Source organism: Muntiacus reevesi, chromosome 1 (assembly GCF_963930625.1).
Source record: "Muntiacus reevesi chromosome 1, mMunRee1.1, whole genome shotgun sequence".
In the NCBI taxonomy this organism is placed as follows: domain Eukaryota; kingdom Metazoa; phylum Chordata; class Mammalia; order Artiodactyla; family Cervidae; genus Muntiacus; species Muntiacus reevesi.
The window spans coordinates 177,140,291-177,205,769 of record NC_089249.1 but is presented as its reverse complement, the minus strand read 5'-3'; the positions used below and the strand labels follow the sequence as shown (position 1 = coordinate 177,205,769).

The following is a 65,479-nucleotide window of genomic DNA, read 5'->3' as shown; positions in this document are numbered from 1 at the left end:
TCATCCCCCCTCACCAACAGCTCACATGGACTGGGCAGGCCAAGGACACCTGTCCCCATGCTGGCTCAGGTGCCGTGCAGGTGGTCTCCCAGGTGTGGGGGAAGCGGTTGCAGGATGCCAGGGCCAGTGAAGTCAGGGAGACCCTGCTATAGGTCCCCCCAGAGCCCCCTAAATCCATCCTTCCTGGGAAGGGAATCTTCCTTCGCCCCTCTCTGGTTTTCCCAAAGGACCCAAAAGAGTTTGCATTTGCTGGCCAGGTGAGAACCTTCTCTCTGCAGCCACTGGAGAACCTGCTTCAGAGGAGAGAACCTGGGCTCCCTGCTGCTTCTGGGGATGAGGCAGGGGTGGGGGTCAATCACGCCAAAAATGCAGGCTGTTTGAAAACCATGTGTGACTCTGGAATGGAAGAGGGCCATGAAAGGGACACAAGACCAAATCCCAGCATGGCTGGGGTCCGGTTGGCAGCAGGGCCCTGAGGTTACTCCAGAGACCTGATGAGATTCCGTGCTGTGTGAGGTGTGTCCTTAGTGGGGTGGTGATGGCGCTGTGGGATCCCTCTGCACTATCTTTGCGGCTTCTCTAAAATTATTCCCAAATCAAGGGTTTGCTTAAAAAGAGAACAGCCATTGTCCTAACTGCAGGCAAAGGACGACGAGCTTCAGTTGTCCTGAATTTCTAAGTACACACAATATTTCATTGAACCAGACTATCTAGCATGAATTAGCCAATGCACTGGTGATCAGTTGCTGTTCAGTGGCTAAGTCATGACTGACTCTTTGTGACTCCATAGACTTCAGCAAGCCAGGCTTCTCTGTCCTTCACCATCTCCCAGAGTTTGCTCAAACTCACATCTATTGAGTCGATAATGCCATCCAACCATCTCACCTCTGTCACCCTCTTGTCCTCCTGCCCTCAATCTTTCCCTGCGTCAAGGTCTTTCCAGTGAGTCCACTCTTCCTATCAGGCGGCCAAAGTATTGGAGCTTCAGCTTCAGTATCAGGCGTTCCAATAAATATTCAGGCTTGGTTTCCTTTAGGATTGACTGGTGTGATCTTGGTGTCCAAGGAGCTCTCAAGAGTCTTCTCCAACACTACAGTTCAAAAGCATCAGTTCTTTGGTGCCTACCCTTCTTTACAGTCCAACTCACATGTCCGCATATGACTTCTGCAGTAACCATGGTTTTGACCACACTGACTTTTGCTGACAAGTGATGTCTCTGCTCTTTAATATGTTGTCTTCAGTCCCTGCTGGGTCTAAATTCAAACTGACAAAAGCAGAGTAACAGGAGGAAAGCATTTATGTAATAGAAATTTGGTGGCACACAGGAGCTTTATAAGGCAAGGAAGTCTGCGAAATGGCCACAACTGGAGATGTGATTGGAGAAGGAAATGACAACCCACTCCAGTAGTCTTGCCTGGAAAATCCCATGGACAGAGGAGCCTGGTGGGCTACAGGTCAAGAGGTTGCAAAGAGTTGGACCTGATTGAGCAATTAACACACACACAGAGGTGTGAGGCTGTGTGATGTGGACAGTCATGGACTACAAGGCTCAGGGCAAGTGCTGAATCTCAGCCAGGCCTGTCTGGCTCCTTCTCAGCATCTGCTTGTCCTCAGAGGTAAGGATGCTCCTCTCCTCTGGGTGCAGGAAGAGCCCCTCTCATGGAAGTGTCTTATGACCTGATCCAGGGGAGATGGTGGTGGGGGGGGATTCAGGATGACTCTCCTCTTTCTGCCATTTTCTCAAACTCCTTCCACGTGGAATAGTCAATGCAACAGGGGGCGGTATTCTTGGTTGTGCACCCTCAACCCACGTATGTAGTGTGGTTTCCTCAGTTTTATTACTGCCTTTGCGCTGTCTCTGGGTCCTCTGCCTCCTCGGCTGGAATAGAAACTCCATCAGGAACAGGACAGTTGTATATCCTGTCCAGCCTGCAGAATTTGTTCAAGAAATATGTCTCAAAGACAAGGAAAATAGGACAGTAAGGAGGAGGGAAGAAACCTGTGAGATCCGACCTTGTGAGAGCCAGCCTGGTGAGACGGAGACCTCTTTCCCGATGGAGACAGAGACCAGGAAACCCCCGTGAGTCAGGGGCTCCCATGTTAGCACTTCCCAGGAGACCCTGTGCCTTATCAGCAGGCTCACGGCTGCTGGTGATCTCTCGGCACATCAGTTTTCATGTAATAGTCATCATGTGCAAATTGAGATGTTGTGTTGTTGTTCAGTCACTAAGTCATGTCCGACTCTTAGAAACCCCATGCACTGCAGCACAGCATGCCTCCCTGTCCTTCACCAGCTCCTGGAGTTTGCTCAAACTCATGTCCATTGAGTTGGTGATGCTATCTAAACATCTCATCCCCTGTTGCTCCCTTCTCCTCCTGCCCTTAATCTTTCCCAGCGTCAGGGTCTTTCCCAGTGATGTATGCCTGGAATTATTCTAGTGAGTTGTCCTTTGCCATACCATCCACCTGGGTTCCTTTGGTCAGCACAGTTGCGGGGTGGTGGGACATCCAGGTGGGATAAAAGCCCACACCTGTCGGGTGTCCAGGAGCTGGGCATCCATCACCTCCTATAGCATGGCGGGGAGATGGATACACCACTGTGTTTCTGGGACAAAGACTCGGGGGCATAAGGTTGGGCAAGAGCCCCAGGTGCCGCCCCAGGGAAGGCATGTGGATAGCAGGTTCAGATAAGACCCAAGGCTGCTCTGCTGGATTGGAGCAGAGAGGAGAGGAGAAGGAGCACCTGTGAGGTGGAGGGGAGCTCAGCAGATGAGCAAGGAGCAGGGCGGATGGGAGCAGGGGGAGGGTGGTGGGAGTTAGGGGTCCACACTCAGTGGGGCAGGAAGGCGGTGGTCTTGCAGCTCACAGCGTCCTTTCCTGTGGTGTCACCACGTGGGTCAGGCTCCGTGAGAAGCTCCTCAGCCCTCAGGCCAGCCTTCATCCTGGGTGTTTGTCGGGAGTGGTCTCCTTAGCTCCCCTCTGCACGCCCACTTGTTCTGCCCTCCCATACATCTCCCTCCTTACCACCGGTGTTCCCTGCCCACCTCCCCCACAACGGTCTGCCCTTCATGTCCTGCCTAGATGACCTGGGGAGACAGCCCCAGGGGCCAGCGGAGGTGAGGCTCACAGCCCCCGCCCATCATGAGAGCCCGCAGCCCTTTCCTGGAGCCTTCTCCACCCTCCTCCCCCAGCCCTTCAGCTCAGTTGGGGCTTCTTCCCTGAGGGCTGTGGGCCTGACCTTCTGCAGGTCCTTTCCTTCCTACTCAGCATCCATGGAGCAGACCTGAAGGAAGTTTCCAAGCCTGATGAATGCTCCCTCCTCCCATCTGACACAGACCAGTGACTGCCCTGATCCTTCTGTTGGCCATACTCCCCCTGCCCCCTAGCAGGGGGCTACTCACCTACTCCCCACCCATTCACTCCCCCATCCTTACAATCTGCTCTGGCCAGGAAAGGCAGCCAGGACTTCCTGAGTATGTGTGTACATGTGTGTGTGTGACTGTGAATGTAGGTGTGTGGATGAATGTGCCAGTGTGTGTGTGTGTGTGTGTGTGTGTGAATGTGTATGGGTGAGAGACTGAGAGTGTAGGTGTGTTGTATGAACATGTCAGTGTGTATCTGTGTGTACATATGGGTGTGAGACTGTAGGGGTGTTGTATAAATGTGTCAGTGTATCTGTGTGTGTGTGTGTCTGGGACTGTAAGTGTAGGTGTGTTGCATGAATGTGTCAGTGTTTGTGTATGTACATATGGGCGTGAGACTGTAGGTGTGTTCTATGAACTTGGTGTGCATCTGTGTGTGTTTATATGAGTGGGAGACTGATTGTAGGTGAGTCGTATGAACGTGTCAGTGTGTATCTGTATGTCTCTGTGTATACATGGGCATGAGACTGTAGGTGTGTTGTATGAATGTCTCAGTGTCTGTGTGTGTATATGGATGTAAAATTGTGCATGTAGGTGTGCTGTATGAACGTGTCAGTGTCAATCTGTGTGTGCATGTATAGGTATGAGTCTCTGAGTGTAGCTGTTGTACAAATGTGTCAGTGTGTATTTGTGTGTATGTATGGGTGTGAGACTGTGAGTGTAGGTATGTTGTATAAACATGTCAGTGTGTATCTGTGTGTGTGTGTTATGTATGGGTATGAGAATGAGTGTAGATGTGTTGTATGAATGTGTCAGTGTGTATTTGTGTGTTGGTGAGTATGATCATCGGTGGGGGCATGGGTTGAGGGTGGGTGGCAGGTCACACCACCAGAGACCTGGAGACCCTCACTCACCTGCAGCAGCTTTTCAGGCCCTGACAACACTTCACCCTGGGGAGGGACGGGCATGACCCCAGTCACACCCGACTCACCTTCCCTGTGGAGCTTTCTGACCCAGGGCAGAGCACAGCAGATGTGGAAGAGCAGCTGCCATGTATAGAATTTGGGGAAAAGGAAGTTCAATAAGCTTTCATCATGGCTGGTCCTGATGCAGGTAGTGGAGGCAGTAGATGCTAGTGGTGCCTAAGGAATCCAGGCTTATGTTCTCTTGCAAAACATGACCCACAGCCCAAGACAGGGCCGATACACCCTTCCTGGGTCCCAATCACACATCCCGATGGGCCGTGCAAAGGGTCTCTGCTCTTAAGTCCTAAACAATTATTCCTCTACATGTCCACTCTCCCTAGATGTCCTGTCATTACCTCTAAATGTATGAAGGGCTTTTCTACTTCAAGACATGGAAATACTGTATGACTGCTCCCCTGCTGTCCAAGGAACCAGGCACCACCTCCTTGAGTCAAAACCCACCTCCAAGGCTGACCTCTGCTTTCTCTCCCCAGCTGCCCTCGGCCCTCATCTGGCACGAAGGTTGTTTGTGGCCCCGGGTGCCCCGCACAGAAGGATGAGGGGGGAGAACGTGACCCAGGTCAGCACCTTCATCCTGGTGGGCTTCCCCACGGCCCCCCGGCTGCAGTACCTGCTCTTCCTCCTCTTCCTGCTCACCTACCTCTTCGTGCTGGTGGAGAACCTGGCCATCATCCTCACCGTCTGGGGCAGCCCCTCCCTCCACAGGCCCATGTACTACTTTCTGGGCTCCATGTCTTTCTTGGAGATCTGGTACGTGTCTGACATCATCCCCAAGATGCTGGATGGCTTCCTCCTGCAGAGGAGGCACATCTCCTTCATGGGCTGCATGACCCAGCTCTACTTCTTCAGCTCCCTGGTGTGCACCGAGTGTGTGCTCCTGGCCTCCATGGCCTATGACCGCTACGTGGCCATCTGCCACCCCCTGCGCTACCAAGCCATCATGACCACGGGACTCTGTGTCCAGCTGGTGGCCTTCTCCTTCATGAGTGGCTTCACCATCTCTGTGATCAAGGTCTACTTTATCTCCAGCGCCAAGTTCTGTGGTTCCAACATCCTGAACCACTTCTTCTGTGACATCTCCCCCATCCTCAAACTGGCCTGCACGGACTTCTCGATTGCAGAGCTGGTTGACTTCATCCTGGCCTTCCTCATCCTGGTGTTCCCGCTCGTGGCCACTGTGCTGTCCTACGGGCACATCACCCTGGCTGTCTTGCGCATCCCCTCGGCCACGGGCCACTGGAGAGCCTTCTCCACCTGTGCCTCCCACCTCACCGTGGTCACTATCTTCTACATGGCCATGATCTTCATGTATGTTCGGCCCCAGGCTATTGATTCCCGGAGCTCCAATAAGTTCATTTCTGCTGTTTACACTGTCCTCACCCCAATCATCAACCCCTTGATCTACTGTCTGAGGAACAAAGAGTTCAAGGGTGCCTTGAAAAGGCTCTGGTCTTAGACCAAGTTTCAAAGCAGCATAATTAAGTGTCCTATAGTCTAATTTGTGATGGTAATAACATCTTATCTTCCATTTGAGAATTGTTTGCCTATTCCAATATCATGAAGATATTCTCCTGTGTAACTCAACTCCACAAGTTTTGCTGTTTTACCTTTCATGTCTCGATTTATAGTCCACCAGAAATTGATTTTTATTTACAGTATGAGATCTGGGTCAGCATTAATTCTTTTCTATATGTATTTGAAGTTGACTGGAACCCACTCTTTGTTGAAAAGACAATGCTTTGCTCTCTGCAAAATCGCCCTTTTCATAAACCAAATATCTATTTATTCTCATCTCTTTTTGGTCTCATTTTGTTTCATGGTCTGTTTGTCTATTCATGTGTATTATGTTCTTGATGTCAAGCCCAAGAATTCTTTCCCCAATCCTCAGTCCTGAAGGTTTTATCCTATGGCTTTTTTCTAAGGGTTTCATAGCCTTGCCCTTACAATGAAGGGCCATGATCCACTGTGAGTCAGGTTTTGTATAAGGTGCAATAGGCATACTAAGGTTTGTTGTCCATGGACATCCAACTGTTGTAATGCCATTTGCTCAAATGGCTGTCATTCCTTTGCTGAGCGACACTGAACCTTTGGAAAGCATCAGTTGACAATACTGGTGCTGATTTATTTCTGATCTCTTTGGCAGTCCCTCTGCCAGGACCACGTGGTCTCCATTAACATAGACGCAGAATAAATCCTCAACAGTGGAGGAATGATCCCTCCCACTTCACTCTTCCTTTTCCAGATGGCTGCTGCTCTTCTAGGGCCTGGACAGGGGAATTTTATTACAAGCTCATCTACATCTATAAAAATCTTGTTGAGACTTTGACAGGACTTGCGTTAAAGTAACAAATCAGTTGGGGGAGAATTCTCGTTTCTCTGTTGAGTCTTCTCACATTGTGTAGCTTTCAGCATACATATCTTGTGTGTTTTGCTAGATTTACACATCTTTTGCTAGATTTATACCTAAGTATTATATTTCTGGAGCTATCATAAATGGCATTGCATTCTCTTTTTTCCACTTGTTTTTTTGTTAGTTTATAGAAATGTAGTTGATTTTCACGTTGACTTTGTAACCTGAAATCTTGCTGAATTCACTTACTATTTCTAGGAATTTTTTGTAGATTGCTTTGAGTTTTCTACATAAACAATCATGTTACCTACATATACAGAGAGTCTTACTTCTTCCTTTCCAATCTGCATGTCTTGAAAGTGAAAGTTAGTCATTCAGCCATGTTCCACTCTTTGTGACTCCATGAACTGTAGCCCACCAGGCTCCTCTGTCGTGCATGTGATTCTTCAGGCAAGAATACTGGAGTGGGTTGCCATTTCCTCCTCCAGGGAATCTTCTAACCCAAGGATGGATCCTGTGTCTCTGCCATTGGCACGCAGTCTTTAATGCTGAACCACCAAGGAAGCCTGCAGATATTGTAACCTGTTTCTTATTTTAGAAAGATTAGAAGGAAAGCATCAGTCTTCACTATTAAGTATGATGTTTGCTATAGGTTTTTGTAGATTTTTTTAATCAAGTAATTAGTAAATTGTTGCACCTTATGTGATTTCAGGATAATGCAGGTATAATATTTTTGTTACAATAAGTCCCCTACATACAAAGATTCAAGATGCAGACTCTCAAAGAGTTGGCCCTGTGTTTGTGTGTCCAATCACACAAGTAGAACTGTACACAAAGGTTGCAGCAGCCATTTAGAGTGCAAACCAGTGTTACCATGTCATCTATGAAGAGAAAAAAAGAGGTACTATCCAGACATCACTGGATCCTTTTTTTTTCAAGAGGTTGGACTGAACTGAATCCAAGAAGGAACCAGAACCTGTGCCATCCATGTCATGCATGAGTGAAGCAGCAGCTCACCCTCCATCTCCTGTTGCTGACGATCCTTCAGTTCTACCATCTCCCACCTCCTCTGTCTCCTCCAGTCAGTAACTTTGCCTGTTCAATCCATGCCAGCCCTGTATGTCAACTGTTGGTATATACTACTGTACTTTTCAAGGTACTGTGTGTACTGTCAGGTTAAACATGTTGTTTATTTTTTATATATTGTGAAAAGTATTATAAAGCTATTACAATACATTATTAGTCAACTGTGTTAGTTGGGTACCTAGGCTCATCTTGTTGGACTTAGACATGTGTTCTCAGAACAGAACTCGTTCAAGTGCAGGAGACTTAATGTATTGTGGTTTTCAAAGTACCTCATACTGATCCAGAAAATCCACTTTCTCTCTTGTAAGCTAATACTGAACTTCTGCTCATTCGGTTTCACTGCTGTAGTTAAGTGATTATACAATTGCTCCAACTGAAGCTGGACAGATAGGCTAGAGAATCATAAATGGAGCTCATTTGGAGGGACACTCCCGAGCACACTGCTTCCTCTACCCGTATCTGGATATGGAGTGGCAGCACTTGGTCATGGCTGGCTGTCCAGATCCCAGAACAAATATTCATGTGAACCATCTTACTATTAGAGACATTGAACATTTATTTCTATGCACCAACAGCTCAACTTACTCTAGATACAAGAGTATTTCTGTTTAACTAAGTAAGCTTTGGTTTTAAACAGGTAGTTGGGGAAACACTATATATAACCAAACATGCCTTCCTACAATATTCATCTTAAACGTTAGGGTTAAGAGTTCTGAGGTCTGCCCCCGTGGATGCCTCCTGTCTCAGATCCATATCTGGAGGCAGGAACCAGGGAGCAGAGGAGGCCAGGCCTGGAAAGGCCCTTGACAGAAAGGCAGTTCTCAAAACAGAGTGGTGGGTGCAGGGCCAAGGAGACTGACCATGTGATCCCATTTGGGGGAGTTGTTTCCAGATGGCCCCAGTGGTAAAGAATCTTCCTGCTAATGCAGGAGATGAGGGTTCGATGTCTGGTCCAGGAAGATCTCCTGGAGGTGGAAATGGCAAACAGCTCCAGTATTCTTGCCTGGAAAATCCCTTGGACAGAGGAGCCTGGTGGGCTACAGCGCATGGTTTCGCAGAGTCGGACATGATTGTGTCTATGTCTATGTGTCTATTGCGCACTCACACAAGCACGCGCACGCACACACACGCGCGCACACACACACACACGGTTGTTTGAAAAAACTTAGAGGACAGTTATACCCTTAGGACAATGATATTTAACTTAAGGTTATTTTGCTTTTCACTAAGATCTTGCTCTCTTTTTCACTATGCCATCAGCACAAATTTAATAAACACAGAACTTCGTCTTGGGAAGTGATAAGAAGGATGTGTGTTTGCTTGAGTGAAGCAGGAAAGACAACCAAGTGCTGGAGCGACTATGCAAATTGGCTAGTGGCACAAGGCCAGAGAACCGGACAGGGAGACGTCCCCACCCTCACCCCCCACCCCAACTTCTCAGACACAGTGGAAAGGACATGCGGCTTCCCAGACATCACAACGTGTAGCCAGCACTCCGGTAATAAGTGGCGACTCCACCGGGCCGGATGGCTTGTGGCTACCTGGTCACACCTGGTCATCTAACTGTACTTGAGGCACACCTGTCCTTTGTGAGGAGTCTGCTTGGGGCTGAGTGCACAGTGGTGCAGGATCTGGACACGGTCCTAGCTCTCGGACAATGCATAGAGCCGCGTTTCTCTCAGTGTGGGTCATTCACACTCTCAGTGTGGGTCATTCACATCAGAACCAGCTGGAAGCTTGCTAAACAGATTTTAGAGCCCATCCCAGATCTTCTAAGTCAGACCCTCCGACATTGGGGGCTGGGGATCGATCTGAATTTTGAATAAGCAGTTCTCTTACTGGAGACATATCCATTGAAAGGACATTTGTTGTGACAACTGCATGACCATTCTGAAAAGTTGAAGACCGAATGAATGTTAAACAGCACTTAGGGTATTAAAAACGATACGCTTGAGGAGGAGGGTGAGGCTTGTAAGACCTTTTCAAACGGCAAGTGTAGTAGGAAAGAACTCTCAAGCGCCGTGGGCAGGGAAGGCCGGTTCTGGTCCCGACCCCTCTTCGAGAGCCTCCCTGAGGATCACGCTTGTCCGGCGTCCGCTCTCACACCGGCCCTCCTTTCACCCCCGGGTCGCCCTCCTAGCCTCCGGTGGTTTGTGAGCTGCGGAGACACTTCCAAGGATACCCTGAAGTCCGCCCCTGCAGCCCTGGGGAGTCGGGAGGACGGGGTGCGCCCTGGACGCGGATGAGGCGCGGTAGTAACTACCGGGCTCGGGGCGGCTTCGGCTCCCCACACTGCGCCACCTCAAAACCCGCGGCGGGCGGGCCTCCCTTTAAGATCCAGGCGGCGAGAGGACAGTCCCTCAGAACCCAGGCGGCTGTCGAGCCTCTCGGGGACCCGGGCAAGCCTCCCCTAGGAACCTGGGCGGCGGGAGGACAACTCTTCGGAACTCACCCCTCAGAACTCGTGCGGCGGGCGGGCCCTAAGGCGCCTGGATGAGGCGGACGCAAAGGTAGATCCCTGGCGGACCAGTCCGCGACTGCGCGTTGTGCGCCTGCGCTCTTTGCCTGAACCCGTCAGGCGCGGCGCGGACACCCCGACCGTGACGTCACGGCGGCGCGCCGGCAGCCGGAGAGGACCCCGTCGCGACCGCGTCCCCTCGGGTCCTTGAGCCGGTGCAGACCGCGGAGCCATGGCCTTGAGGCTGCTGAGACTTGTCCCCGCGTCCGCGGCTTCGCGGGGCCTCGTGGCGGTCGCCCCGCGCGTGGTGAGCCTGCGGCGGGCGGGAGCTGCGGGGGCGACCTGTCTTGTCCTTCTGGCGCCGCCCCTTCCTCACCTCCCCGGGCCTCCCAGGGCCCTTGCCGGCTGGGGATCCCACTGTCCTCTGAAGTGTCTGGTCGTGCGTTTCGAGGACAGAGCTTGGAGGGGCCGTCAGTTTGTTCAGGCCATTTTCTCTCAGCTCCAAGTAGAAAGTGGGGCGCGGAGTTGAATGGGACTCCTGGCCACCCTGCTGGGGGAAGCCAGGTTACAGCGGTTGTGGGGTGGGCGAGTGAGCAGGTGTGTTGAGCCCGGGCCGGGGGCGCGCGCGCTCATTCAGTCATTATCTCCTGAGGGGGCGCTGTCTATGGCCGGGGAAGGGGTGAGTGACGGAGAGCAGAAATGGCAGAAGGCTTTCAGGTCAGATCTGGAAGCATTAGGAGAGCTTCTGGAATGACACTGTACGCAGAGCCAACAAGACAAGCACAATGAGTTGTGTCAGGAAAACCGTTTTATGACAGTGACTGCATCATAGCTTCTGTGGCTCCTAGTGACTGGAGGAACGTTGGTGGCAAATTGTAAAGAGACTTGACCTCTGTGCTCAGGATTTTGATGAGCAAAGGTTATTGAACAGAACAGTGCAGTGGTCTTATTTAAAAAGCCCTATAAATATCTTTAGGAGATAATTCAGGCTGCAAAAAAGAAGAAAAAGAGAGAGACAATTGTGTTTAACACCCAGTATACTTCTGTGCATTAGTGGAACTGAGAGCCCCAGGATAGAGGGGGTTGCCACTCTGCTGTGGGGTGCTCACTATGTGGACCCACCTGTGACTGTGTCAGTCACATCACTCCCTGCAGGGGGTGTAGATGGACTTCAGTAGGTCCAGAGAAAAATGAATAGGATGCAAAGGGTATGCAGCTTGTTATTAGGTTGGTGCAAAAGTAATTGCATTTCACATTGTTGAAATACATTCTTAAATGTGGTTATGTTATACATCATTTAATGCGCATTTCTCACTTTATGTTTTTTTTGCTAATGACATTACTTCTTGTGTATTTTACATTTATTTTAGACTAGGGAGATGATAGACAAAAAGCAAATTTGAGTGATTTTTTAATTTGAGTTCACAATGGGTTGTAAAGCAGTGGAGACAACTCTCAACATTCACGTGTTTGGCCCAGGAACTGCTAATAAACGTACAGTGCAGTGATGGTTCAAGAAGTTTTGCAAAGGAGACAAGAACTTTGAAGACAATCTCAGTGGCTAGTCATCGGAAGTTGACAGTGACCAATTGAGAGGATCATCAAAGCTGATCCTCTTATAGCTACACGAGAAGTTGCTGAAGAACTTAGCATCGACCATTCTGTGGTTGTTTGACATTTGAAGCAAATTGGAAAGGGGATAAAGCTCAGTAAGTGGGTGCCTCATGAGCTGACTGAAAATCAAAAAAATCATCATTTTGAAATGTTGTCTTCTCTTATTCTATGCAATAACAATGAACCATTTTTCGATCGGATTGTGGCATGTGACAAAAAGTGGATTTTATACAACAATCAGTAATGACCAGCTCAGTGGTTGTACTGAAAAGAAACTCCAAAACACTTCTCAAAGCCAAGCTTTCACCAAAGAAAACATCATGGTCACTATTTGGTGGTCTGCTGTCCGTCTGATCCACTACGGATTTCTGAATCCTGGTGAAACCACTACATCTGAGAAGTATGCTCAGCAAGTTGATGAGATGCACAGTAAACTGCAGCACCTGCAGCTGGCACTAGTGAACAGAATGGGCTCAGTTCTCCACGACAGCACCCGGCTGCACGTTGCACAACCAACACTTTAGAAGTTGAACGAATTGGGCTACAAAGTTTTGCCTCATCCACCATATGCGCCTGACCTGTCACCAACCAACTACCACTTCTTCAAGTACCTTGATGACTTTTTGCATGGAGAACACTTCCACAACCAGCAAGAGGCAGAAAATGCTTTCCAAGGGTTCATTGAGTCCCAAAGCATGGATTTTTACCCTATAGGAATAAACAAACCTATTTATTGTTGGCAGAAACATGTTGATTGTAATGGTTCCTATTTTGATTAACAAAGATGTGTTTGAGCCTAGTTATAATCATTTAAAATTCACTGTCCAAAACCACACTTACTTTTTCATCAACCTAATACTTGAGGAATAATTGAAGAAATTGGAAATGTGTTATGAAAGATCACTATTCCATGTGATTCCACAGAGCAGAAAAATGGGACTGAGGGTAGGAAATTACAGAAAGACTATCATAAATGTAAAAAAGCAGTCTCCAAAGATTCTGGAGTCAGAATGGCTGTTAGCTTCTACAGATGTTACTGTGCACCTGCTCTGTGCTACGTTTTGTGGTGTCTTCAGGTTGGGAACATGGATAAGGAGCAGTTTGCACATGGCTCAGAGGTAGCCTGGAGGAGTGAGTGAGTGAAAGTTGCTCAGTCGTGTCCGACTCTTTGCGACCCAATGGACTGCAGTCCATGGAATTCTCCAGGCCAGAATACTGGAGTGGGGAGCCTTTCCCTTCTCCAGGGGCAAGAGTGATTGATTTCCAGGATGCAAGGTATCAATATGATTAACCTTCTCACTTGTCTCCTCTGATGCTCTTCCCCCGTCCAGTCCTCTTGGCACCAGCTACCCTGGCCTTGCTGACCCTTGCAGTGCTCTAGCCTCAGAGCATTGACGTTCACTGTTCCTCTTCCCAGATGTCCACGAGGCCAATTCCCTCACTGCCTCCCAGTCTTTCTTCAGACGTCAATCTCTGTAAGGGTTCTGTGACCATCTGTTTTAATGTACATCCCATCCTTTGCACTGTGCTCCCTCTGTAGCACTCACTCTGTACTTTCTTTTTTGCTTTGTTATCCTGTGGTATCTTTGTGACTCACTGCTGTATCCCCATATCCTGTCTAGGAAAAGGACAGGATGGTATGGGAATCAAGAAATAGTTGTTGAATGAGTAAATGAATGAATGACTGACACGCAGTTGGCTGGTAAGTGAAAGGATTCTCGGTTGTTGGGATTTGAGACTTTGGGGATACGGAGACTACCCTGACGTTTACTAAGCTGGTCCTGTCGATGGGCCTTTGGGTGGTTTGTCTTTTCAGGCGTTACCTCTGGAGCACTGTGATACCTGTCGTTCTGCCCACTGGCTTCCTGTGGTTGCAGTGGTTTCTCAGGTTCTCCTGTGTCTGAGGCCTCCGGCAGTTTGGGGCAGTAGTGGGCGGGTAGTTTGTCCCTCGGTGGGACTCGCCTGATGTTCTCTCATGACTAGACTGCGGTTGTGTGTCTGGGGAGGAAGCGCACAGAGGTCAAGTGCCGTCCTCCCCACATACTATGCAAGGTACGCTGTGACCGCGACTTGTCACTGTCGACCTTAGTCGCCTGACTGGGGCAGCGGCAGTGTCTCTGCTGTGAAGCTGCTCTTTCCTCCCTGCTTTCCGTCGAGTCCTCTGTGGAGGGAAGTCACTGCGAGCAGCCCACACTCAGGGAGTGGGGACTATGCTCTGTCCGCAGGGTAGAGTATCTGCATAAATTACCTGGAATTCTGTTGTGCAGGAGGCTCCTCTCCCTTGCACACTTACACATTTCTACCAGTGTGGGCTGTGTGCGTGTTGTATTTTGGGCTAACACTCGGTGCAGCTGTACTGTGTTACTCAGGCTGTTCCGGCTGTGGCCACCGGGCGCTCATTCAGGTGGCCCCTGTCTCCCTGCAGCCTGCCCACCCCCACTGTGTGTGTGAGCACTTCCTTAGAGGGTAGCCGTGGAATCAGCCGTTTCTCCAGGAGCCCTTGGTCCTTTGACTGGAGGACAGCATTAGAAACCGAGATCTAGGTGCCTGGCGTAATTGATCCTGGGTGTTGTTGCTCTGGGCCTTTCTGGCAGACAGCAGGGGAGTCCAGTGTATGCACCTCTGAATACCTGTGTCCGTCAGTGTTTCCCTGTGTGACCCCCTGGTCTGTAGTGAACTGGACATGAGTTCACACTGATGCGTCTCGCTCTAGCCCAGTACTGCACGGGGCATTCCAGCTCCTCCCTGTGCTGATCGGTGGGTTTTTTTGGGGGGGGGGGGCGGTGCGCAGTGGTGAGGCGCGGTGTTTTGAGTTTCAGTGTGGAGAATAGATCCGGATGCTGGAGACAGGAGAAGCAGGCAAGGGATGTGAGATGGCCGCGGTCAGTGCACCGAGGGGAGGGAGGGGCCGCTGGCCAGAGACACTTAAGGGCTGGGGTCAGTGGGGTTGTGTGCGTGGTGATGGAGCCGGAGGAAGGAGGAGGGGGTCACAGGTGACTCTTGCCTTTGTTCTGCTTGGGGGATGGTGGAGGGGAACTTGTGAGGGGGAACAGACGGGGGTCAGGTGTGGATGCTGAATTTCAGTTTTAGGTCTGTTAGCTTTCAAGTACTTTCAGGACATCAGGAGCTGCTTAAAAACATGAGATAACCCATTCCAGAGACAGAGACCTGAACTAGAGAAATGTTCTCTGTTCCCTTCTTCCCTGCCTCCCCTCCAGCCTGCTTTTCTTTCATTCATGCGCGCACACACACACACACACACACACACAATTTTTATTGAACAAGGTAGATGTGTCCTGTTCCAGGCCCTGAGGATTTAGCAGTGGTCAAAACAATCTCCTGCCTTTATGAACTTATGTTCAGGGTGGGGCTGGAAGATGGTAATTAAAGAAATGGGTTGTAAAGATGTCGATGTTGGTTTTTTTGTCACCGAGGGTCTTGGCATTTATGTCTAATAGTTGCTAATGCCTGCTGTAACCAGGATGCTCACGTGGTGATGTGTGATGTGTGTTTTTCAGGGAGGAATTCATACAAGTGCCCAGTGCAAGCTGCAGTACGGCCCGTTGGCGTTCATACTTGGTGAAAGAGCAACCAAAAAGATGACAGCAAACAGCAAACTGATAACTGTGGATGGCAACATATGTTCTGGAAAAAGCAAACTTGCGAAAGAAGTAGCCGAGAAACTAGGTATGAGCTTGTGTTATGCAGGTAAACGTCCCTTATCTGGGTGTGACTTCATTTTCATATTGAGTAGGTAGAATTGGGCCTAAGGTAGGTATTTTACGTTTTTTAAATACTTGTTGAAAAAGCTGTTTTTAATCTTCCAGATAAGGGACATTTTTGAAGTCCAGGCTGGTTGTGAGTTTGGATTGGGATTTTATGTTGACGATGTAAGCCTAGCACGTTCACCTGAGCAGCCTCACTTGTGTAACCGCCCCTGGAGCAGGGCCGATGGTCCCCTCTCACTCACAGACATGTTCCCTCAGTAGGAAGTGGTGGCACGCAGCTGCCTGGTGCAGAGCCGGCTGTCGCCCCGGTTCTGACTCAGGGCCGGTGTTGTCCAAGCCCCTTCTCTAGTTTTTGAGGGGCCAGTGCCCACATGCACGCAGCAGACTCTCCCTCTCGGGAGGAGCTCACACGAGGCTGCGGGGGACCTGCTGTCGTCAGCCCTGGGCTTCGAGCCGCCCCTGCACACGTTGTCTCCAGGTCTCCCGTGCTCCCGTCTGCGCACCAGGAACGCAGGCATCAGGGTAACTTTCCCCGGGTCTCAGCCAAGCGGCCGCAGGAGCGGTGTTCGGCTGGGTCTCCGCCGCTCTGGGGGGTGTGACGTCCCCGCGTCACGTCTCGTCTGGCGGCTTGTCTCTTCAGGCCTGAAGCACTTCCCCGAGGCGGGGATCCACTACGCAGACAGCACCACAGGGGACGGGAAGCCCCTGCCTGAGCAGTTCAGCGGCAACTGCAGTTTGGAGAAGTTTTACGACGACCCGAAGAGCAACGACGGCCACAGCTACCGCCTGCAGGCCTGGCTGTACGCCAGCCGCCTGCTGCAGTACGCGGACGCCCTGGAGCACCTGCTCAGCACAGGTGCGTGGCCCTGCGCGGACAGCTGTTGGAGTTCAGTCCTTCTAGATTGCCTCTCTGTAGCGCTGTTTTTAAGGGGTGTTTGATGAGGCAAGTTCTGGCTTTCCAATTAGATCATACCTGAGATCCACGATGGTGTGGTGCGGGGCTGACCTTGGGGTCTTTCTGGGCGGTTGGGATGGGGGCGGGGAATCTACATTTCAAAAAACCAGTGTCCTTTCTCTGTTAGCTGATGTTTCTGTTGGATCTGTGAAAGAGCGAAACAGAACATTGTATTTCTGAAGTGGATAAGTATTCGAGTTTTACAAAATGATTTTCCGCTTAGAACGGCATATATGATATGTGTTCTTTTGAAAATATCTTGTATGGAAATGGAGTTGTAAATAATTTTTTTCCATTTCTAAAGTGAACAGACTGATTTTCACTGCTGTAATTGTTTTCTGATTCTGATTTTTGTTTCCACGTTTTTAAACAGGACAGGGTGTGGTGTTGGAGCGCTCCATCTACAGTGACTTTGTCTTCCTGGAGGCAATGTACCGCCAAGGCTTCATCCGGAAGCAGTGTGAGTCGGCGGCAGGCTGGTCTTGTGGGCACAGGGGTGGCTTTGTAAAGGTCCTGCTACCCCCACCCTGCAGCTGGTGCACATTCTGTGAATGTCTGTTGTTAATAAGTAGATGAATGACGCTGTTCCTCAGGAAAAGCCAGTCCTTGTCTGCCTCTTTCCCTCTTAAAGTCTTCTCTCCCCGTGAGAGCACAGTGGAGAACCTCAGCAGACGGTCTCACCGAGCGGCCTGTCCTGGAGCCTCCCTGCCTGCAGCCGCCACGGCTCATTCCTGGCCTTGTGAGGGCCGCCTCCTCTCCCGCCTGCTGTTCTGGTGCTTTCAGTGACAGCAGCACTGGGTGGTGAAGGTCTGACCAGTGGCCAGTAGGCAAGGAGCAAGGCTCCTGGTTGCAGTTAACCTGGCCACAAGGAGTGAGGGAGCCTGGGGAGCGGCTGACCGCGTGGAGACGGGGTGTCGGGGGCAGCGCCCCTGAGCAGGGAGCCCTGGGCGAGCCACGGTGCTGCCCTCGAGGGAGCGGCATGCGTTGCGGGCGCTGATGAGGCCCAGAGAGGGGCCGGGTGCTGGGGGTGGGGGCGCATGGAGGGTGGGCACTGGGTTCTTCCTGAGAGTGCAGGGGACCCCTCGGGGTTAGGTGAGGGAGACGTGTGGTTCGGTTTGAGATTGTGTGTCTGAAGGATGTGTTCGGGAAGGGAGGTCAAGAAGGAGGCCCTTGGCAGGAAGTTGGGGTTGGCCGGGGCACCACAAGAGGAAGGCCCGCAGCGGGCAGTGCAGCACCGGCTGGGCCAGAGGCACCCAGGACGTGCCCATGGCGAGCCTGTGGGAGAGGAAGAGTGGGCCCACCGGGCTGATGGGGCTACCATTGCACCTCCCATGCAGCCAAGACGCGTGTAGAGCAGCCCCGCAGAGAGCTCTGGAAGTGAAGTCAGAGTGTCACTAGGCTGGGCTCAGATCCCAGTGTCTGACTTTGGATTATTCTTGTTTAGTCGCTCAGTCACGTCTGACACTTTGAGACCCAATGGACTGTAGCTCGCCAGGCGCCTCTGTCCATGGGATTCTCCAGGCAAGAATCCTGGCATGGGTAGCCATTTCCTCCTCCAGGGGATCTTCCAGACCGAGGGATCAAACCTGCATTTCCTCCATTGACTGGCGGGTTCTTGACCACCGGGCCACCAGGGAAGCCCTTGACTGTGGGATAGTCAGCTAGTTCCGTGGCCTGACGCTTGTGGTCTGTGGTGATAGAGGGAAGCACTGCGTGGACGGTGCCTGTGGGCGCCGTGTGCCGGCATGATGTGTATGCAGCCGGCAGTCATGGCCATGACTGACGTGTGGCTGCAGGTTGGCGTGCGGCTCTGAGAGCTGCCTGTGCCCTTGTCCCTTGATCTGAGAGGGACGTGTGTCTGCAGGCTGTCTGGCCCGCTGGCTGACAGCTGGGGCTTCTCTCCCGCCAGGTGTGGACCACTACAACCAGGTGAAGAAGGTCACCATCTGTGAGTACCTGCCCCCCCACGTGGTCATCTACGTGGACGTGCCGGTTCCCGAGCTCCAGAGCCGGATCCAGAAGAAGGGAAACGTAACTCAGCCTTCCTGTCCTAGACCTGCCTGTCTGTGTCGGCCTTCACGGTGGTGGTGTGCACACGTGGTGGGAGACTGGCTCCCTGAGGGCCCCTGCGTGCCTGCCCACGGCTGCTGGTGTGGTGGACTGCAGGCGGTCCTGCTTGCTCCCTGCTCCCCGGGGCCCCCTGGCCCAGTGCACGCTGCCCTCCCCCCGTGCCTGCATCACCTGAGCACAGGTGACCCTGAGGACGCGCGTGCCTCCTGACGGGACCTCCCCTTCTGCTTTTGATGGGCTTGTCGTGCTCTGCGGCTTCCTGCTAGTTGAGAATGGTCTCTGACACCCTTTGAGTTTACCTCTCACGTCTAACGGGGTTGGGCCTCTCGTCCTCTTTCTCCTGTTCAGTGACTCTCTGACCCCAGAGAGGGATCTCCACACACATCCATTCACTGCCTTAGTGGTGCTCAGACAGTCGGTCTTGGAAGCCCTGCAATTTGAAGTTGGTCCTGCCAGCGGGGTGCAGGGTGACCAGGCCCATCGTTGCCTTACAACTAGGCCTTGTTGGAAAGATCACTCCCACTGAGAGTGTTTTTTCATGGGAGGAAACACTGTCTTTTTGACACTGTGACGACAACATGGACTTAGGCCTGTGTATCTGTTGTCCCAGGGTCTGTCCTGGGTGCTCAGGTGGGTGCTCAGCAAGTGCCTCTCAGGGCTGTTCCTCTCCAGGGCAGCAGAGATGCCTAGGCGCCCTTGACGCGGCTCAAAGAGCCTGTGGTCACTCTCCCCCTCCCCCGATCAGCAGTGAGCATGCTCGGGATACCTTTGTCTCTGCTGGTGACTTGGCTGCACCTTGGAGTGTTTACTCCTGAGGGTGCCATGTGGTTTATACTTTGGAGAGTGTTCCATCTGGTGGCCAAAGAAGGGAACTACAAGTCAGAAGTATTTATCACATTAGGGAACACTTGCTTATTAAAGTAACATTTACCAAGAAATAGGAGTTATATATTAATATTTACAGTTCTCTAGATAACTCTTGTTATCTGGATAGCAGTATTTCAGAGACAATTTAGAACAAATTAGACCTATTAACATTTTTGTTTTCCAGTACTTGATGAATACTGTCACCAGCTAAAACTACCACTGTGTCTAAGAAAAGGAGACATTTTATCAAAGAAACATTATGTCATTTTTAGATCTGTATTCCTATGGTGGATACTAATAGTAAACAAGGAAATAAAACATGCAAATGCCACGAAGAATCTTGAACATGGTGAAAGATAATTTAGCCTTCAGCATTGCTAAACTAAGAGGTTTTCAGTGCAGAAAGTTGCCACTCACGATTGGAAGTGTACATTTCCGTACTTGGCAAGCTTCATGTGAAAGGGAAGCGCGGTTGGGAAGGTGGGAGGGGCAGGGTGAGTGGTACAGAAGGGGTGTGGAGCTGGTTGGTGACAGGAGGGTGTGAGGATGGGGGAGAGGTGGGCCCTCCCCGGCTGCAGCTGTCCTCTTTCATTCCCCGCATGCGGGCCCTTGGAACAGGGGCAGGCGCTGTAGCCGCTCACAGTCACATCTCAAGTCTGGGAAGAGAAGGTCGCACCCCAGGTCTCCCTGGGCAGACTCCCGCCCTCTGTGCGCAGGAGGGGGACTGCTAGAACTGGCACTGCAGCCCCTTCCTGTCACCCCAGCCCCCGCAGCACCCCACATGAGTCGTCCTGGGAGCACTGTGTTGGTGGATTGTCTCACACTTTACGGAAGCACGGGAAAAAGAAAAGAAGTCTGGACGTGTCCCACATTTGCTTTCTGCTTTCATTTAGCCACATGAGATGAAGATCACCTCCGCCTACCTTCAAGACATCGAGAACGCCTATAAGGGGACCTTCCTGCCCGAGATGAGGTGAGCGGGGGCGCAGTGGGTTTATGAGCCAGCCGGGAGCCCTGCACACATGGCCCCCCAGCCCAGGGAGCGCTTGTTCATTTCTCTGGATCTCACCTGGGGAGATTTAGTCTGACGTTTATAAGCAAGAGCGACAGCAGGCATTTCAGTTTGATTTGGTTGGCGGGGAGTTGATTTGTTTTATTATTTAGCCAATATTTATCTTGTCGTATCTTTAGACTGTTTTGATAGTAGATGTGAGTTGAAGCTATGTTCAGTGACAGGTTTTAGCATTAGAGAACTCATGTTTTCACTCTCGGTGGCAACTGAATGGCCACGTTTACCTAGAAAGGTTGTCTGGAGGGACTCCGTGAGTCCACACACAGGATGTGAAGGCTCAGCAGCCTGTCGGTCCTTTTGAAAGCTGATGCTTAAGGGGCCTTTGGGTTCAGTGGGAACGCCCAGGGCCCCTTTCCAGCTTTCTTCTCCCCTCCCTCCTTCAGTGAGAGCACCGAGCCCCACTGTCTCTGGCTGGCCGTCCTGTGGTCCTTCTGTGTCAGGCACGCGGCAGTCATTGCCTGCCGTCACTGACGTCCAGCTACAGTTAGGATGGTTCAGTAATGCTGTTAAGGTCTCTAGTAGAATTTCTTAGACTTTTAGAAAACGTAAGCCTTTTTTGATACCTGAAAATGTTTTGCTCTTGTTATTTAACGTTTCAAAGTAACTATGAAATTGTGAACAAGGTATTGTCTAGCAGTTTTGGAAGAGAAGTTTTAGAATGTAATTTTTTAGCTGTAAGCCAGTGCTTGCTTGTGATCAGCTTTTCTCTCATGGGTAGTAGAAACAAAGCCAGAAGTGCAGAAAGTTTTGTGAATCTTGCCGGGCGGATATGTAGAGGTGTCAGAGAGAGGTGGCTGACCCTAGACGCTCAGTTCCAAAGATTGCTCGTGGAGATCTTCCGGCTGCAAAGTCACTGCTGAGCAAAGGCTTCCCAGCCAGTCCCAAATAGGATGTTGAGCTGTGCCGTCAGGAAAGAAAGTCTTAGATTCGGCTTACAGATGAAATAAGACTTTTCTTGTACCTGGCGTTTAATTTTCAAGAACTCGCCCTGGGGGCCTCCTGTTGGTGCAGTGTCCAGCAGGGGTTCTCAGCGTCCACTGCTTCGTCCAGCGCTCCCTTGCACTCTGTCCGTGAGCTGAGTGGGGACTCAGCTCTCACCCCTACACGGGCCTCGGCTCCCAAGGGGCTGCTTTGCGTCCTGCTGGAGGTCAGACAGCCGCCTCCTCTGCAGTGAGCCCAGCCCCGCCCTTGCTCTCTGGTGGCTGGTGACTCCCCTGTGGAGCCAAGAAAGTTCACATCCTTGCCCAGCAGGGCAGACGGTCAGACCCTGGGCTCTCCAAAATTATAGCAGCTCAAGTAATGTGTCCCTCCTCTGCCCACCCTCCCGAACCCTTGTCGGCTGCCGTCTGTGTGTCCCAGTGTGGCCTGGGCTCCCCTCTGCCCGCCCTCCTGAACCCCCTCGGCTGCCGTCTGTGTGTCCCAGTGCGGCCTGGGCTCCCCTCTGCCCGCCCTCCTGAACCCCTCTCAGCTGCCGTCCGTGTGTCCCAGTGCGGCCTGGGCTCCACTCTGCCCGCTCTCCTGAACCCCCTCAGCTGCCGTCCCTGTGTCCCACTGCGGCCTGGGCTCCCTTCTGCCCCGCTCTCCTGAACCCCCTCGGCTGCCATCCGTGTGTCCCAGGGCGGCCTGGGCTCCCCTCTGCCCTCTTGTGACGCGTGCTGCCGCTGGTGGTGGTTTGTGTGGCTGCGAAGCTGACCCGTATCCCTGCCCCATAAACACGGGCCTCCTGTCTGTGCGGTGGGAGTGGTTCAGTCAGAGGAAGGTCAGAAAACAAACCTGCAGCTCCTACCATCCAGCCCTGGGTGCAGCCCTGCCTCAGGTTTGCCGTTCTCAGCCGGCCATGCCCTGAGAGCCAGCTCAGAGAATGCGGGTGTTTGTGTTTAGAGTGGGCGCCCTGCCATCAGGTGTTCATTTGTTCAGTGACAGCCACTTGGAGACTCACGTGAGAGGCCATCTTGTCTTCTCTTACAGTGAGAAATGTGAGGTTTTACAGTACAGCGCATGGGAAGCTCAAGATGCCGAAAAGGTAAGAAAACAGCTGAAAATTTTATAATTTTTTCTTAAATTTAACTCCTGTGTAGGGTTTTTGCAAACCAAATGATGAGTTCAGGCCCTCCTAATGTTAGAAGCATCTGTGTTTCATGATCTGACATAAGTGCCCCGCCCCCCCATCACATTTCTCTGCGCGTGATGTTTTGATTTTCCTTTAAATTATTCACTTGCTAGGATCTTAAAATTATGGAAGGGTGAAGATGCAAGGAATTTTGGGTTATCTGCACCAGCATTTTTGTTAAACATATGGTAAAATTGAGCACTGGATTAGTTAATAGGAAAGATTTATTGAGACTGTCGGCCCTTGAACAACAGGGGTTTAAACCTCGAGGGTCCGCTCTTACGTGGATTTTCTCAGTGTAAACCCTCCACTGCCGCAACGTGAGGTTCTCAGTAGGAAGCACGGTGACGCCTCACGGCATCAAGGATGTGGAAGAACCACTGTCCACGCACAAGGAGGCCCGCCTCCAGGTTGTGCTTGGGTTTCGACTCTGGATCATGTTGTTTGGGGTCGACCACATTAAGATACCAGGTTTCCCCAAAGTAGTGGGTGCAGTTCACCCTCTGCTATTTTCGGGAGTACTTGAGTAATCAGAACATCTGGAAAGGCAGCAGCTGGTAGGAAGCTGGTAGATGACACAGGGAGCCCAGCCTGTCTCTGTGACCACCTGGAGGGTGGGGTCGACCCGGGAGAGAGGAGGGGTTCACACAGGTACGGGGATTCTCAGTGCTGTGCTTCAGAAACCAGCACGGCTTTGTAAGACAGTTATCCTCCAGTTTAAAAAGAGCTTTTGAAAATAATATTTTCCTTCCCAAATGTAAAAACATATTACAAAATTATGGTAACAAAGGCACTGCAGTAGTAATAAGAGAAATAATAGTTTACCAGAGCAGAGTCCAGAAACAGGTGCGTGTGTGTGCTCACGGTTGGAAAAGTCAGTGCTTTGAACGATGATAAAAATAGAAGAAACTGAATTATCTCTTAAATGGTATTGAGGCAAATGACCATCATTTGGTTAATAAAAATCCCATATTTTATATTATATATTAAATATCAATTGAAAAGTGAAAGTGAAATCACTCAGTCATGTCTGACTCTTTGTTACCCCAAGGACTATACAGTCCATGAAATTCTCCAGGCCAGAATACTGGAGTGGGTAGCCTTTCCCTTCGCCAGGGGATCTTCCCAGCCCAGGAATTGAACCGGGGTCTCCTGAATTGCAGGCAGATTCTTTATCAGTTGAGGTACCAGAGAAGCCAATTACTTCTTGTAAAAAGTTTAAAAATTCTAAAAGAAAACACAGGTTTTTTGGTCCGGAGTTGAGGAGTAGGTGGTGACAGCAAACAGCTTTGCAGAGGTGGCCGCTTTAGTGACGGCAGAGCCTCAGCTCCTCCCCCGGCGCGGGGAGCGGAGGGAGCGGGGGAAGAGAACAGGCCCATCTCCACAGCGGGGGACCCACGGTCCAGTTCACTCTGGCCGCGCTCGGGGGTTCCCTCAGGCGCTGCTTTCTGCCTGGAAGCGAGGTTGCAGTTTGTGTCCTTCCGGGCTGCTCTGTCTGTGATGCGGGCTCTTTGTGTTCAGGTGATTTCTGTTCCTCTGGCAGAGGGTTCACACGGCATGGGTCAGAGCGGAAGAGTAGTGCGTGTTCTCTGAGACCGCGTTATCGTTGGCGTTCATAACCGAATGTGCTACATTCTTAGAACCTAAAGAGGTCCCCGAGTTTGGCGTGTTTTGGGGGAGAATGTGTCTGAAAAGGCCGCCCCACTGGGCGGTCAGGCTGTCCAGACTGCAGGCTGAGGAATGTAGGTTCTTGGAACTCTAGGAAGTGTGTGTGTTCTCTTGTCCTGTTGTTGCTTTAGTGGCTGAGACTTGCCTCCTGGAGTCAAGTTGCGCAAGAGGAAATGAGGAGTCTGGAGGAGGGCTGGCTCCCCTCCCGTCTCCAGCCTTCGGGGAATTGCCGCACCGCCGAGGGTCAGCCGGCCCAGCGCCCGCATGGGGTCGCCCCTCAACCCCTCACTTCACTGAAGGCTGACCATCCGACCTGCTCTGTTTCTGACTCTCAGGGCATGATCCTTCCAGCCGGGGGTCTGTGGTTTGTCGTGAGCTGAGTGCCCTCTGTTAAGACCTGTGTTAAATCCCTGAGCGCAGGTGGTCGAGGATATTGAGTACCTGAGGTACGACAAAGGCCCGTGGCTGGATCAGGACGACCGCAAGTTGCACAAGCTGAGGATGCTGTGAGTCCAGGCGGGGCGGGGCGGGGGGGCGTGACCGGGGCGGGGCGGGGGCGTGACCGGGGCGTGGTGTGGCGGGGGCGTGACCGGGGTGGGGCGTGGCGGGGGCGTGACCTGGGCGGGGCGGGGCGGGATGGGGGAGCGGGCCGTGGTGGGGAGTGACCAGGCTGGGGGCGGGGTGGAGGCGGGCAGGGGCGCCAGAACCTGGGCTCTCAGAGCTCTCCGCAGGTGGCTCCTGTCTTCATAGTGAGATGAGAGACAGGTCATGAGTCCAGGGTGGCTGCGAGGGCGGGAGGCCGTGCTGGAGGCTTGAGGACGGAGCAGCGGGTCCGGGATGCTGTCCGGGGGTGGGGAGAGGGCTGTTGGACGGCTATGGTGCGGTGCCGGGAACGCGGGGGTGGGAGGGAAGGCCGAGCTCTGGAGGCCGGGCGTGTGTGATGATGAGTTTAACGGGGAGGAGCTCTGTGGGCTCAAGGGGGAGAGATCAGAGCCACTCGTGAAAGAAGGCTGGGAAGCCCAAGTCAGGCTGGACCAGATCACAGGCGGGTCTGCCCCCGTGGGAGCAGGGTCAGAGTGTAATGCGGGTTCTTCCAGTCTTGCTTAAAGTGTTTGCATGTTCTATATTTCTAAATAAAAATTATCCTGCATATGTCTTTGTATGGTGACTTTTAACATGAGCATGTCCCTATTTTGTTAAATATTTAAAATTCATTTTTTTAATGGCTACTCATGCTGCATAAATCCTCTGAATGACGCAAGTCAGGGTGGGGGACCATGGCCTGCACGCCTATCCAGGCCTCAGCTGCCAAGAATGGTCCTCACATTTTTAATGGACTATAAGAAAAAGAAGGTACATATATGAAGCTATATGGAGGTCTCGCAGCCTGAAATACTGTCTGGCCCTTAACAGGAAAAGTTGATCTCTGAGATATAGGCATAGTCCTTTTTGTTTCTTTAATATATCAGTCTTTTAGGTTATTTTCACTTCTTCATATTAATAATGACAGTAATGAGCATATTGTACTTATTTTTATTCCATTTCAACTTACTTTCCTAATATATGAAAGTAGAGTTATGGGTCAGATTATGTGAACATATTTTATGGCTACTGTGTGTTGTGAATTGTTCTCCAGAATATGTGTGCCAGCTTGCACTCTTGAACCTGTATTCTGGAAGGCCTTTTTTTCTCTCTTTACTTATTTTCAGTTTCCTTGACATCTATTCCACTTTTTATTGTTATTTTTTTTAATCTGCTTCCTTTAGACTTCAATTGCTCTTCTTTCTCCAGTTTCCTAAGGTAGAAGCTTAGGTGATTGGTTTTAGATCTTTCTTCCTTTCTAATATGCATTTGATGCTATAAATGTACCTCTAGTTTAGTTCTCTTGTGGTCTGAGAACACAGTTCCTGTGATTTCAGGTCTTTTGCATTTGTTAGGGTGTTTTATATGGTTGGGGAGGTCTTGTTTGGGGTCCTGGTGGGGTCCTTGCCTCCTCCCCTGGGGTCATGTGCCTAAACCCACCTTTTCCCTCCTAACCCTGCCCCTTCCCCGGATCCTGCCCTCAGGGTGGGGGTGCAGCCCCTGGTTCTGGATCTCTGCTTCCCGTTCATTGTTCTTCATCCCACCCATCCCTGTGTGTCTGCCCGCCAGCTAATCTTCACGAGTGTCACAGTGACCCTGTGTTTCCTTTACTCAGAACCTTTCCGCGGAGTGACTTTTCAGGCGTGAATCCAAGTTCCATTTCCCAGAATTAATTCAGAGTCCTCGTCGTCTGCTTCTGCCTCTGCCATCAGGATGCAGACAGTCTCCTGAACCTGTCTCCTCCCCACCTGCCCAGTAATTCCCTCAAGACCTGCGTGTTCTCCTGACCACGCTCTGTGAACCTTCTTTTCTCCTTACGCCCTTCTGATGTTTCCAGGCTTTCGTTTGACGTGGGTGTGTGTGTGAGTCTTGTCAGTACCAGCTCCTTCTGGGCAGAGGACATGAAAAACATGTCCACACGGTGACTGTCCTGGCGCCCTGACATCCTGCCGAGACTGGGTGACATAGAGTAACTTTTCACTTCTTCATCAATGGTATTGCTTTTTCCTTCTCCCAGTTTTTTCTCCTCTGCCTCCCAAGGATAATTCATAACAATTTACAATGGCAATTCTGCATATTTTCACTTAAGTGCCATTTCTTAATGTAGGAGACTCAAGCGAAATTATGACCATTTTCTAAGATAATTATAGTAAACCTGCCATTTACCAGCTATACTCATTTTGTTCAGAACCTGACCAGATTACTGGTTTAGGGCATTTTTGTACATCTCAGAATGTGTGTTGATGTGTAATCTTGTATGTGTGAGTACCTATTCAACCTTGATAGCATTTTGTGTTCACATCCAAAATCCGTAACTGACCACTGCTGCCCTGCTTGCTTCATTTTTGTGCTGGGGACGTGTTCCCAGTCAGGCCTTCTCCACGTGGGACTCAGGGCCCACCTCCTCCATCGCTGGGGCTTCCTTCTTGTTCATCTCTGGGACGTGTGTTTCCTATGACTTCTGGAGGATGTCTTTCTAATAGGGAATTCCAGTGCTACGAAAACTGGAGGGTAGGAGTTTGGTATCAGAGTGTAGGGTTTCACACAGAACTTTGCCATTCAGGAGAAACTAAAAGATAGACATGTTTTAGGAGAAAGTGTAAGCATTCTGTTGACTGGGAAACAGATGAGTCGTAAGCCATAGTTTTCTGTTTTTCTCTTTCCCTTCGGCCTCACTGCTGTTTGGAGTTGTGAGGCAGAGCCCTGGCTTTGTGAACCGGGCTCGGGGACGCTGTCTCCTCACAGGGACACCTTGGCCTGTGGCGTGACGGGGCCGCGCCAGCAGTGTGTCGGTCTCCCTCAGTAGGCTGAATGCCCCGTGCACAGAGTGCTCTCTCTTCCCGCGTTGGCCTCCTGGGTCATAAAGTGTGTCCTGTTGTGTCCGCTCCCTGCTTATCTTCAGTCTGGAATGTGTCTGTTTCGGGAGACTGAGAGCTGGGTTTACGGGAGAGGGGCCCCACAGGCTCTTAGCCATCGTTGGAGCTCATAGAGTGGAAGGGCAGTTTAGACAAGTTTGGATATGTGGTAGGACAGTCTCTACAGATTATTTTTTTAATCTTCAAAAATAGTTTGAAGAAATTTGTTCAAAGATACACCCTTTTTGAGAGCTCCTTAGGTGGCTCAGTGGTAAAGAATCTGCCTACCAGTGCAAGAGAGGCTGGTTCAATCCCTGGGTCAGGAAGATCCCCTGGAGAAGGAAATGGCAACTCACTTGAGTATCCTTGCCTGGCAGATCCCACGGACAGAGGAACAGAGGAGCCTGGTAGGCTACGGTCCATGGTGTTGCAAAAAGAGTCGGGCAGGACTTAGTGACTAACACCACCTTTTTTGTAAGGGGTGTGTAAACTGTAGTTCTTCCAGATTACATGTAGGTGGCGCTGTTGGTCTCTGTTACACAGGTTCCTAGGCCAGTTTGTTCTTTTCAATTCTTCAGTATGTTAAAGGTTTCAAACTATAGAGAAAACCAAACCATACCCCAGTTTGGTATTTATTAGCATTTAAAACACAAGATTCATTTTTATTTGAAATTGTTTACAGTGAGATCACTTTAAAAATTATCCTTACTATATAATAAGTATTGGAGAAGGAAATGGCAACCCACTTCAGTATTCTTGCCTGGAAAATTCCATGGACAGAGAAGCCTGGCAGGCTACAGTCCATGGGGTCGCAGAGTCGGCCGTAACTGAGCACATCAGCATATAATAAGTATAGAATAATTCTATTTGTGTTAAAAGTAAGGACTTGAACTTTATTGATACAAGCTTATGAAAGACATTCTGTAACCAGTTTGCAGTTAAAAGGAAGAGAAAACTCTCATATCTGAGTGTGAGTGTGATAGCTGTGTGCGCGACCAGTGAAGCCCATGTGAACGCATTCAGGAAAGCGTCGTCCCAGCAGCCTTCCCAGGCGGTGGCGTGCGGTCACAGGGTCGTGGTCCTCCCACGGGTGACACTGGGACGTGCTCCGCCTCCTGGTCACTCGCATGCAGCCTGCTCAGGTTCTCAGCGCGCTGAGGTCCCCGGGTGGGGGGCCCGAGTCCTCCCAGGGTCCTCACAGCGTGGCCGAGAGCCAGACCCGCTTAGAGAGCTTCCATCTGGGCCATTTCAGCGGAGGCATCTTCTGCCATTATAAGTCGTTAATGGGAAAGGAGCCTTTTAAAATCATCATTTTCTTGGTTTTGAACCCGAAGAAAGGAGACTTAACGTTTCGTCCTAAAAGCACTCAAAATGCTTCTCATCTTCTAGTGGTTATAGTCAGAGTAAATTTAATTTAAAGTAAGCAAATTCTAACAAAGCGTAAACATTTTAGCGTTCAGAGTGAAGTGGAGAGACAGGGAGTGAGTCCTCTGATTGTGTGTCTCGGGCTGAGAAAAGCAGGGTACAGCAGGCGTCCCTCGGGGGCTCTCCCCTCCCCAGCCTCCTCCATGTCGCCCTGGTCAGCCTCCGCTCCTGGAATCGGTCCGCACATGCCGGGGGCCTCCAGGCAGAGTGCTGAGCTGGCAGTGGCATTCCAGGGATGACAGCGGCTCTCTGCTCTGTCCCCAGCCTTCATCAGTCATGCAGGTTTTTCATGGGCGCCGGCCACGCGAGCAGCCCTGTAATAGGTGGCGCTGGCTCTTACCTTTGTATTCCTGCTCTGTCTGTATTTAAAGCACACGCAGATCCTTCTTTATGTTTTCAAATCTATGTCCTTTCCCCAAAGAGAGTCACCTGTGGCCGTGGGACTCTTAAAAGACTGTTCTGAGAGTGGTGTTGGGAGGGTGGCTCCCACAGCCCCACAGGGTGTTTGGGGCAAGCTTGGCTTCTGAGGTGAAGGGGGTGGATGTTTTAAACAATCAGCCTAATAGCTTACTTTATTGTATTGACTTTGATGTTTAGTGTGCCATATTGATTATTGATGTTACTGTATTGATTTTGATGTTCGGTCTGTGTGACATCTGTCCGACTTTCCAGGGTTTATTGTATTATTGATATTACTGTATTGATTTTGATGTTCAGTCTGTCTGACATCTGTCTGACTCTCCAGGGTTCAGGATAAGTTGGAGGTGCTGAATTACACGTCCGTCCCTGTCTTCCTCCCAGAGGTGACCGTCGGCGCCCACCAGAGTGACCGGGTCTTCCAGGAGTTCACGGAGGTAAGGCCGTCGGGCAGCGGGTGTCAGGCAGCCTGTGTGGTCGGTTCTGGAGAGTGCTTCCTGTGGGGCTGTTTTTGTGAGCAAGCTCCGTTTCCGCTGAAATGATTCTCTCCCCGTTCACCACTGTGCTGCCTCAGCTTCTCGAGCGGCAGGGCGCACGCAGGGTGCCGCTCTCCCAGGCAGCCGTCTGAGCCAGCCTGGCGTCTGTTCCCATTTCTTATCTCTGTCCTTTCCCGGCGGCTCTCACTCCTGGCGTCATGGTGCGTCATCCATGAGGAGGGCAGGTGTGCGTTTCTGCAGAGGCCTAGTGTGGACGGGCGCCCTCAGGGAGGACGAGGGCAGGCGTGAGAGCCAGGCAGGTCAGCAGGCTTCGTTCAGAGTGGCGTGAAGAATCGTCGAGGCAAGACTGGGTAAACCTGGCGGGCTCTGGAAGCTCTGTGTTGGAACCTGGCCGGCAGTGATCACTCCTCTGAGTCACAGCTCCAGTGGGGTAGTGAGAACGGCCGCGGTGGCTGTGATTGGTTATCGGCAGAAGCGCAGAGTGACTGTATTTACGTCAGAGCTTCAAGCTGAGCGTTCAGTGCTCATGTGTTGGTTGCTCAGTCCTGTCCGACTCTTCGCCATCCCGCGGCCTGTAGCCCACCAGGCTCCTCTGTCCATGGGGTTCTCTGGGCGAGGGCAGTCCGTGCGCAGGCGAGTTGGCGTCTTAGTTCAGTGTTTCCGTGTGACTGTCACGCTCTGACTTGTGCCTGCACGTTGCCAGCACAGCACTGATTGGGGCCCGAGGACATCCACGCTTTCCTTCTTACTTGAGATACTTGGCATTTGCTTTTAAGTAAGTTCTTTGGCGACGTTCGAAGTGCCTTTCAGCATAGGTGTCTGGGGAGGACCGTGAGGATGTAAAGCCGTCGCTCCGGGTCCCTGCAGTTCGTGTTTTGGCACGTTTCTTTCCTCCTGATGAGCGCGTCTGTTTCCCGTCCTCTGTCTGAGGGGAGCTGGCAGGCCCCTCACCACAGCTGCTGCCTCCACGCTGCTCTGTCGGGCCGGGGGCCTTGCCCCCGAGTGCTGTCCCTGCCTCTCACCTGGTAACCCAGCAGCCTCGGCAAGCCTAGCATCAGGGCTGCCCCCACGTGGTGGCCACCGCCATCCTGCTTGAGTTCATCCTGCCACGACCAGCTCTGGGGTTCCAGCTCCTGAGGCCAGAAACGTAGAAGTCAGACGACCTCTCTCTCACTTTCCGGTACAATAGACTGCAATAGAATACAGAAGTTCAGTAGACTCGGTTCCGTCCACAGTCTGACCACCGTTCAGAACATCCGCGATGACTGCCCTGCTCCAGACTGGCATGCCTCCCAACCCGTGCTCCTTTCAGCCTCCCAGCTACCTGCTCTGCTTCTGCCTGTCTGTTCTGTAACCAGAGACCAGGACGTTTCCACCAGGTACATCACACATCTTTTTACCTCCCCGTATCCTGCAGAGGACAAGCCAGAGCCCTCTTGGCAGCCAGGGCCCTCCCTCCCTCCCTCTGCTCCAGCCGCAGCGGCCTCCTTCCTACCTCGTGAATGTCCCAGGAGCACTGAGCCTCACTCTGCATCCCTGTGTGGACCTGTGTGATCCTCCCCCAGCATCCCATCCACCCACCTCACCCCTGCAGGTCTTTGCTCACCCGTCACCTTCTCGGCAGGATCCCCCTGGACCATGACCAAGACTTGAACTTTAGCTCCCCCAGCTCACAGCGGCTCTGCCCTACCCTCTTCTGGGAATTCAGTTTTCTCCACAGCAGTTGCCACCGTCATTTAAGATTCTCTGTTTTACCTTCTGTTTATTTATTATATATATTTTCTATTTCCTTCCACTTTGATGTCACTGCCTGACTGAGGTCAGGGATTCTTGTCAGTTCACTCATGGCTTTGTTCCCAGGGCCTGGGACAGTTCTGGCGTGTAGTACACACTCAGTGACTTTTTAGCAGAATAAATCATTGAACTAATGAACAGACGGGGTAAATGCATGAAGGCGCTGGCGCCGCAGAACCCGAGTGAGCAGAGGCAGTACTCAAGTGCTCCAAGGGCACCTTGCCCATCAGGTCACAGCTGCAGGTCAGGTGCCCTGCCGTTGGCATTAAAAAAATGCGGTACCTCTTTTTTTCACAAATTTATTTGAAAAGGAAACTTTGTGTCAGTAATGTAAGTGAAAAGTCACTGCCAGTTATCATAAACAGTAGGAAGCATGAGGAAAACTAACACAACCCAGCCACGCCACTGAATTCTAAACTGGCAGATGTGGGAGACAGAGGCGCAGCAGCCACGCCAGCGTCGTGGTGACTGCGGGAAGCACTGGGGGTCTCAGAAATTAAAGCTGTGTGGAAAGCGGGCATTTACAATTCCCTTGTGAGAAGGGAAACGCATGCCAGCAAAGAATGACAGCTTCGTTTCTTTCTAATCTTTATACTTTTTTTTACCGTTACTACGTTGGGTGCATCTCTAGTTCATGGTTGGATAGATGTTGTGACAGTGCTCATCCTTCTCTTGTTTCTGATCTCACAGAGAAAGTTCTCAGTAATTCACCAAAGCGTTAAGTTGGCCGGGTTAGTCATAGATTCTCTTTCCCAGATCAGGGAAGTTCCATTTATTAGTAGTTTCCAAGGAGCTGCTGTTGAGTATGGATGTTGAGTGTTATCACATTTTTGGTCATGGGTGATATCCTCTTTCTGTTAATATGGTCATAAAAATTACATTGATTGACTTTCTAGTGCAAGGCCAACCTTGATTTCCGGGATAAGTTCTACGTGTGTGCTTTGTCCTCTGCGTGTGTAGCTGAGCCTAATTCACGTGTTTAGTTTAGGATTTTTTATTTATACTCCTGAGAGATGAGATTGTAATTTTTCTTTCTTATAGTATCCTAGTCAGATTTATCAGCAAGATCATGCTGAGATCAACACTAAGTTGAGTGGGGTTCCTCATTTTAATTCTCTGGAAGGGTTTGCTCAAGGTTATCATTACTCCTTGCTACAGCGTTAAGAAGGCCTGATTGGTGGAGCCGTGCGGAAATGTTTCTCATTATAACTGTCCTTCATAGACGCGGAATATTCAGGATTCTGTTACTTCTTGGATTTTCAAAGTTGTGTTTATTAAAGAATTTGTCTCCATTTCATATTTTCTAATTTCTTGGCATGAAATTGTTCATGTGTTTTTAATTAGATCACATTGATCACATTGATGGTGGCCCCAGTCCCCTTCTTCATCCTGTTACTGGTCCTGGCGTTTTCCCTCCTTCTATTTCAGACTCTTGAAAGAAGTTCGTCATTCAGGGAACCAGCTTCTTGCTTGTACTGTTGTACATTCCATTCCCTGATGACTGCTCCTTTTTTTTTCCCTTTCATTTGCTGTTTTTCTTACTTCTTAGTATGAGTGGGTGGATCATTGATTTTCAGCCTGTCTTGCTTTTGAATATATGCATGTAAACCTGGTCACATTGCCCTCCAAATTTTGCTTAATTAACTGGATCTCATAGTTCTTGATGTTGTGTTTTCATTATCATTCAGTTCAAAATATTTTCTAATTTTAATCTGATTTCTTTTTTGGCTATTGTGCTAATTTGAATTATATTAGATAATTTAAAAACAGTCAGAGTCTTTCTAGTGGTCTTCTTGTTGCTGATTTCTGGCTTAACTCCTCTCTGGTCACAAACAGCCTTGTGATTTCAGCCCTTGGAAGGCGGCTGAGGCTGACTTTTCGGCCCAGCATGGGTCACCTTGGCGGCGGTTCACGGTCCTGGAGGAGGAGGCCGCTCCGCCCATCGTGTGCCAGGCTCCTGGCGTCCTTGGAAGGAAGTCTGTCAGGCCGTCACTCAGACGGCCTCTCTCCTCAGTGGCTTGTTCGCTTCCACTGTCAGCTTGCCGTGAGAGGTCTGGGGAGGCTGCCACTGTCTGTGGGTCTGTTCCTCTAGTTCTGTCAGGCTTTGTTTCGTGTGTGTCTTGAGTTGCGTTATTAGACTTAGACACATTTAGAATTGCTGCACATTCCTAATAGAGTTACCCTTTTGTTGTTCAATAACTAAGTCGTGTCCGACTCTGCGACCCCATGGACTGCAGCACACAGGCTCCTCTGTCCTCCACTGTGTCCTGGAGCTTGCTCAGACTCATGTCCCCTGACTCAGTGATGCCATCCAAGCATCTCATCTTCTCTCTCCCCCTTCTCCTGCCCTCAGTCGTTCCCAGCATCAGGGTCTTTTCCACTGAGTTGTCCCTTCACAGCAGGTGGCCAGAGTTTTGGAGCTTCAGCATCACTCCTTTTATGTGTGATGAAATTTTACTTGTGTTGTTGGTGCCGGTCTTACCTTAAGGATACCTGACTTGTAGCTTCTGTAGTGTCCACAGCTTTCCTGTGGTTAATGTTGGCATGGCAGTGCTTTTTCCATGTCTTTTAATTTCACTGTTTCTGTGTCTTTGTATTTCCAGGGGACACCTTCTAACCTGAGAACAGTTTTGTCTTTAGTTTTTGCCCAGTCTAACTATGGGGAATATCTATCCATTCACATTTAGTGCAATTGCTGATACATTTGTATTTAAATAGCTTATGCTAACTATATATTTTATATTTTTCTTACCTCTTCTTTGTATTTATTTTTTTTCTTGCATATTTGTGGATTAAAATTTTTTTTTTTTTTTACCATTTTTATTCCATTTCCCCTACTGTTTGCTTACTAGTTATGATTTTTTCAGTAGTTTCTTAGTGGCTAACCTGGTGATCACAGTGTTCATCCTTGATTTACTAACTTCCCATATGCATCAGTAGTTCTCTAGTTCCACAGTATCAGGCCCCTTGACCCGGCTCTTGTGTGCTGTTTCTGTCATCTGCCGTCACTGTCTATATGTAAACCTTCGGACACTGTGGTTATTGTTCGTGTGGTCAGTTCACGCACACTGACCCCTGGCTGCCCCGCTGCTGAGGCCTCCCTGGTCTCACACCTTCCTGTAGGTCACAGTCCTCCTGTCTGAGGAAGCTTTGCTGACGGCAGATTCTCACCCTTATTGGTTAAGGTGGTCTTTAAGTTATTCTGATTTTCATCTTGGAATTTTTCAAACTTACAGAAATAATAGGAATAGAAAACTAACTTCCGAACCTCTGTCAGTGATCAGCATCACAACCGTGATCTTCAGCCATCCTAACGCGCCGACTCTCAGCGAGTGGTCCCCGTGTCAGGGCACCTGGGCGCCCGTGAGGAGTGCCAGTTCTCAGGCCCCAGCCCAGGCCCCCGGAGCAGTCTCTGGGGGAGGGGGCCAGGGGCCTGTTGCAGGGAGTCCTCCAGCCGGTTCTGATACACACTAAGGTTTGAGAACCACGGCTGCAGTGTGTAATTCTTATAAACAAGGACATTCTCCCACTGACGACAGTACAGCTGTCAGAGTTAGGAAATTAACAGTCATGCGTTACTACCTCTGACCCACAGACCTTGTTCAGAGCTCATCAGCTGTCCCAGGAAGGTTCTTTAGAGCAAAGGCATCTAAGCCAAGATAATAGATTGCATTTAATTTTCTTGTCTCTTTAGAACCTATCAGTATGATCAGTTCTTCAGACTTTCCTTGATATTTAAGACCTTGGCACTTCTGAAGACCACAGGATGCTTATTTTTTAACATCCCTCAGTTTGATTTGGTTTGGATATTTTCCCATGATCAGACTTAGGTTTTGTGTGGTTTTTGTAGGGATGTTAGGGAACTTACTACATCTTATCAAGCAGCATGTGATTCCTGTTTGTCCTGTCATGGGCTCTGTTACCTTTGGTCACTTGACTGAGATGGTGTTCTCACTGTAAAGTTACTGTTTTACTCTTCGTAATTAATAAATATTTTCAGTGGAAGTACTTTGAAACCATGTAAATATCCATTTCTTCATCAAACTTTGACCCAGTAGTTAGCATCTGTTTATTTTCTTGGCTAAATTAATGGTTAATATGATAGCTATCAAAGCATAATTATCCTGATTCTGCCATTCCTTCTACATTATTAGTTACTGTTCTGCTATAAAGAGATGCTCTCTCCTCTCTCTGCTTGTTCATTTATTTATATCACTATGGATTCCCAAGATTCCTATTTTATACACGTACATCTATATTCACTTCTGTCTCAGTGTACTGACAGCCGCGAGTGCACGCCAGCACCTTTAATTCCAGGCTCCTCCTCATTGTCCCCCGTCCCACGTCCTTCTCAGGCAGCGGGAACCCTGGCCCCTCGGTTCAGCGTTTCCTTCTGGCCGCGCCCTAGGGTGTCCCCACGTCCCTCTGCACAGGCCCGCGGTGCCCGCCCCCCACCCCTGGAGCTGCCGAGCTCTTTTGAAAGGCTTTTTCCACATGTGTCTGACAGGGTTTTGCTGTGTTTTAAGGCAGTGTTTCTAACTTGGTTCTGAGCATCTGTGCTGTCTCGGGGTGTGTGTCTGTCCCTTTGTGTGTACTTTGCTTAGAATCCTCAGCATTCTTTGGCTGACACGTGTTGTCAGGTTTAGAATAGCCTGGCTTGCACCCCGTTTTCTCCCCTCCCCTTGGCTTCACACACTGGGCCCTTTCTGCCGTGTTCTGTGTCCTGTTTCCTCTGTCCTCCACCCTGTTTCTCTGTGACCTTCAGCCCAGATGTGTTCTTCACTCTGTCTTAATTACTAACTCTTTTCAGCTCTTCTGGATCTGCTCCTAGGCCTGTATTTTCTATAGTTGAGATTTTAACTTTCATCATAGTTGTTTTTCATTTTAGAATTTCCTTCTTTTTAAAAAAAATTTTTTTCAAGTCGTCTATTGAAATTATTTTGTTATCTAATTTCTCTTGCATATCAGTCACAAAGTTATCTGGTAACTGTAATATTTGGACCTCTGTTACATCTGTTTAAACTCATTATCCTCTGGTCTTTTCGTTTGGGGACATCTAATCTTATGTTTTGGTATACTGGTATTTTTTCAAATGCCAGTCATTATTTTGGAAGAACAGTTAAGATGGTGTGAGGCTGTGGCCGTGTGCTTACTGTCCTCTGGCAGCATTTTAGTATGCAGGCTCCGTGTTGGTCAGAGGTCGAGCCGGCAGGCGCTGCTCTGGGGCTTGAGAGGTCCGCTGTGTTTCCCCTGTGCCCTTACTGATGGAGTCCTTGTACTGGACTGCTTCTCTGGGGGGTCTTGACCACTGCTGGGCTCACTCAGCTTCTGACTCCTGCCAGTAAGTGCGGGCGGGGCCCCTGAACGGAGGCAGCCCCCCCTTTGCTGTCCTCTTCCGGGACCTTGGAACCTCCCTGCCTCTGATGTCTTGGCACACATTATTTTTCGTATGTTGTCCATTTTTCCTGGTGGCTCAGGGGGGACTTGGTTTGTGCTCGTCCACCAGAAGCTGGACATATTCGTCATTTCACCGAGCGACACAGTGAGGCTACTTGGCTGTTTTTCATCCTTATTGTATTTTCTCTTATTTTTGATCTGTGACCATTAAAGGGAGGCTGCTATATTGGACTTAGGATTGTAGTGGTTAGAAATGTTGGGATTTTTAGTCAATGTTTAAATGATTGGGGAAATCTAATTCTTAAAATTCTTAGGTGTTTTTAAAAATAACTTCATTTTTTAAGAATTATTTTAGACTTAGGAAAAATTATAATGGTATTAGAGAGGGCTTCCCAGGTGGCTCCATGGTAAACAATCTGCCTGCCAGTGCAGGAGACATAAGAGATGTGGGTTCGATCCCTGAGTCAGGAACATCCCCTGGAGTAAGAAAGGGCAGCGCACTCCAGTATTCCTGCCTGGGAAATCCCAGGGACAGAGCAATCTGGAGGGTTAGAGTCCATGGGGTGGCAAAGAGCTGGACACGGCCGAGCGTGTGCACACAGACAGTTCTTCTTGTTGTTCAGTTGCGGCTGACTCTCTGCGACCCCGTGGACTGCAGCACGCCAGGCTTCCCTCTCCTTCACTGTCTCCCTGAGTTTGCTCAAACTCGGGTCCATAGAGTCAGTGATGCCATCCAGCCATCTCATCCTCTGTCGCCCCCTTCTCCTCCCACCTTCAATCTTTCCCAGCATCAGGGTCTTTTCCAATGAGTCGGCTCTTCACATCAGGGGGCCAAAGTATTGGAGTTTCAGTTTCAGCATCAGTCCTTCCCATGAATGAATATTCAGGACTGATTTCCCTTAGGATTGACTGGTTGGATCTCATTGCAGTCCAAAGGACTCTCAAGTGTCTTCTCCAACACCATAGTTCAAAAACATCAATTCTTCAGCCCTCAGCCGCCTTTATGGTCCAACTCTCATATCCATACGTGACCACTGGAAAAACTATAGCTTTGACTTAGCTGGACTTTTGTCGGTAAAGTGATGTCTCTGCTTTTTAATGTGCTGTCTAGGTTTGTCATAGCTTTTCTTCCAAGGAGCAGACATCTTTTAATTTCATGGCTGCAGTCACCATCTGCAGTGATTTTGGAGTCCAAGGAAATAAAGTCTGTTACTGTTTCCAGTGTTTTCCCGTCTATTTACCATGAAGTGATAGGACCAGATGCCATGATCTTAGTTTTTTAAATGTTGAGTTTTAAGCCAGCTTTTTCACTCTTCTCTTTCACCTTCATCAAGAGGCTCTTTAGTTTTTCTTCACTTTCTGCCATAAGGGTGGTATCATCTGCATATCTGAAGTTATTGATATTTCTCCCAGCAATCTTGATTCCAGCTTGTGCTTCATCCAGTCTGGCATTTAGCATGATGTGCTCTGCATATAACCAAGATGACAATATACACATTTGATGTACTCCTTTCCCAATTTGGAACCAGTCTGTTGTTCCATGTCTGGTTCTAACTGTTGCTTCTTGACCTGCATACAGATTTCTCGGGAGGCAGGTCAGGTGGTCTGGTATTCCAATCTCTTTTAAGAATTTTCCACAGTTCATTGTGATCCACAAAATCAAAGGCTTTAGCGTAGTCATTGAAGCAGATATTTTTCTGGAATTGTCTTGCTTTTTCTGTGATCCATGGATGTTGGCAATTTGATCTCTAGTTCCTTTGCCTCTTCTAAATCCAGCTTGAACATCTTGAAGTTCTTGGTTCATATGCTGTTGAAGCCTGGCTTTGAGAATTTTGAGCATTACTTTGCTAGTGTGTGAAATGAGTGCAATTGTGTGGTAGTTTGAACATTTCTTTGGCATTGCCTTTCTTTGGGATTGGAATGAAAACTAACCTTTTCTAGTTTGTGGCCACTGCTGAGTTTTCCTAATTTGCTGGCATATTGAGTGCGGCACTTTCACAGCATCACCTTTTAGGATTTGAAATAGCTCAGCTGGAATTCCATCACCTCCACTAGCTTTGTTCATAGTAATGCTTCCAGAGGTCCCCTTGATTTTGCACTGTAGGATGTCTGGCTCTAGGTGAATGATCACACCATCATGGTTATCCGGGTCATGAAGATCTTTTTTGTATAATTCTGTGTATTCTTGCCACCTCTTCTCAAGACTTTCTGCTTCTGTTAGGTCCATACTGTTTCTGTCCTTCATTGTGCCCATCTGTGCATGAAATGTTCCCTTGGTATCTCTATTTTTTTGGAGAGATCTCTAGTCTTTCCCATTCTATTGTTTTCCTCTGTTTCTTTGCATTGATCACTAAGGAAGTGATCTTATCTCTCCTTGCTATTCTTTGGAACTCTGCATTCAGATGGATATATCTTTCCTTTTCTCCTTTGCCTTTCACTTGTCTTCTCAGCTATTTGTAAGGCCTCCTCAGACAACCCATTTTGCCTTTTTGCGTTTCTTCTTCTTGGGGCTGGTTTTGATCACCACCTCCTATGCAGTGTTACATAGTGTTACTCCATCCATTGTTCTTCAGGCTCTATCAGATCTAATCCCTTGAATCTGTTTGTCCTTCCACTGTATAATCATAAGGGGTTTGATGTAGGTCATACCTGAATGGTCTAGTGGTTTTCCTTACTTTCTTCAATTTAAGTCTGAATTTTTAAAAAAGGATAAGTTGAAATTAGAATGTAAGTAATAGTGAGTGTATCTCTTCATTCACAGAATTTTGTTTGGACCTTAAAGACATGAGCAACAGTTACTGCCAAATTTCACTCTAGAAAGGGCGTTGCAGGGAATAAAGATGAACTAATAAAACCCTTCTGTGAATTTCTCCAATGGTTCGTATCCGGAAAGATTTCTCTCTCCTTGAAGGTTCCCTGGCCCGGCTGTGAGCGTAGCTCTAGAAATGGCCGAGTGAGCAGCCAGTGAGGCCGCCGTCTCTGAGAGGCTGGGACGCGGGTGGTTCCCTGCGGGCCTGAGCGAGCGCTGCGGGGACATTTTAAGGGATTGTTCGGTACTAGAGTGGAGGGTGTTCTGCGGCCATTTACTTCCTGGAATAAGCGAGAGTCGACAGGGTGCTTTCTATGGCGACGGTCTGCAGAAATGAGTTACCCTGGTTTCTCGCTGTCCAGGAAAACAGCATTTGAAAATGAGTGTTTTAGCCAGTCTGAATACGAGAAGTTTGTTCTTTTGGTCCTTGTACAACGTGGGGGCAAGAACTTACTGGTGGCCCCCTCCATTTCCGCGGTCTCTGGTTCCCCTGCGTTGCTCAAGGGTCAGCTGTGTCATCCTGATTAATGCAATAAAGGTAATAAACGAGACCTGCATCGGGGTCTCCTCAGAAGCCTGAGGAGCTCCGGCCCTGCGCTTGTGGGGGCCTGGGGAGGAGGCGGGGCGGTGTTCTCCCGACACCCCTGTGCCTCCTGTGATGGCAGCGGAGAGGCGGAACCTGGGTCCTACGGGAGGCTGAGCTTGGGGACGCTCTGTGCTTGGAGACTATTGGGTAGTGCTTCCAATTCTTGGAAAAAGAAATCACACGTTACCCTTTTATTTTTTTATTTTTATTTATTTTTTATTTATTTTTTTTATTAGTTGGAGGCCTTTTATTTTTTTAATTAAATATTTTGGTCTCATTTTTTTCCAGGAACTCTCTGCTCTTTCTGTTTCTGGTGTTTTTGAGTTTAACCAAGATTGATCTAGATTTAAATTTCTTTCTTGTTAAGCTGATACTTTCTGATTCGTTGGTAGGATCTTACTCCTTGCTTCTGTTTTCCTTTCTTCTCTTACTTTAAACATCTTGAATGTAGCCACTGTATTCCGTGTGTGGTGTCAGCGTTGGAGGCCTGGCTTTGTCATTGATTGTTTTCTCTGATTCCTACCCGTGGTGGCTTATTTCCTGCTGCCTTTTGGAGACCTTGGACCTGAATTCATGCTTTGTGGGTGTTTCTCCCTGGCGCTCCCCAGGACAGGATGGTTCAGGAAGTTTTGAATTCAGGTGAACCCAGACTGTCTGGAAATCAGTTACCTTGGTTTGTAGCTGGGTGTACTCCCAATCCAACCCGGGTATTTCATTCGCGGGGCATCCTGTGTTTGCTGACGCTGACGGCCCTGCTCCTGGATGGACTGTGCTGCTGGCTTCAGGCCCAGGGGTTCAGGAAGAGCCGGGCTTGAAGCTTCCTTTGCTGCTTGTGGGATTCCTGGCCTGGATAGTGAGGATCAGGAGCCCACGCTGTGTGAGGACCGGCTGAAGCAGTGAATTATTAAGGTCCCCATTGAGACCTCCTTGCGCGTTCTCCCCCCACCCCGCCTTCCCCTCTCCCCGCCCCCAGTCACTTCAGAGGCACAGCTGTGGGCGGTGCATGGCCAGGACCACCTGCCCGGCGCTCTGCAGGTGGCCCAGGGTGGAGCCTGCCACTCACCTGGTTTCCCGCTCCCGCCCCATTTCAGCCCTAGGTGAGTTCTCACGTTGCTGAGCAGTGCAGCTGAAAGCGCTTCTGGAGGTTTTGTGTTGAGGGTTTCAGGGTGCTGGGCTGTTGTTTTGCTGGAAGCGAAAGGCTTCTCTGTTTTTGTTTATGATCTGAAAGCTGATTTTGTGCTGGTTCTTCCGTGTCCCTTCTGCAGAAGGTCCGAGCGGAAGCTCGGTCTCCCTCTGCGCAGTGGACAGAGAATCATTCAGCCCAGTTGAGGGTGTGGGAGGGAAGCCCTGTGCTGTGATGCTCCGGAGACCTACGGCATCTCGAGAGCGCTGGGCGGTGGGGCCTGCTCACCGCAGCCCCTGCTGCCGCCCCAGGCTCGCCCCGGGGTCCTGGCGCCTGTTTTCGGTTTCAGGTGCTGCTCTAGGCCCTGGGGACATGGAGGAGTAAGGGGTGGCGGGCATGGGCAGTGATAAGCAAGTGCATAGCAGGGCCTCTGAGTGCTGTGGGGGCTCGGGTGGGGGCCTCCGTGTAGGAGAGGTCTTGGGTGCCTGCCCGCATGGGTGCTGGTGTCCCCGCCACACTTGGGGGCGGGGGGAGTGATCCTGGGAGGTAGAGGCAGGCTCGGCTCATTCCAGGAATGGAAGTGTCCGTGTGGTGGGGAGAGGGGCAGGCGGAGTGCGGGAGAGGAAGTGCAGTGAGACTGAGGCCCAGGGAGGTCATCCGGGCCCCCGAGGCCCCGGCAGGGCAGGTGGGGCCCTTCACGGGGGGCCGCAGGGCGACCCCTCCGAGACTGGGCTGGTGGCTTCTGTGTCAGCCCTGGTGTGGGCTCGGCCACTTCACCTGCCGTGACACGGGGGCCTTGACTAGTGAAGGGTGACCTTTTTAGGAGAGAAAGGGTCTCAGACTTTCGCGTGCTGAGGACTGGTTTGGTTTGGTTTCACTGACCTGTGGCCCGGGCGCTTGTTTGCAGGCCTGTGGTGGCCCTGGCTGGGCTCCTGCTGGCCTGCGGCCTCCATGCCGTCTCCAGGGACGTGGGAGCCGTTTATCACCACGTTTCCATTCACACAGCACTGCCCCAGCTCTGCAGATGGAAGTGACCCTGTGAACAAACTCATATAAACACTGAATGTGTGCGTGAGTGCCTGCTAATTTTTTAAGCCGTTTTCAAGCACTGCATCAGGTCACTTTTTGTTTCTGCACAGCCCTTCCTCGGGGTAGACAAACCATGAATCGGTTTCCACTTTACCGATTCTGTCTCTTTCCAATTTAAGGAGGCCAGATGCTATTAAGATACTGTGTTCCCTCCATGAATCAGATCGTGTCCAAGACAGTTGCTAGGACAACAGGATCTTCGGTTTTCTCTCCTATTTTTATTTTCTTACTACCTCAGGTTACTATTTTCATTTTCAGTGTCAAGTTCTCCTTTACCATTTTTTAAAATAGAGTTGTTTAATAAGTTTAATATGTTAATATTGTATGTTCTTGCCTCTACAAAGTTCACTTTACTAAAGACAAGCTTGTAATAAACAGAAAAGCCTTAGGATCAGTTTATCTAAATCTGCTGAAGAAGACAGGGACAGAATTGGCTGTTTCGTATTTCCTCTCGACATTCAAACCTTAGTTAGGACTAATTAGGCATCTGTTTTTTATGTTAAAATGCACGTTCTCAGTTTAGAGGCTGTTTAATGTGAGTAGATGTCTAGGGCTTTCGATCTGTCCTTCGTTAGTTGTGGCTGGAAGAGGCGCTAAGACCTGCCCCTCTCCCCCCAACTCACCTCACGCTCCGTGGAAAGCTCTTGAAAGTTCAGCGTGAGTCTGCATGTCCCATTATTTGTATTGCCGTGTACGGGAAATATCGCATGCCCCTCGGCAAGGAAAGTTAGTGTCAGAGGTGGATGTCTGCCGAGTGCACTGGTCTGTGCAGAGGCGCAGGTTTCCACGGGACCTGCAGCTGTGAAGAGACGGGAGACCTTTCACCCACAGCCCGGCCAGCTGGGGTGCCCGCGCTGCCCTCATGTTCAGTCGTTACTTTGTTTTAGGATTTTTAGAAAGCGTCCTCTTTTCAGCTGTTTGAACAAGGGTTGAGTTAGGAGCTTTCCTTTTCAGCTAATGTGAGTTAAATGGAATTAAGACGTTTACCTGTATGATACTGCGACCCTGTGGCGTGAAGACGAGCCCCGAGTGTGGATGTGTTTGTAGTGGGCGCTCCGCCTGTCTGGAACCGTGTGCCCTTCTCCCCGTCCGGTCGGGCAGGGAGCACTCGGACCCCTCCACCGCTCCGGCAGTTTCCACCTGCCGCTGTCCCACTTCCCGCCTGGCTTATGTGTTCTGTGTATTTTACAAGCTGAGAGAAGATAGGACTTGCGTTCATGTCTCTCAAGGCAGCTAGGACACAGTGCGTCAGAGGTGGAGGATTTGTTTCCTCCAGGAGAATGAGCAAATATGTGTGTTTCTTTTTTCAACTGGCTGGTGTCTGAGCAGCTGGCTAATTCAGCCTGTGCTGGCATCTCTAAGCGCCCGGTGTAGCCTCTGTGACCTCGGACCTCTTGAGCCACGTCTGGGCACTCTTGCCGTCCAGCCTGGAGCGGGTAGAGCTGGGTGCCTTTCCTAACATCAGGGCTCACCAGGGCCTCAGATGCCATGCGGTCAGACTCAGTAGCATCACTTCGTTTCCGCTGCCTCTGGAGCCCCCACTCAGAACTCACACCCACCGTCCCCGCCAGCTCCCCCCCGACACAGGACGGGCCCGCACGGGCCAGAGCGCTGAGCTCCAGCCAGGCCCAGGGGCAGCACTCCTGCTGGCTTGTCAGGCACCTCCTGGGGGACGCGCTGGGCGGCCCCGTGACCTCTGCCTTCACGGCTCCACGGAGGGGGTGTACAAGTGCAGAATGGATTGGCGGTGGGGGTGCAGGTTGGTGGAAAGAGGAATGGAGTGAGAAAAAGGCAGAAGCTAGTTCTGCGTCTCACTGTGAGACGCTGCAGACGGAAACCTCCTGGGGTTCTCTCTCGGCTTCTCTGCACTGAGACGGCCGCTGGGATCTGGGGACCCCGCTCTGCGCCCACGACCGGTCAGGTGCTGCCCCGAGAGGGGCAGAGAGCCGACTGTGGCACGGTTATTAGAGGCTGGCGGACTCTGCGGCTCCGGACTCTGCTCGTGTCTATTCTCTGCTCTATGGTTTAAAATCCGATTCACAAAGAAGACGGCAGAGCCTTCCCGGACCGTGCTGCAGTGCTGGCGGCTGGCCTGGTGGGCCTGTGGCTGTTAGGAAGGCTGGGGAGCCCCTGGATCGTCCCTGAGGTCTGAACTCTGTTCTCTGGACGCGAGGCTGCAGTTCGTCATTCCGATAAAACATTGCTTTCTGCTGTGATAGAGATGAAGGCGTGGTAAACTCTTAGATTGTTCTCCTCTTGCTATAGCCGCTGTGTTTGTGGCAGTTGGCTGAGGACGCCTCGTGGACGAGGGTGGCTGAGGAGAGACACGCCCGCAGCTCCTGCTTCATGGCCGCTCCTGGTTCCCACCCTGTGTCACTCAGGGTCCCCCCGAGGCTGCCCTGTGTTCCCGGGCCCCACCCCCAACCGGCCGTGGGGTCCCTGTGGGAGGTGCAGGCAGGAGACGGGAGGGTCGGAGGAAGGGGGCTGACACATCCGCCGCTACCCTTCCCGCACGGCTGCGGCTCCCCTGGGCCAGAACAGCCTCTGCCCGTGGCTCCACAGCCCTCCCCCCCAGGATGGAAGCTCCCGGGGCGGGGTCCTGTTGTGCTTTATTCCCGAGGAGCCCCCAGGGGCAGTCCCCCCTGCCCTGGGGGGCGAGGGGAGGAGCAGGGAGGCTGTCAGTGAGTGGGGGACGCGTGTCTGCTGGTAACTGCTGGTAACCGTGCTCTCCGTCCCGCAGCTGCCGGGCCGCAAGTACCGCGCTGGGTACAACGAGGACGTTGGGGACAAGTGGATCTGGCTGAAGTGATGCCTCCTGGACGCCGCCTCGCAGTGATGAAGACATGCCCAGGCCCCCAGCTCCTGGACTCCGCTAGCCTCACACTGGGGGGCAGAGGTGCGAGCATCGCACAGCGGACGTGGGGTCGTCATGGGAGCGAAGGGAGCCCCCCAGTTACAGGGCCCCAACTTTATTCTGCAGCGCCGGTCCCCGGGCAAGCAGCGTCCACTGTGAGAGAGCAGGTGCCGCCCGGAGCGCCTCCGTCCCCACAGCCTGCCTCTGTGTCGGCCGAGTCTGCCTGTGTTTTCAGACTTCGAGAAATAAAACCGTTTCTGTGGCGCCTCTCTCCGCGATGCATCTGCACTCGCACATACATGTCTCATACATGTGCGCGCACACGCCATTAGCTCAGTTTGCTCGGAGGTGCTCTGGTTTGACTAAGACATACATGGGACTGAGGCGTGGTTCTGAAGCGTCTGCTCTGTGTGCTTCAGGACGTTACTGCCGCATTAGAGGAAGAGGAAAAAGGCAAGGAGGAAATAGCCAAAGGAGGGAGAAGTTACCCCCGATTTATAGGGCCGGGCATTTGTGGTAGAAGAGCTCTGGAATTCTGCGAGGACCGTGGTCAGCCGACCTCGTGACTCCTTTCTTCGAGGGGAGGTTCAAGCAGAGGATGGCAGAGGGGTAAAACACAAAAGGAGATCAGTGTACCTACCCCTCCATCCCCTGAAAGTCCAGTTGTCAGAATGAGTCACGCGAGAGGAAGTCACACTTCTTTATTCACCTCCATTGAAACTTGGAAAACAGACGCGAGGTTTCCTGCGGGCTAACTGGCGCCGTGCGCTCCTCAGGACTTGAGCTCTTAAGCTGCGGAACCGCTAAATCAGGTTTTCTGCCCCAGGGCTCCGCGTGTTCAGCTCGCAGCTCCAAGCCACAGGGGACTGCTGAGACGTGAGGTGAGGTCCCGTCAGGGTAGGGCTCGGTCCGGGTGCTCCCTCTGTGTGGCCCGTGGCTCCAGTCCTGGACGTCCTCAGGGCGGGAGGTGCCCGGGGGTCGCTACAGGAGCCCCGCCGCCCGCCGGCCCCCTTCTTCCTCTCTCCCCTCCCTCCCGCCCTTGCTGGCCTCGCTCTGGTAAGATTTTAAGGATTAAAAAGCTCCCCAGCAGTTTCTGGGTTGAAATCCAGAGTTTAGTGACCAGTGTTTTGCATTTCACAAAAAAGCTGCTTTTGTCATTAACAGTGAGTGTGCCAGGCAGGGGGCCAGTCCCAGAGGCCTGGTCTGGGCCCCTCACAGACCCGTTAGAGGAGAGGGAGGAAGGAACACGCATCTGATTGTCTCTGCTCTGCCAGCGTCTTAGCCTAAGGATCCAGCGCTCACCGCGCTCACTGTCTCGGACCTGAGGTCAGCGGGCAGGTTGGTCAGTGCTGACCCGTGACGCTGCTCCGTAAGGAGCCAGTATTCACTGCGCTCACTGTCACGGGCCTGAGGTCAGCGGGCAGGCCAGTCAGTGCTGACCCGTGACGCTGCTCCCGGCCGCGGGTGTGATCTGTGGGCTGAGGAGGGGATCGTGTTGTGCTCGGAGTTTCTCTTCCTGGGAGGTTGGGCAGAAGTGCGCATGTCTGAACCTCTGCACCCATGGAAAGCCCGAGGAGCCGAGGGGGGAGGCCACAGCGCGCTTCCAGCCTCTCCTGCTCCAGGCTCGGGAAGGAAGCGTACGTGTGTGTCTCCAGGAGGGAGACTGAGAAGATGCTCGTTTTCCCCTAAAGCACCTTTTCTGTCAGGTTTTGTCACCAGGCGGGTGAGGACACCAGCTGCTTAGAGGGTGGCAGACAGGTCCTTACGTCCACGCCAGCTGGCGGGTCACCGGGCCTCACTGTCCCTGCGGCTGCCCGTGGCCCTCGGCCCAGTGCTAACCAGGCGTGTGGCCCATCGCGAGGCTGGTGACCCAAGAATGCTGCTCACCTGTCCTCATCTCGTCTCGGGCCGGGATCTGTGATGCGACAGGAAGGAGACGCGCCCTTGCCCTGCCCGCCAAAGCCCGTTTTGTCAGAAGCCCGCCGGCCACCAGGTTGCCCCGGGGCCCCTGTGTCCTGTCCCCTCACCAGTGACCCGTCTCCGGGCTGGTCGTTCTTGGCGGCGTTCGTGTCAACACCAAGGAGCAAGCAGGGAGCACGTTTTGGTCGGCGGCGGGTCCTTCAGTATGTGTGTGTGTGTCTGTGTCTGCAGCCTCCTGGGTCCCAGCCGCCGTCTGCAGCCCTGGACCGGGGGCAGAGAGGACACGGACCGCAGCTGCAGCTCCAGATGCGGGGTCCCTCGTGGGGAGGAGAGGGGCGAGTGGAGGTCCAGGCGGGCCCCAGGGCATCCCAGTGCAGACGCAGCGCTGTGCTCCTCCGGACGAGGGCAGTGGGCCTGGAGCTGGCCAGGCGGTCTCAGGGCAGCCCCCGAGCCCACCTTGCAGGCTGCACCTGCTCCAGGAGGGCTGGCGCCCAGCACTGGGCTCCGCGTTGCAGCCCCGCTGTCGTGAGCCCTCTGCCGTCGGATGCCTGCACGTCTCCGCTGGCTCGGACCTTGCACAGCTGACGCCCTCCACCCTGCTCTGGCCCCGCCACGCTCTCGGAGGGTCTTGCTCCCCCAGCCCCGCAAACGCTGCGGTTGCCGAGCGCCCTGAGCCCAGGGCAGCTTTCCGCGTACGTACGTCTACAGTATTTGTGTACTTGACGTGAAGCCTGCTTTCCTAAGAGATGAATCTAATAAACTCATTGCTGTTGAAACAAAAAGCAAGAAGCCTTTGCAGCGCACCAGCTGAAGCCGAAATGAAAATGGATCCCTTCTGTAAAGAGGGAAACTCCTGCTGAGAGAACGTAATGTAGATGAAGAAGGAATTCCAGTGGCTAGACGTCCCCACTGCACAAAGCCAGCAAGCGAGCCACTTACCTGTGGCCGCGTGGCCGTCTGTGGTGGGGAGAGGTGGTGGCGATGGCGGGGTGATGCCCAGAACTTAGGACCCTGATTTCCTGTCAGCGAGTCACTGCCTGCCAGCCGTGCTGTGCGCTTGGGCATCTCTGGACTTGTTCAGTCGCTCAGTCATGTCCTTCTCTTTGCGACCCCATGGACAGCAGAACGCCAGGCCTCCCTGTCCATCACCATCTCCTGGAGCTTACTCATACTCACGTCCATTGAGTCGGTGATGCCATCCAACCATCTCATCCTGTCGTCCCCTTCTCCTCCCACCTTCAATCTTGCCCAGCATCAGGGTCTTTCCCACTGAGTCAGTTCTTGGCATCAGGTGGCCAAAGTATTGGAATTTCAGCTTCAGCATCAGTCCTTCCAATGAACACCCAGGACTGATCTCCTTTAGGATGGACTGGTTGGATCTCCTTCCAGTCCAAGGGATGCTGAAGAGTCTTCAACACCACAGTTCAAAAGCATCATCTCTGATCTGGCTCTGGCTTTTTCCGACAGTTAACCAACTTACATTTGAGAGTACAAAAAGAAATCTAATCATAAATTTTTTACCTGGTCAGAAGTGACTGGAAAGACTTTAGGCTTTTTTTCTTGGCTCTAAAATAAAACAGCCTCGGTCTCTCCGGCAGGTACCATCACATTTGCTTGTCTGGGGGGTCCAGGCCTGTCTCTGCCGCTTCCCTGGAAGGTGCAGGGTCGGCCGTGTGCTCAGTCACCTCGTCCTCCTTGAAAGCAGCTTTCGTCTCTCAGTGCCCTGTGCTCTTCAAGCTGGTTGGCAGGAGCCCCTCTGTCGGGCCGAGATGGCCCCCAGAGGACGCCGCTGCAGGCGCCGTGGGGACGCCGACGGCCCAGGCCCGGGATCCCTGGGGAGGCAGCGTGTCCCCCGTGAGCTCCTCCAGGAGGTGGCGGGAGGCAGGGTGTGATTGCAGTGCTGCGGCCACGCAGGTAGAGCCTTCCCCGGGGTCTGGGCGTGCCCCAGCCCCTGCCCGGAGGCTGTCTGTGTGGGCTGCAGCGGCCTCCAGCCTGCAGAAGGGGTGGTGGGCAGACGCCCCGTGGAGGGCAGTGTCCGGGGCTGCAGCCCCGCAGGGCAAGGGCCTCGGGGTGGGGCGCTGAGCAGCATGTCTCTGCCGGGACCAGCCACCCAGGGATGATCCTGCCTGGTCTCCGTGGGGCCACTGCTGAGCCTGGAGTGGCCTGTGGTGCTGTCACAACTGACTTGGACTCAGCAGCTCGAACCACGTCCGTGTCCTCTCGCAGGATGCCTCGGGGCCAGCTGTCCACAGGCGATCCGTTTCCCGGCGTTTCCAGCTTCAGGACGCTGTCCAGGTCCCGGGCCTTCTCCCCTGACCCTGGCCCTCCTGCCCCTGTGCAGCGGCCCTGTGAAGACGCGGCCCCAGAAAATGCAGAAAGGCCGCCTCCAGGCCCACGGCCACACCTGCGGGGCCCCCGCCCCACCCCCCACATGTGGTCACGGCTGCGGGTTCCGGGGGCAGGATGTGGATGTCTGGAGCCCGACACTCCCCCGGAGCCCCACGACGCAGCAGCAGCAACGGGAAGGCCCGGACAGCAGGAGGCCTGGCGGTGCTGCTGCTGGCCCGCCCTGTGGCCCCTCCCCTCCCCAGGGGCCTGGCCGGGGGTTCGTCCCCGGAGAAAGTGCTCAGCCTTGAGACCCGGCTCTGGGGGGTTGTTCCCCCCGTGCCCAGCAGCTTCCACAGTGCCCGGCCGCCCTGAGCAGGCCCACGCTCCCTGGGACCCGGCCTGCCCTCCCCGGGGCCCCCTCCCCTCCCAGGCCCCCTGCCCTGCCCTCCCCGGGCCCCCTGCCCTTCCCAGGCCCCCTGCCCTCCCCGGGGCCCCTGTCCTCCCCAGTGTCCCCTCCCAGGACCCCTGTCCTGCCCTCCCCGGGCCCCCTCCCCTGCCCTTCCCAGGCCCCCTGCCCTCCCCGGGCCCCGTCCCCTCCCCTCCCCAGGCCCCCTCCCCTCCCCGGGGCCCCCTGCCCTGTCCTCCCCAGGCCCCCTCGCCTCCCCAGGCCCCCGTCCCCTCCCCGGGCCCCAGCCCTGACCCAGGCCCGCTGGCCCTGTGCAGCTCACCCCTTGAGGCGTGTCTGAGCCGTCACCCAGTGACTTGAAGAAGGGTCCCAGGGGCTCCCCTGGTGCAGAGGCCGCCCATCGGGCAGGGCTCCTCCAGGAGGCAGCCTCGTCTCATCATGGAAGGTGAAGAAAAGCCAGAAAGAGGACCCAGTGTCTCCGAGGCCAGAGCCCCTGTCCCTTGAGGGCCCCCACTCTGCTCCCCCAGCATCCTGCCGCCTGTCTGTCCCGGGGCCCACACCCCTGTCCACCTGCGGACCGGCTCCTCTGAGACCCAGCCTCGGGCCGCGTGGCACGACGGTGTGGGCCGGGCCCGGCGGGGTGCCCCGTGTGCAGACCTCGCGCGGACCACGGGCCAGGCCGGAGGCTGGGTGGGGCGCGCCGGGCCCAGAGTGCTGTCAGCACCGCACCCCCCAGCTGGTCAGGGCCCCTGCCCAGCACTGCCCGCGGGCTGCAGGGGCACGCCCTCCCCGCACCCTCCTGCTTCCCCGGGGCGACGACCAGGCAGAGCCCTGGAGGTCAGGGCCAGGCTGGAGCGTCAGTGTACACACTTTCTTTGCCGCCCCCCTCCTCCGCCCCCTGATAGCACAGCGCCGTGGACGGGGGAGGCACGTTTCCCTCTACGGCCAGAGCAGCCTTCGGGCCTGGGGGCAGGCTGGCGGGCGGGCGGCCTGGTCAGGCCCAGACCCGGGACCCCACTGCGAATGTGCAGTGGCCCCAGGGCCGCCAGGGGGCGGTGGTGCCGTGCTCCCTGAGTTAGATCCTGTTCCCTGGGAAGCCCCGGGCTCTGTCTGAGTGCAAATCAGTTTCCTGGGCCCAGGCTGCCTGTCCCGGTGAAGAGAAACACTCCCAGCCTGGTGTGATGGGAGCCCCCCGCTTCCCTGGCTGGTCCAGGCCCGGGCTGAACTACTGTAGGAGAGAAACCCCACGCCTGTGGGCTCCCGGACAGCGAGTCTCCAGCCTGGGCCTCAGGGCTCAGGGCACCCCCGAGGGGCTGCAGAGGCCTACCCGCTCTGCTTTCGCGCTACATCCTTGATGGGAAAGGCCTCGGCGTCCATGGGTCCCTTCAGGCCTGGCCTCGGGACGCCTGGGTGGAGGCCCGCGGTGCCCGGACGGGGGGTGTTCAGCCTGCCAGCAGCCTGGGCCTGGATCCATGCCTGCATCCTCGGAGGACCAGCCGAGGCCGCCCCCCGGCTGCTAGGGGCCTGTGACGCGCAGGAAGCAAGGAGCCGGGACCCGGAGCCCGAGGTCTCACCAGGGTGCCCTCAGCTCCCAGCCCCGAGCACCCGTGTGCCGAGGGCCATCCCTGAGAAGGGTGTAGGGACCCCAGCCCTGAAGCGAGGAGCCGAGGAAGCAGGAAGGTGGGACAGAGAGGTGACGGAGAGGAAGGGCTGCCGCAGGCTGGCGGCTCCCAGTCCCACCTAGGCCTGAGGCCCAGGGCCCCGACTGGAGGGTGCACAGAGCCTGATCTGCACTCCTGAGAAGCGGAAGCTATGAGGTGGGGCGTGGGGGTTCCCTGGATGGGCCGGCGTCCAGGAAGGGGTCCACGGCAGGGAGGGCGGGAGTGCCCGGGAGCCCATTCCCAGGAGGGGCAGGGACCCGTGGTGTGTTTGGAAGGTCAGTGCGGCTGCAGAGCGGTGTGAGATCAGAAGGGATGGGCGTGGAGGAGGACAGGGGCAGATGACGGCCGTGCTGGGGCAGCCATGCACCTCGGGTGTTCCAGCTTCCGCCGGCATCATCATTTAGCCCACCCACCTGGGGCTTCACGGCCACGGGCTTTGACGGCCGCAGGGCACCCGAGAAGCACCTTGCTCGCCAGAGCTTGTGTCCGCCTGGGAGGGCGCTGGCAGATCTGGAACCTGCCAAGGGGACATCTCCCTTCTTGGTCTTAATGTTCCTGTCTGCTTTTCTGACCTGGATTTTGGGCGCTCTGGCACCAGGTGCTCCTTCTCATGGATGTTCCCAGTATCCCCCAAGTCAGGTATGTTCTTATGGGACCAAAAGTTGTCCCTGCTGTGGGCACTAAAAGAGAAGGTCAGAGACAGTGGTGAGGCGGGGTCTCCTGCCCCCAGGACGAATAGAAAGGTAATAACTAGGAAAAATCAGAGAAAAATCCCAGCAAAAAACAAGCAAGAACACGAACTTCAGACACTGGGTGCTGAGCTAGGAGGGGACAGCTCCCCCGTGGAGCAGAGGTGCAGACCATGTGGTCCCCGGGCTGCCCCCCTGCCCCAGAGCCACGCCGGCCGGTGACTGGGGGCTGGGAGCCCCGGTTCGTCTGCACATACCCACCCTGGGAAGTTGTGGAACAGAAGAAATGGGGCGGGTGTGGGCTGACCCTCCCAGGAGGGCATGGAGGCTCCAGGCACACCAGCCATGGGCCTGGGATCTGGGACTGGACCCACCGCCCTCCCCCTGAGTCCAGGACATCCCACGGATTGCAGGAGGAAGCAAGGCTAGGCTGCTTCTAACACCCCTCCTCCTAGACCTCCTTTCTGCTACCAGCACCCCCCTCCCCGAGCTTCCCATGGCATCCAGAACACAAGTATCTGTGCCTCTGATGGGAAAGCAAACCATTGCCAGGCTTTGAGGAATTAGGGTTACAAACACACGGACACGTGGACAGTCACTCAGGCTTGAACAAGATGGAAAGGGGTGGGGAGGCCAGGGGTGTGCAAATAGCCACAGGAGAATAAGTGACTCAGGGCACAGGCCAGGGTCAGAGCAAGACGGCTACACAGCCGACTTGGGAGAAACAGCCAGCGAACAGAACCAAGTCTCCTCCCACGCTCTGCCCGAGAGATGTGATAAGAACAGGGACATGGGAGATAAACATCAAAAATATACAAAAGGCTACGAAATGAAAATCAGACCCCAGACGTCAGAAAACAAACTGAAAACTAAACTATCAATAAAGAACCAGCAAATGACTTATAGACAGCAAAGAGCAAAACAGACAAGGTGGAAATCCAGCAATCGACAGAGCTGTGTTCTCAGAGTGTGGTCCCTGGACACACGGTGTCAGCATCCTGTCAAATACAGATTCTCAGAAGGTTGGGGCCAGCAGCCTGTGGACCGACAGGCCTTCCAGGTGACCCCGAGGCACTCTGTGGGAGCCCCTGGCCTCACAAAGGTCTCAAATGACCCAGTAAATGAAGTAAACCAAGAGGTGATTATTAAGAGTTTCGTAAACCTAAATCACATTAAGAATAGACAAGACAACCCAGCATAAGGATAACTGGTGCTCTTGAAGTGGTGCATCCAGCAAATGGAACAGAAAATGTGTACCCGTGGGTTGTGTGCATGCGTGTGTGTACACGTTTAGTGGCTGTGCGCACACATGTGGGGTGTACACGTGTGAGTGCGCATGCATGCATCTGTATGCATGTATGTACATCTGCATGCATGTGTGTAGTGGGTGTGTGTGCACATTAGGTGTACATGTGTGTGTATACATATGTGTGTACATACATGATGTGATCTTTCAAAATACAAAGTCAGTTTAGTTTTTTTTTTTTCCATTTCAAGGGATTTTTTAAAAATCAGAAGTACAGACTGTCAGACTTCCCTGGTAGTCCAGTGGTTGGGAGACAGCCTGCCAATGCAGGGGACATGTGTTCGATGCCTGGTCTGGTAGATTCCACATGCAAAGGGCAACTAAGACCGTGTGCCATGACTACCGAGCCTGCACACCCTAGAGCCTGCTCACCACAACTAGAGCGGCCCCTGCTCACTGCAACTAGAGGAAGCCTGCACGCAGCAACAGAGACCCAGCACAGCCATAAACATGCACATGGATGAATAAAAAGGGACAGACTTGTGATACAGAGATATTTCAAGTTTAGAAAATGCACTAGTTTTACTTGTTATGTTAAAACTGACGTTAAGTGAAATTAAATATACTTTGAAGTGTTGAGAGCATCCATAGTAAGATTCCATTTCATGAGAGTGCACCTGCCCTCCTACTGGTACACACTTCAGCGTACCAGGCTCACTTATGTTAATGGTGGTCTTGCTGAAGAGAAGAACTTGGCCGGTTTCCCTTCTTCCTCACATGGTCCTGTGATGTGGATGGCGTAGAGGGATGTCTGACACCAGGGATCGAGGTGACAGGCCCTTGTTCTGGGCCCACAGTCATGGTTGTACCACAACCCTCCTAAATCGTTTGCTGATGTTGTCATGTCCCGTGTCACCCCAACAAAAGGGGCCATGCTCCTGTGCTGAGTAAACCTGCGCCGCCTGTGTGTCTGTTGTGTGCACATCTGCACCGCGTGTGTGTTGTGTGCACGTCTGCGCCGCATGTGTGTTGTGTGCACGTCTGTGTGTTGTGTGTGTTATGTGCACATCTGCACCGCGTGTGTGTTGTGTGCACATCTGCGCCGTGTGTGTTGTGTGCACATCTGCGCCGCGTGTGTGTTGTGTGCACATCTGTGCCGTGTGTGTTGTGTGCACGTCTGCGCCGCGTGTGTGTTGTGTGCACGTCTGTGCTGTGTGTGTTGTGTGCACGTCTGCGCCGCGTGTGTGTTGTGTGCACGTCTGTGCTGTGTGTGTTGTGTGCACATCTGCGCCGTGTGTGTGTTGTGTGCACATCTGTGCCGTGTGTGTGCTGTGTCACGTCTGTGTGTTGTGTGTGTTGTGTGCACGTCTGTGCTGTGTGTGTTGTGTGCACATCTGCGCCATGTGTGTGTTGTGTGCACATCTGTGCCGTGTGTGTGCTGTGTCACGTCTGTGTGTTGTGTGTGTTGTGTGCACGTCTGCGCCGTGTGTGTGTTGTGTGCACATCTGTGCCGTGTGTGTGCTGTGTCATGTCTGTGTGTTGTGTGTGTTGTGTGCATGTCTGTGCCGTGTGTGTGTTGTGTGCACATCTGCGCCATGTGTGTGTTGTGTGCATGTCTGTGCCGTGTGTGTTGTGTGCACGTCTGCGCCGCGTGTGTGTTGTGTGCACTTCTGTGCCGCGTGTGTGTTGTGTGCACGTCTGTGCCGCGTGTGTGTTGTGTGCACATCTGTGCCGCGTGTTGTGTGCACGTCTGTGCCGCGTGTGTTGTGTGCACCTCTCTGCGTGTGTGTGTTGTATGCGTGCATTTTGATGCACACACATGGTTATGGGATCCTTGGCCCCTTCTGCTTCCGTGATGTTTCACCCCCACTGTGTATTTAGGATCCGTCCACGCTGTGTGTGCCTGCCCCGTGGGTTGGTGGTGCCATTCCTTCTGTCGGGATGAACACTCAGGCAAGGCTGCGATGACAACCCGCAGCTGAGCAGGGTGTTCCCGCTTCAGTACTCAAGTGTATGTTGTCCAGAGAACACGGTCCAGGTTCCCTGATTCTCACCCATCAGGGCTCTGGGCTGTTTCCCAGCTCTGTGAGGTGTAGGTGACGGAGGAGCAGAAACGCTCCTTATGGACGGGCCCGTCCGCTCCCCGCCGTCCATGGCTGCTCAGGACCGTGCACTGCCGCCTCCATGCACACCGTCCTCAGCCCGTCAACCCGGACCCGTCAGTGTCAGTTCTCTGGGTTCTTTGAACCAGTCTGATTCTTAGAGTGAGTAGAATAGTCTCTAATGCGTTCCATTTTCTATGTCTCCCGAGGGAGACCTGACCTGACTTTCCTTCTGCAAGTCCTCTTGTCCCCAGAGGGGGCCTGTCTCCTCACCGAGCTGTATGAGGGTTTCTCTGGGAAGCATGTCAGAGGAAGAGCTGACTGATGGGCCGGGCATCACTGCTCCACTCCAGTGTCACCAGGGTCTGCTCTCCCCCGCCTCCTATGCCTCACAGCAGAGATGCCCCTCCACCGGGCACCAGACCCCACCAGGTCGGAGGAGAGGGGACACGGTGTCTCCAAGGCACAAGGGCCCCCCTGATGAGAGACTCGCTTCCCTGGCCCTGGGGATGGGTGATGCTCTAGATCAAGGGTGGCCGGCAGGATGACTTACCATCCATGTTTGTAAATAAAGCTTTATTGGAACGCGGCCTGGCACTTCTGCCAGGCAGTGATGGATCTTTGCAGCAGACAGGAGTCTTGCTCACCTGTCCGGGGCCGGGGAGCGTCCATCATGTGAAGCAGACCCAGTTGCTGCCCAAGCTCGGGACCTGTCCGGGATCCAGCCCTCTGCCAGGCAGTTGCTCGGATCTGTCTGGTCAGTCTGCCCGTGACGATGCGAGCTGCTCCCCAGCGCAGCCCACCCCACGCGTCGGGCCCATCCCCTCCCTGACCACCGCTCCCTGCAGAGCCCTGCTCTCGAGGCCGTTTCCCACGGGCTCCTCCTTCAGGACTCTGCTTCATGCTGACCTTGGATTTCTCCCATGTTGCCCGCTGTGTTCTCAGCCCCTTTCTTGCTGATATAGAGAAAATTCTTTTCTATTCTAGCAATTGTGCACATTACAAACACCTCTTGCTATTCCTTAAGTGTTTCTGCAGGTCCGGAACCCTTTTTAATGAACCTGAATAGTTTTTGCCCCCCGAATGAGAATGTTCTTAAAGGCACACACACGAGTGTGGCAAGCACAGAATTGCTTTGCGCAGTGACAGAAGCCTTGGAGTGAGCGAACGCCGGGGAGCCGCTCTGGGTTTGGCAACGTCACTTCCCGGACACGTGAGCTTCGCTGGCGGGTGTTTCTGCCTCTCTCCTTCTATGGAGCCCTGCCCGCCTGCTTCCCCCAAACCCACAGTCATTTCAGCAGCCGCCCTGTCTGGGGAGGAGGCTGCCCGAGTCAACCCTTGGGAGAATTGTTGGAAGGCGCCAGGAGGGCGGGGCCTGCCGAGCTGAAGCCCCGTGGACCCCACTGCCTCTTCCCCCGACTCGGTGACCCCCAGGGAGGATGGCTGCCATCTGCCGGGGCCCTGACTGACGCAGGCCCCAGACCCGCCCTGTCTGGACGCTCGGTGTGGCCTGTGTGACGGTCCCTCCACTGAGGGATGTTTTTATGACTGAACAGGAACCAGACGGTGGACGGGAGGCCCTGCTGGCCCGCGTCGCTGCAGGGTGTTTATGGGCACACGCTTGCAGTGGACACTCCTGCACCCCTGCCCGCAAGACCCAGGCAGCCCATCTCCCCTGACCACCCCGGTTTAAGAGTGCAACCTCGCAGGACTGGCAAGCTGGAACCCGACCTGGCCAACACCCCGTGTCCCCATCCAGCAGCGTGGCCCCGCTTGGCAGGACCCAAGGCAGCAACTGCCCAGAGCCTGAGGGGCAGGGAGGGGGCATGTCCTCCGCACAGAGACATGGGGTCCCTTCCTGCGCTACCTGGGCAGCCTCTGGCCAAACGGGGAGCAATCCCCAAGTTAGATGAGCCGCGGGACACGCGTGACGGCTTGTGACCCCGTGAACTCTTTCGCGATGATACTGGGTCTGGGCACTGGGTGAGGTTCATCTGCCTGCACGGCTGACAGCTGAAGCTCTTGGGCGGCCGGCCTGGCTGGGCGTTTGCAGCAGCAGCGACACCAACGTCCCAACAATGCAGACAGGTACCGGGGACCCGGCGTGAGAAGGCTGGGAGCTAGACGCTGTGCCCCAGGGCGGGGACCGTGACCCCGGGGGCCCCGTGGGGACCATGTGCCGAATCGGGGTGCTGTGGCAGCTGTGGGGCGTGTCACAATCTGCTACAATGAAGGCTAGTGGGCTCCCACCAGAGTGGCTGAAAACAGGCCCAGACAGTAACAAGTGCTGACACGGGTGTGGAGAAGCTGGACTCCTCGTGCGCAGATGACAGCAGTGGAAACGGGAGCTGTTCCGTAAACAGAGAATCACCCGTGACCCGGCAGTTCCAGTCCTAGGTTTATACTCCAGCGAAATGGAAACACGTGCACACAAACCCCTGTGCAGAGGCGTTCAAGCAGCCCGAAGGGGGGCCCCCAGAGTCCATCAGATGGGCACATCCACACAGCGGGGTAGCATTCGGCCACAGAAAGCAACGAAGCCCTGATCACGGGACACGACACGGATGAGGCTGGAAACATGACCCTGCGTGGATCAAGCCGCTCAGAGAGATCACGTTTTGCAGGGGCTCCGTTTGTTGGAAACATTCAGAGTTTCAGAGCCAGAGAAGCAGAAGGCAGACTAGTGGCTGCCAGGGGCGGGGTGGACAGTGGGGTGGGGTGGCCAGAGGGCAGGAGGGGTCCCCTGGGGTCGGGGGAATGTTCTAGCGTTGGGTTGCTGCACAGCTCTGTTGACTGGTGAAAAGTCATTAAGCTGCACTCCTAAAATAGGTGAATTTTATGGTATGTGAGTTATGTCTCTATAAAGCTGTTTAAAAAAACTGAGTGGAAAAAGATCAAGTTTATGGGTTTCAGTCTGCATATTACCGAGGCCTTTGTCAGTCTCAGCTGAGTGGAAACTGTCTGCAGGTGGAAGCTGCTGGCTGAGCCTCTGTGTCCTTCCCGGGACCTGAGGCTCCATCTGTGTTTTCCAGCTTGGGGAGGTGACGGAGGCTCGCAGAACCGGGGTCTTTGTTCCTCTGTTGTCATGGAGACCTGGGGGGTGACAGGGAGAACGTGGGCTGGCCTGGCCAGAGATGCTTCTGGACAGAAGGGACACCAACGCCCAACACACACCCTCCCTGGAGCACCAAGGGGCTCTGAGGGCAGCAGGCCAGCTGCCGCCCCGACACTTGGGGCTCACTCTTCCCACTCCCTGGAGGGCTGGCCCTGGCTGGATGCGCCGCCTTCTGGGAGCAGGCCTGCATCAGAGGACCTGCCCAGGATATGAGCCACTTGGGGCCTCGGGGCCACTCCAGGCGATGGGGTCCAGGCCCTGAGCCCAGCTTGCTGCCCGTCACCTGGAGAAGCATTTCTGGGGGGAAGATCAGCCATTCAGATAGCCTCCGCCCCGGCCCTGGCTGCCTCTGCCTGGACAGAATGAGGAGAAGTGGGCCCAGCAAGAAAAGCCCTGCAGTGCAGAAGGGGCCCGGGGCTGGGTCATGCATGGCGGTGAGGGGGCAGTGGGCAGTGAGTAGGGGCCCTGCCCCACCTGCTTCCTGCTCGCGGTGCCGTGGGCCGTCTGAGTGCCTGCAAGGCGGCTGGGCGCCTGCTCCCTGCTGGTCGTGTTCCTGGATGGCCCCGACGACAGGCACGCACAGCCTTGCTCTCCTGAGAGCACAGGGCCGGTCACGGGGCGCCCCACGCTGCCCTCCTGTGGCCAGCTCCCTGCAGCCCATGCCACGCACTACCCTCTGCGGTGGCAAGGGCCCCGGGCGTCAAGGCCATGAAGACCTCCCAGCGCCCCGGACTTAGAACTGTGGCCTCACCGGCCCCTGCCGCCCCAGTGGTTCCGTTTCAGCGGGGCCAGCGCGGCCATCTGTGAGCAGGGACGAGACCGCTTCTCGGAGTGGCCAGACGGCGGGAAAGGAAACTGCAGGAAATGGGAGGAAATGATGGAGCCAGGCACAGCCCAGACCACACGTGTCACAGGAATCGTTTATGTCTTTCCTTAACGAGGCTTGCCGGTGAACACCCTGCTTGTCCAGCAGGGCCGGACGTGCTCATGTCTCATCCGTGCCTGTGGAAGAGCAGCTCTTCAACTTGGGAGCCGGCATCCAGAGGAGGGACCTGCTCTCGTCACTGGCAGCTGAGGGCCACCGCCCTCCTGGTCATGTCCAGACAGGGTTCACGAGGGAACTCCCCGCTCCACGTTCAGTGAGGAACACATGCATGTCACCCCTAGTTATTATGGTCGTGTTCCTGGAAGACTCAACTGAAATTCAAAGCACACTCGAGAAGTCTGCCTTTCTAGCGAATTCATTGTAGCTTTTTATACTGTTCCTGGGATTCTCGCGGCAAGAACACTGGAGTGGTTTGCCATGTCCTCATCCAAGAGAGGAGGAAAATGGTTTGCCATTTCCCTTTCTCCATTGCTTTCTGCTCCTCTTCTCAATGGTTTGTAAGGCCTCCTCAGACAACCACGTTGCCTTCTTGCATTTCTTTTTCTTGGGAATGGTTTTGGTCACTGCCTCCTGAACAATGTTATGATCCTCTGTCCATAGTTCTTCAGGCACTCTGTCTATCAGATCTAATCCCCTTGAATCTACTGGTTATTTACACTGTAAAATCATGAGGGATTTGATTTTGGTTATACTTGAATGACCTACTGAATTTAGGTTACACCTGAATTTCCCTACTTTCTTCAATTTAAGTCTGAATTTGGCAATAAGGAGTTCACGATCTGAGCCACAGTTAGCTCCTGGTTTTGTTTTTGCTGACTGTATAAAGCTTCTCCATCTTTGGCTGCAAAGAAGATAATCAATCTGATTTCTGTGTTAACATCTGGTGATGTCCATGTGTAAGGGCATCCCTTGTGTTGTTGGAATAGGGTGTTTGCTATGACCAGTGCGTCCTCTTGGCAAAGCTCTGTTAGGCTTTGACCTGCTTCGTTTTGTACTCCAAGGCCAAACTTGCCTGTTACTCCAGGTATCTCCTGATTTCCTGCTCTTGCATTCCAGTCCCCTATGATGAAAAGGACATCTTTTTTTCATGTTAGTTCTAGAAGGTCTTGTAGGTCTTCATGGAACTGGTCAACTTCAGCTTCTTCAGCATCAGTGGTTGAGACATGGACATGGATTACTCTGATATTGAAAGGTTTGCCTTGTAAAAGAATCAAGATCATTCTGTCATTTTTGAGATTGCACCCAAGTACTGCATTTTGGACTCTTTTGTTGACTGAGGGCTACTCCATTTCTTCTAAGGGATTCTTACCCACAGTAGTAGATACAATGGTTATTTCAGTTCAGTCACTCAGTCGTGTCTGACTCTTTGCGACTCCATGGACTGCAGCATGCCAGGCTTCCCTGTCCATCAGCAACTCCCAGATCTTACTCAAACTCATGTCCATTGAGTCGGTGATGCCATCCAACCATCCCATCCTCTGTCATCTCCTTCTCCTCCTGCCTTTAATCTTGCCTGGCATCAGAGTCTTTTCCAATGAGTGAGTTCTATGCATCAGGTGGCCCAAGTATTAGAGTTTCAGCTTTAGCATCAGTCCTTCCAGTGAATATTCAGGACTGATTTCATTTAGGATGGACTGGCTAGATCTTCTTGCAGTCAAAGGGACTCTCAAGAGTCTTCTCCAACACCATAGTTCAAAAGCATCAATTCTTTAGTGTTCAGATTTCTTTATAGTCCAACTCTCACATCCATACAGGACTATTGGAAAAACCAAAGCTTTGACTAGATGGACCTTTGTTGGCAAAGTAATGTCTTTGATTTTTAATATGCTGTCTAGGCTGGTCATAACTTTTCTTCAAAGAGCAAGCATCTTTTAATTGCATGTCTGCAATCACTATCTGCAGTGATTTTGGAACCCCCCAAAATAAAGACAGCCACTGTTTCCATTGTTTCCCCATCTATTTGCCATGAAGTGATGGGACCAGATGCCATGCTCTTAATTTTCTGAATTTTGAGCTTTAAGCCAACTTTTTCACTCTCCTCTTTTACTTTCATCAAGAGGATCTTTAGTTCTTCTTCACTTTCTGCCATAAGGGTGGTGTCATCTGCATATCTGAGGTTATTGATATTTCTCCCGGCAATCTTGATTCCAGCTTGTGCTACTTCCAGCCCAGCATTTCTCATGATGTGCTCTGCATATAAGTTAAACAAGCAGGGTGACAGTATACAGCCTTGACGTACTCCTTCTCCTATTTGGAACCAGTCTGTTGTTCCATGTCCAGTTCTAACTATTGCTTCCTGACCTGCATACAGGTTTCTCAAGAGGCAGGTCAGGTGGTCTGGTATGCCCATCTGTTTAAGAACTTTCCACAGTTTGTTGTGATCCACACAAAGGCTTTGGCATAGTTAATAAAGCAGTAGATGTTTTTTCTGGAACTCTCTCTTTTTTGATGATCCAGCAGATGTTGGTAATTTGACCTCTGGTTCCTCTGCCTTTTCTAAACCCAGCTTGAACATCTGAAAGTTCATGGTTCATGTACTGTTGAAGCCTGGCTTGGAGAATGGAGAATTTTGAGCATTACTTTGCTAGTGTGTGAGATGAATGCAATCGCATTCTTTGTGTAAGCATTCTTCGACACTGCCTTTTCTTGGGATTGGAATGAAAACTGACCTTTTCCAGTTCTATGGCCATTGATGAGTTTTCCAAATTTGCTGGCATATTGAGTGCAGCACTTTCACAGCATGATCTTTTAGGATTTGAAATAGCTCAACTGGAATTCCATCACCTCCACTAGCTTTGTTCATAGTGATTCTTCCTAAGGCCCACTTGACTTTGCATTCCAGGATGTCTGGTTCTAGGTGAGTGATCACACCATCGTGATTATCTGGGTCATGAAGATCTTTTTTGTATAGTTTTTCTGTGTATCCTTGCCACCTTTTTTTAAGACCTGCTTCTGTTAGGTCTATACCATGTCTGTCCTTTATTGAGCCCATCTTTGCATGAAATATTCCCTTGGTATCTCTAATTTTCTTGAAGAGATCTCTAGTCTTTCCCATTCTATTATTTTTCTCTATTTCTTTACACTGATCACTAAGGAAGGCTTTCTTACCTCTGCTTGCTATTCTTTGGAACTCTGCATTCAAATGGATATTTCTTTCCTTTTCTCCTTTGCCTTTCACTTCTCTTCTTTTCACAGCTATTTGTAAGACCTCCTCAGACAATCATTTTGCCTTTTTGCATTTCTTTTTCTTGGGTATGGTCTTGATCATTGCCTCCTGTACAATGTCATGAACCTCTGTCCATAGTTCTTCAGGCACTCTGTCTAGTAGATCTAATCCCTCGAATCTATTTGTCACTTTCACTGTATAATTTTAAGGGATTTGACTTAGGTCATATGTGAATGGTCTAGTGGTTTTCCATATTTTCTTCAATTTAAGTCTGAATTTGTCAATAAGAAGTTCATGATCTAAGCCACAGTCAGCTCCTGGTCTTGTTTTTTACTGACTGTATAGAGCTTCTCCATCTTTGGCTGCAAAGCATATAATCAACCTGATTTCAGTGTTGACCATCTGGTGATGTCCATGTGTAGAGTCATCCCTTGTGTTGTTGGAAGAGGGTATTTTCTATGACCAGTGCATTTCTTGGCAAAACTCTATTAGCCTTTGCACTGCTTCATTCTGTACTTCAAGGCCAAATTTGCCTGTTACTCCAGGTATCTCTTGACTTCCTACTTTTGCATTTCAGTGTCCTATAATGAAAAGGGCATCTTTTTGGGGTGTTAGTTCTAGAAAGTCTTGTAGGTCTTCATAGAACCATTCAACTTCAGCTTCTTCAGCATTACTAGTTAGGGCCTGGATTACTGTGCTATTGAATGCTTTGCCTTGGAAACGAACAGAGATCATTCTGTCATTTTTGAGATTGTATCCAAGTATTGCATTTCAGACTCTTTGTTTTACTATGATGGCTACTCCATTTCTTCTAAGGGATTCTTGCCCACAGTAGTAGATACAATGATCATCTGAGTTAAACTCACCCATTCCGGTCCATTTTAGTTTGCTAATTCCTAAAATGTCGATGTTCACTCTTGCCATCTCCTGTTTGATCACTTCCAATTTGCCTTGATTCATGGACCTAACATTCCAGGTTCCTATGCAATATTGCTCTTTACAGCATCAGACCTTGCTTCTATTACCAGTCCCATCCACAACTGGGTATTGTTTTTGCTTTGGCTCCATCCCTTCATTCTTTCTGGAGTTATTTCTCCACTGAACTCCAGTAGCATATTGGGCACCTACCAACCTGGGAAGTTCCACCTTTCAGTGTCCTTTCTTTTTGCCTTTTCACTCTGTTTATGGGGTTCTCAAGGCAAGAAGTGGTTTGCCATCCCCTTCTCCAGTGGCCACCCAGAGTTTTGTCAGAACTCTCCACCATGACCCACCCAGCCCTGCATGGCATGGCTATAGTTTCATTCAGTTACACAAGCCTGTGATCATTGTGATCATTTTGGTTAGTTTTCTGTGATTGTGGTTTTCATTCCAAAGGCCATGGGATTGCAATTCTTGCTTCTTCTCTCTGCCCTTCTATCTGGGAGGTGATGAATAGATTCACGGGATTAGATCTGGTAGACAGAGTGTCTGAAGAACTATGGATGGAGGTTCTTAACACTGCTCAGGAGGTGGTAACCAAAACCAGCCACAAGAAAAAGAAATGCAAAAAGGCAAAGTGGTTGTCTGAGGAGGCCTTCCAAATAGCTGAGAGAAGAGAAGCAAAAGGCAGAGGAGAAAGGGAAAGATATACTCAACTGAATGCAGGTTCTGGAGGATACAAAGGAGAGGTAAGAAAGTCTTCCTCAGTGAACAGTACAAAAATAAATAAATAAATAAAGGAAAACAACAGAATGGAAAAGACTAGAGATCTCTTCAAGAAAATTAATAATATCAAGGGAACATTTCATGAAAGGATGGGCACAATAAAGGACAGAAACGGTAAAGCCCCAACAGAAGCAGAAGATATTAAAAAGAGGTGTCAAGAATACACAGAAGAACTATACAAAAAAGGTCTTAATGACCTAGATAACCATGATAGTGTGGTCAGTTATCTAGAACCTGACATCCTGGAGTGTGAAATCAAGTGGGCCATCAGAAGCATCACTACGAACAAAGCTAGTGGAGGTGATGGAATTCCAGCTGAATTACTTAAGATCCTAGAAGATGCTGCTGCTAACGTGCTGCACTCAATATGTCAGCAAATTTAGAAAACTCAGCAGTGGCCTCAGGACTGAAAAAGATTAGTTTTTGTTTAAATCCCAAAGAAGGGCAATGCCAAAGAATGCTCAGACTACCATACAGTTGTGCTCATTTCCCATGCTGTAAG

General features: G+C 52.1%; 2 protein-coding genes across 2 annotated transcripts; both read left to right on the top strand.

The window, feature by feature from the left end:
• Positions 1-4,883: 4,883 nt before the first annotated feature.
• LOC136152458 (olfactory receptor 6B2-like) lies at positions 4,884-10,453 on the top strand. The gene is made up of 4 exons (XM_065913795.1): positions 4,884-5,791; positions 8,532-8,618; positions 9,925-10,009; positions 10,199-10,453. The coding sequence occupies exons 1-4, from the start codon at positions 4,884-4,886 to the stop codon at positions 10,451-10,453; spliced, it is 1,335 nt and encodes a 444-aa protein (XP_065769867.1).
• Positions 10,400-46,018, top strand: NDUFA10 (NADH:ubiquinone oxidoreductase subunit A10). The gene is made up of 10 exons (XM_065917185.1): positions 10,400-10,549; positions 15,375-15,543; positions 16,225-16,440; positions 16,913-16,999; positions 18,449-18,570; positions 20,370-20,449; positions 22,517-22,571; positions 24,747-24,832; positions 29,934-30,042; positions 45,641-46,018. The coding sequence occupies exons 1-10, from the start codon at positions 10,475-10,477 to the stop codon at positions 45,707-45,709; spliced, it is 1,068 nt and encodes a 355-aa protein (XP_065773257.1). The 5' UTR covers positions 10,400-10,474; the 3' UTR covers positions 45,710-46,018.
• Positions 46,019-65,479: the final 19,461 nt, after the last annotated feature.

Coding starts and splice junctions, on each gene's coding strand:
- LOC136152458 (XM_065913795.1), top strand. CDS start 4,884: ATGAGGGGGGAGAACGTGACCCAGGTCAGCACCTTCATCCTGGTGGGC. Junction 8,619..9,924: donor GCAGTTCTCAAAACAGAGTG/GTGGGTGCAGGG, acceptor TCGCCCTCCTAG/CCTCCGGTGGTTTGTGAGCT. Junction 10,010..10,198: donor TGGGGAGTCGGGAGGACGGG/GTGCGCCCTGGA, acceptor AGCCTCCCCTAG/GAACCTGGGCGGCGGGAGGA.
- NDUFA10 (XM_065917185.1), top strand. CDS start 10,475: ATGGCCTTGAGGCTGCTGAGACTTGTCCCCGCGTCCGCGGCTTCGCGG. Junction 20,450..22,516: donor ACCTTCCTGCCCGAGATGAG/GTGAGCGGGGGC, acceptor CTTCTCTTACAG/TGAGAAATGTGAGGTTTTAC. Junction 24,833..29,933: donor TTGCACAAGCTGAGGATGCT/GTGAGTCCAGGC, acceptor CTGACTCTCCAG/GGTTCAGGATAAGTTGGAGG.